At 37.1% G+C, this 72,089-nt stretch overlaps 1 long non-coding RNA gene and 1 pseudogene across 1 annotated transcript; one reads left to right on the plus strand and one right to left on the minus strand.

Moving 5' to 3' along the window:
* LOC148132752 (uncharacterized) overlaps positions 1-10,249 on the plus strand; it is an 11,583-nt pseudogene extending 1,334 nt beyond the window's left edge.
* Positions 10,250-14,606: 4,357 nt separating this feature from the next.
* LOC148132753 (uncharacterized) lies at positions 14,607-59,567 on the minus strand. The gene is made up of 3 exons (XR_015746892.1): positions 59,496-59,567; positions 32,439-32,537; positions 14,607-14,787 (listed from the first exon to the last, which is right to left on the minus strand). It is a non-coding gene; the product is annotated as an uncharacterized LOC148132753 (long non-coding RNA).
* Between the last annotated feature and the right edge of the window lie 12,522 nt (positions 59,568-72,089).

Below are 72,089 nucleotides of genomic sequence, written 5' to 3' on the forward strand. Positions count from 1 at the left end.
AGCTGTAGACTAGCTAGTTTCTTTTGGTTGTTTGCTTTAATCGGGTGCAAAAGATCATTGTTGCATGCCATGTAATAGTAGAGCTTGAAAGCATTTGGAATGATCCAAATCATTCTCCCATATTTGTTGCTGCTATATTTATATCATATCTTTTCTTTGAATGAACAAGATGTCAGACTTATTAACTCTTCTTTAAGTGGACCAGTTTAATGTACTACTTAAGATATTGACCTAGAAACTAGAAGACCATGAGATCTAGTCCTATCTTAGGCATAAAAGCTGCCTGGGAGACTTGGGTTATTGACTCTCTCTAAGCCCAATTCATCTGACAGAGTTCTTGTTGTGGGAAAAGCAGAAGGATGAAGGAGCATTATGTATGTTTGCTGCCTTGCCTTCCTTATAAAGTAACAAAGGTGGGATAAAAATCAAAGAAATAAAAATAATTGTTCACAATACCCCTGTGAAATAAGTTGGACTGAGGACAAACTACTTGTACCTGTACCTTCCATCTCCCAAATCTGATAGCTTAACCACTTATAGCATATGTCTCTCATGTAGAAGAGCTAATTACATGGTAGCTAGCAAGAAAATTTCTTTCCCTTGAATAAGGGGATAGCTTTTACTTGCTAGCCACACGGATAAAAGCAACAAGAGTGAACTTCCAACAAATGTAAGTCTCCATTAAGTATGTATAAAATTGTAATCTTAGAAAGGGATGTAAAACATGTTTCTTCAGAAGTAATTCTAGTGAAATATAGCCCAGTCTTATAATCTTAAAATGAACCTTTCCATGGATGCTTAGACTGTGGTCCTGCACCCATTTAGCCAGGTATAAGCCCTGCTGATTCTCAACTTCTGTGTTGTAATGATAGCTTTGCAGTTCTGCAAAATATTCTCCTGAGTTTAATTTATAGGTATAAGTTAACTATCAGTTTAATTAATATAATTCTTTTGTTGCTGTTAAACTCCAAGATCTTCCTTAGAACTTTCAGGCAATACCCTTCTTGGTTACTGAAATTTCAACTCTGTTTTCTCTGCCTGCTGTTCTTTCCTTGATCGATTATATTTACAAACAATTGCTAACTAGCAAATATGATTGTATTTTAAAATTATAAATGTTTACTAAAAGAAGTGTCAATCAGAAAAAAGGGCAGATTTTGAACATATTAAAATGATTTTAAAAAATAATAAAAGCCAATTATTAACAATGCATATTTATAATTTGTTAGGTTCACCCATAGATAATTCCTTTAATTAAAGCATTTAAAAAGAAAGCTGGTTAAATAAAGCATCCCAGCTTTTTTCAATATGTGTTTCATATTTTCCATTTTTTCCTTAATGGGCAGGTATTTCAGGTATAAAAGCAATCAATTTCTAAAACTCAAATGTGTTGAAATGTATGTATGCACTTACCTTATTTATGACCCAATCTGATTTGCCCCCATGTTGTATAAAAACATATTTTCATAGTGTTCTGTTAAACCTCACCAAAAATGAGGCCGTTTTCAGCAAACATTAAAAAGTTAACTATTCATCATGAATTGTTCCAGCTGAGACCTAAATGAGGCAGACATCTGTCAGCAAAACAGATCAGCTCCTATTGATGAATAGTGGACCATAAAGGAGGCTTATTTTAACATTTCTAGGATAATTGTCTTTCCTCTCTTTTCACAAATCTGAGTCCAGCCCTTTTCAAGAGAAGATGTCATAAGAAAAAGAGTGGTGGGTCAGTAGCCCATCCTCAAGGTCAGGAGCCTGTAAACACCTGCTTGTTCTCACATAACACCTGCTTGGAGGAATAACAAAACAGGTAAGGGTTTTTTGACCCAACAAGAGTCACAAGCTCTTTCACAATTTGTACAAAAACCAGTGAAAGGAGGGACTTTTTTCCCCTCTTGTCAGGCCCCCAAAGGTCAAGTTTCCTTCCCCTTCCCCAATATTGTACTTCTGAAAAGCCTAATTGGGACCTTCAAGAATCCCAGGTGACCATACACTGTTTGTGCTCTGTCACTAATTGAAAGCCAACAAAATGAGGCCTAGAAAAAGTTGGTCTTAATAGAAGGAACCAATTCCCTTCTTTTCCCCATCTGTCTCTTTTATTTCCTCTCCATTATGCCTTTTTCTACCAAAGGAATGAAATAACATATAGATCAATAGATATTCTGTCTCATTGCCTCATTCACTCACTCCCACACAAATACACTGTTTAATTTCCATTTGGATGTAGTTTTGAAAGAAAAGAAATTCACTTGGCCTTTCCCTCTCCTACCCATCAGGAATAATTAATCAAAAGTAATTTTCACCCCTATAAAATAACTGTATGATGTGCAAACCTGAGTGGTTATCTCTTGCAGATCATACCATGAAGTCTGCTGATGACAGAGTGGCAATTGCACCATATACGCATGCATGATGTCTTGCTATGTTAGAATGAAACTGTTGTTCAAATGGGTTAAAATTTTACCAGAAATGCAAGCAAATTTGACATGAAAATGTATGCATTTTACAAAATGCAAATGTAGCAAGAAGACTACATTGTGCCTTGTGAATTTTGATAGCAAGTCTAATCTTGTTTATGGGATGCAGGAAACAAAATTCAAAAAGCCTGTAGTCGAAGTTCACTCAAGCAGATACAGTTGTATTGTAATATATTAATTTGGCGACAACAAATCTTTTTCTATCAAAGCCTGGTTTCCAAGGTTCCACGACATTGCACTGGTGTTATCAAGAAATAGAAGACAGAATAGAACTGTATAGATTAAGAGGTGACTTTGTGTATTTCCCAACATCTCTACATTAAATAGCAATTGAGAAGCTACTGGGAGAGCCTTTGTTAATCCAAATAGTCCACTCTGGATTAGATGAATGAAATGGTACCTTCAAACGTAAACCTATTAGTTTATTCCTTTGTAAATGAAGAGTTTATTCCTTTGAAATGAAGAGTTGTCATTTTATATGGAAAAGGAAAGCTATCTAGACAGCTATGTTGATGTCTTTACTTTAAATTCATTATTCTAAAAAGGCCATAATTCACAACATGAGAACAATCATTTTCTTTCTCACTGTTTTCCTTCATCTTGTGTTTATCTCAGGTATAGCACCCTTGGACACAGAGTTATTATTTAAGTTTCATACAGCAGGTATGGAGAAACATAATCTTTCCATGAATTTGTTTGGTCAATTTCAGAATGAATAAGAGAATAGCTAGTTTCCTATCCAGCCAATGTGGTGCTCAGACCCACAGCCTTGGCATAATTAACACTACATTCTGACTAACTGAGCCAGACAGCCTAGTCCATTGAGCTAGCTGGCCAGCTGCCATCATTATGGGCACTCGGTAACATGTAAACATTATTTGCTAGAAAAATACCCATTATGTTGGCTACAGGCCACAATCTAGTTAAAAAAAACAGTGCCTTTTCTATGACACACTTTAGCCTCTTCATAGCTCTACCCATTTCAGTATTACTATGGGTGATTGCCTTTTGCATTTCCCTTGCTGATAGAATAGTGTACTTCCATAGATGCTTTGATTACCAATAGCCCCAGTGCAGAACACTGCTGACTCCACTTCAGCATTATGAGAGCCATATTTCATCTGCCACTCAATTCTGTCCTAGCTGGTTATATTCAAAGCAGATCAACAGTTGGTGTAGTGAGGTGGTAACTGACAATTGCAGAGGGAGTACCAGAAGATTTAAAGCTGCTTAGAATTGAGGCTGACAGTCTGATCTCAGCAGAACAAGATGAGCCACCAGGAACTCAACATATTCAAAATTCTATATTCAGAAGGAAAATGGTGATGCAAACCATATCCTGGTCATTACACCAATTCCTGGTATAGGAATGAAATTCGTCATAAAACAATATTAAGCTAATTTGTACTGACCACACATGAATGGGGGGGGGGGGCACTGATGGTGAGGATTTGTATTTTCTTATGTATTAATGTATTATAGACAGGCAACTCTGTGCCACTGATTATAGTCATTGTGATGATGATTTTACTCTATCTACCGGTATTATGGCAATTGCTGGCCTGAGGCTGTCTTTGGTCAACTCAAGGCAGCAAATACATATAATGTTCCTGGCTTCTATTGTCCTCATAACAATAGCCCTATGAGGTGGATTAGGCTAAAGAGAGAGTGACTGGCACAAAACCACCCAATTGGCTTTCATGACTAAAATCGGACTAGAGCTCAGTTTCCCAGTTTCTAGACCAGCACTTTAACCTGTTATGGTTAATTGGCAAGAAATTTGGGATATACAAAAAGATAGCAACATGGTATATAAATCATTTGTGGAACTTACTGCCATAAGATACAGCAATGGCCATTGGCACCAAAAGCAATATAAGAAAAAGTCATGGAGAATGAGCTTTCCAGTTGTTACTACGGTAGTATGATGGTTATGTTCTTCTAAAAACATCCCTGAGAAGATGTAATAGAAGAAAGAAGAAAGCTTCATTGAGCATGTAGCATATTGTGGCAGTTGCTGGCCTGGGGATTTGAGGACTTAGGAAGAAGATATTGGATATGCGTGGAGAGAGTGAAAATGTCAGTTAGGTTATTAGAGTCAGCCATGTCTTATAGTTGTCAAGTGTGGTAGGCAGACACAGATTGAGGTTATTGCCAACTGGTAGTTAGGCTGGGATATCATTGCATGATTGGTAAGATATACATGCTTAAATTCTGGGAGAAGGATGGCAGGACGTAGGGGAGGACTGATTATGGAGATAGGGCAGGCAGTGATATCTTGGTTGTGGCAAGCAGAGAAAAATAAGGCTGGCATCTGGATGTGGGTTGACCATAAGGAAAGGGATGTTTATGCTTGAAACCAAATCCATCTTCCACTACCCAGCATTCAGACACAAAGCCATGTCTCTGGATCCACAGTAGGCTTGGCTTCTAGCTGCTGATATCAAGATTGTCCTCATCCATGAACTTATTCTGGATGGGATAGTCAAAAGAAGGTTTTCCTTTCTCTGACATGGGCCTACTTGAGTGAGATCAGCCATGAATTCAGAGCATTGGGACAGAGTAGGTGTTGTTAGCTGAGAAGGCTTAATGACTTCCAGAGACACTACATGGCAAGTAACTTGATATGAGAATGTAGAACATCAAGGAAGGAAATCCTTTGATCCCCATCTAAACAGAGAGAGCTGAAATATTCTCAACTACCCTGGGTCTCTCAAATTTTGTGAGGAATGTGAATAAAGCATGGGGAATAGAACATTTTATTTAATTTCTAAACTGCCCAATAATCAAAGTGAGGAAAAGATACCAGTTTAGTTTAAGTTAGGAATTATATTTTACATGTATAATTCATGGACCATTAAACCCAATTCCTTGTTGATGCAAGGATACACAACAGTTGTACCTTGAATATGTGGCCCTCTTGCCTCACATAGGAAAATAAAGAATAGCAATGCCACTTAGATTTACAGTACTGTATGTATTGATTTGTAGCTGCTTGATTCTTACAAGTATTTGAAGGTTTAGATAGAGATCTATGAGAGATGAAATATACACAACCAATTCAAAGCATGCCAAGGAAATAAATGGAAGAATTAAATTCATGGAACATGTGGAAAGATACTATAACAGAGGCATTTATTTGTTTGTTTGTTTATTAGATTTGTGCGTCACCCATCTCATCAAGACATTTTAAAAAGGACTTTCAAAAGAGGATTCTCAGAACAATTAAGAAGTTCTCAAAATAAGAACTCTTGTTATCATAATATGAACTGGATGTGGTAGCAGCACTGGTGGGAAATATCAGGAGTTTTGAGAAGAAAACCAATCTGACTATGGCTTTGTTTGAAGTTATAAAAGTGGAGAGGAAGTACAACATTTTGAAGCCAAAATACAGTACAAAGTACTTTGGACAGGGCAGCTTTACTTGGGCAGCTAATCTTTGATTTAGGTAGTTATGCATGCAGGAATAGCAATAGCTCTTAGACTTATATACTGTTTCACAGTGCTTTACAGCCCTCTCTAAGCAGTTTACAGAGTTCAGCATATTTTCCCCAACAATCTGGGTCTTCATTTTACTGAACTTGGAAGAACGGAAGGCTGAGTCTACCTTGAGCTCATGAGCTTCGAACTGCCAAACTGCTGGCAGCCAGCAGTCAGCAGAAGTAGCTTGCAGTACTGCATTCTAACCACTGCACCATCACAGCTCATGCCCAGAGGTAGATGTTAAAAACATTGAGAGGGAGCAATGGCTATGCAATCAAAGTCCCACTGTGTATACCCCTGTATGTATGCGTTAATATGTAGTAGAAAGTAGATAAAAACAATGTACACTGTGCCATGAGTCTCTAGATCAGTAAGAACACATGTAACTCTAGTGATAATACACAGAGCTGTGGTAGCACAGTGGTTAAAATGCAGTATTACAGGCTAATTCTGCTGACTGCCAGCTGCCAGCAGTTTGGCAGTTCATTTCTAATTGGCTCATGGCTGACTCAGCCTTCTTTTTTTCTTTTTTTTTTTTTGAAAGTTTTATTTGGGTTTTCACAAAAACAAAATACAAATAAAACATCTTTTTTGAAAATAGCATGGTCCCAGGTTATCACTTCTTCACACAGACACCAAACTCAATTTCATGCTCATTTTTATATTCTATTCCATATCTTATTACCGTTTTATATTTTCTACATAGTTTTTCCCCTCTTTTAATTTTCTCAACTTTATTTTAATTATCTCATCTCAATCAAATCATTATATTTATACTTTTGTCTGTCCTGTTTCAATTTCATATTATCTTTTCTTATTAAACAAATTTTTCCCTGTAGTTGCCAATTGGAGTATGACACCTTTATATCTTTTAATTTTATCCATTCAAACTCTTATTTAAGCTTAAATGTATACCTTTAAGATTATAGCATTCAATATAATACATAACTTCCAATCGAATTCTGCTTGGTACATTCTTAAAATACACACTATATTCTTAAAAAGAAAAAATTATATATATATGTAAATAAAGCACACATTCCATTCCAATTCAATTCTATCATTAATATCCATTAAAATCTTAACATCTTTAACATTTCTTTTCAATTAAATATCATACTTCCTTGGGAACACTTATAAACTTTCCATAGTTAATTCTTTTTTTCCCATATTTCTCACTTATATTTTTATAAATCATTACTAATAATTAAAAATATTCCCATTTAATTCTCTCAATCATTTTAATTCATTTATTTATTACCAAACATTCAACTACATTACAGTAAATATTTTATCCATCATTTTAATCATATTTTCTAAAATTATTTCTGTTTGTAATATAACAATGCTATCTTATGTACCTTTGCAGAATCCCTTTTGCAATTAAATTTTCACCTATTATTTCTAAACAAGCTTATGGTTACAATCCTTATATTTTTCCCTGTTTCTCCATTTCTTGTTTCTGTCTTTTACAACTTCTTTTCCTTGCCTTCTTCCCCCTCTTCTTCTCCCTCCCTTTTTACCCCTCGTCTCTCTACTTCTAACTCTCTCATCTGTAATCCCCTCTTCTGTTGCTTTCTAATATTATACTTATCTTTCAAATTATTATTATTCTTTTTGGTTGTTTTTTCTAGTCTTAAATCTTTCACTCTCTTTCCCCCCTTTTCTTTTTTCCCCCCACTTAAAATTATTTGATCATTAAAGATGGGTTCTTCTTTGTCCCAATCTTCTTGTTCTGCAAGCGTTTCTTGTTGTTTCTCATAGTTCCAGATCTCCATTTCTAAGAATTGAAATACGAAAGCCAAAATAACCTCTCCCTTCTTGTGCATCTTCTTTCCATTTTTTAAGTTCTATTTTCAGTTCTTCTAAGAGTGATACCATTTTAAAGACTTTTAAACAACCACCCGTTAATTTTAGTCATCCAACCAAAAATCACCAAGTAATCCAAATAATCCAAGGCTGTTTCTACTTGCTTCTTTTTTCCACTTTCTCTTCCTGGGGTTCTATTATTTTGTTACCAAGTTTCCATTAAAATGTATCTTTGAGGAATCTTGTTAAAATTTCACTGTAAGTTCCTTTTAGTTACAGTTCCATTCCTTAGTTCCAGGCAGTCTCCTCCATTTTTCCAGATCCTGCCCCTTTATTCTTTTTTTTTCTCCTTTCCTGCTTTTAAAAATTTTTAAATATCCAGGAATCTTTATTATCCCTTTGACTTTTATTTTCAGCTTAGATGCCTATTAATGTCAAAGTGGATTTTTTTCAATTTCTTGCTTAAGTCTCTTAGCTGTCAGTATATGGAAGGGAAGGAAAAAAAAACCTAATCCTTTCCCTTCTCTCTCTCCTTCACAGCTTCAAAATCTTCTTTGGGAATAATGTTATTAAATTTAAATTCCAGGGTACCTTATTTGTTGCTTTTGCTGTTTGACCCGGTCAACCAAAACTTTCTCTTCTTATCTTCCTCCTGCACATTCTTTTCCGGTCGAGTTCTTCTTTGTGGTGGCCATTTCTGACCACCGCTAAAACCGCCTTCGGGAAAGGGAGTAATGGCCAGCTGGGGAGGAGAGATGCGGCTCTCCTCAACCCTGCAGGCAGTCTCCCCCTTCTTCACCACCTCTACGGGGTGGCTTAGCCCCGAAACCAGCCGGCTCGGGGTGCTCCAGCAACGAGCATGGATCGAAGCCTCGCAGAGACAAGGTTTCGGTCTGTCACCAAAGAAGCTCAAACCGGAAGCCCCCCTGGCTGACTCAGCCTTCTGAGGTTGGTAAAATGAGGAGCCAGATTGTTGGGGGCAATATGCTGACTCTATAAACTGGTTAAAGAGTAAAGCACTGTGAAACGGTATATACTGTATATTCACTACACAGTACCACAGTTAACAATGGTCCCAACCCAACTTGGACTTAAAAACTGTTCATGAAAATGAGCTTACCAGCTTCTAAAGCAAACTGATCCACCATCAAACAGGTATCATCAGGAAGCTTTTCCAAATATTTATTTTTTAGTTCTATCAACAAAGCAACAAAAATGTACATCACCTCTTTCAGTACATGTTAACTCTTCAAATATTTGAAAATAGCTCTCCAATTTGTCACATAATAAAGATTGAGAGGATAGTCTTGGGTCACACAAGATGCAGAAAACTTTTTTATATTAAGACCACTGGTCCATATTGCCTGCACTGATTGGAATGATTCTTTCACATTTTAGGCAAAAAATAAAAATGGCTCCATTCTGGGATGGGAGGGCCACCAGCAGCATGGAAGAAAAGGTAGAAATTCTTTGAAGGAGAAGGTGAGATGTGGCTGAGGTTGATAGAATCCTAAGAGGCAAGCCACCGCTGAATCTAGGTCTATACCACTTCCTGCCACATAAACAAAAAAATAAATAAAATAAATAAATAATAATAAAAAAAACTAAGAGCCATCCAAGTTACCCAAGAGTCATCCAAATTACCTAAGAGCATCCAAGTTACCCAAGAACTTGCTCTTCCTGAGGCCACTATCTGTGAACTGACATTAAATATCACATTTCGGTTCTTATTATGTTACAGAGCCCCCGATTATGACATCAAACATGTAAACAAGCTACATACACTACTAACATGGGCAGCATCCTGCCCACATGCTTTTATCTTTCTTGGTGACTTCAATCTACCTCATATTAACTGGACCCTAAATGAATGTACAACTGAACCCATACATGCAACCTTCTACAAGGCTGTAACAAATCTGGGACTGGAACAACTAGTAACCAACAATACTAGGCTTAACAACTGCCTTGATCTCATCTTCTGCAATAGTTTGAATACAATTTATGGAATACAAATTAAAGAACCCTTTTCCAACAGTGACCACAATATAATTGACTTTTGTCTCAACATACATCCACACAAAAATCATCACAACGACAAAATCCCCAATTATAACTTCAAAAAAAGCAACTATGATCTTTTAATCAATGATCTCTCTTCCTTTGATTGACAATTTCTATTCATTGGATGCGATACAGTTGAAGACCATGACAACATATTCTTACTAGAAATCAACATATTCTTACTAGAAATCAAAAGAGCCATCAAACTATATGTACCAATAACAACTCCCAAAACAAGGAAAAACAGATTACCCATAACAATAAGGAAGCTTCAATCCAAAAAGAGATCACTTTGGTGAAAAAACAAATCTGGTCATGTTGCCAACTTCAAAAGCCGATACAAAAATCTATGCCACCAGATAAAAACTGAATGCACTAATTATCACATTAAACAAGAAGAAAACCTTCTATGCACAAATTCCACCCGTGCTTTCTACAATTTTGTAAACAACAAACTAAAAGACTCAAGGTCCATCCCACCCCTGAAAGGACCTAATGGTAAAGACTGCAATGACAACATCATCAAACCATCTTTAACACATTCTTTGGCTCAGTATTTGTAAACAGCAATGGATCAAGCCCAGTACTTCCTAGTCGAACGCAGACAACTACAATTATCTAATACATATCGATTTTACAGAAGACATTGTTGAAAAAGCACTGCGCAATCTAAAACCATACCTATCTATTGGACCGGACGGAATATGTGCCTACTTCTCTAAAAAGCTATCCACTGCAATAGCAGAACCTCTAAGCATAATCTTTGAAAAATCTTTCAGAACCAGCTCCTTTCCAAAACTTATGGTCACAAGCCATGGTCATCCCCAACTTCAAAAAGCCTAGTTGAAAATTACAGACCAATCTCCTTATGCTGCATCACCTGTAAAGTCATGGAATCAATTATTAACCATTCCATTATCCTCCACTTAGAGACAAACAACCTACTCTCTAATAAACAATTTGGTTTCAGAAAAAAACTATCCTGCAATCTGCAACTCTTACACTGCAAAAACATATGGACTATACAACTCGATCAGGGCAAAGCAAATAGACGCAATCTACATAGACTTCTCTAAAGCCTTTGATTCAGTGGTACACGACAAACTACTACTAAAACTAAAATCTTATGGTATGTCTGGACAACTGCATAACTGGGTAGAAGCATTCTTGTCAAACAGACAACAAATGGTCAAAATTGGGAGCGTCCTATCAAAATCTGTACCTGTCAACAGTAGTGTCCCCCAAGGCAGTGTTCTAGGACCAACTTTCTTCATACTCTACATAAATGACCTCTGTGATCATATTAAGAGCAACTGCATTCTCTTCGCTGATGATGTAAAGCTATTCAACACCACAGACAATACTACTACCCTCCAAAAAAACCTTTACTATGTATCAGAATGGTCAATCAAATGGCAACTTCAAATCTCAACAAATAAATGCTTTGTCTTACATATTAGCAAAAAAAAAATAATAATAATCAGAAAATAAAATACAAGCTAAATAATCAAGACCTTGTTGAAGATCCAAACTTTGTCAAGGACCTTGGAGTACTCATCTCTAATGATCTAAGTGCTAGAGCTCACTGTAACTACATAGCCAAAAAGGCATTAAGGGTTGTTAATCTAATCTTCTCTGGTAATATCACACTACTAACTAGAGCACACAAAACATTTGCTGGACCTATACTTGAATACACCTCATCAGTCTGGAACCCATATCATGTATCTGATATTAACACAATTGAAAAAGTCCAGAAATATTTCACAAGAAGAGTTCTCCACTCCTCTACTCATTGCAGAATACCTTATGCCACCAGACTTGAAACTCTAGACCTAGAAAACCTAGAACTATGCCACCTCCGGTCCAATCTAAATATAGTATATAAAATCATACATTGCAATGTCCTACCTGCAAATGAATACTTCAGCTTCAGTCATAACAATACAAGAGCACACAATAGATACAAACTCAAGGTTAACTGCACCAAACTTGACTGCAGAAAATACGACTTCAGCAACAGAGTGGTCAATGTCTGGAATACTCTACCTGACTCTGTGATTTCTTCCCCAAACCCCCAAAACTTTAACCTTAGACTGTCTACTATTGACCTCACCCCTTTCCTAAGAGGCCTGTAGGGGGCATGCATAAGCGCACCAATCGTGCCTACCGTCCCTGTCCTATTGTTTCTTTTTAATTTTTCTTATAAGTATCTATCTCATGTATTCAAACCTATGTTTATTCTTATAGCTGTATCTTGTAAGCGATTGACAAATCAAATAAATAAATAAATAAATCGAGGCCTCTGAACTGACTGAGCCAACAGGGGGCAACCCACTCTGTTCACAAATAACCCTCACACAGATGGTTTCTATTAACAATGGTTGGCTGGAGAGAGGCTGTAGGATGGGTTGGGGGGGGTTGCCCTCTGGCCTGCTTTCAGCCATCGTCTTCACCCTTTCATGCTGGAAAGTATGCAGCGGCTGCTATTCAGAGACAACACTTGAGCCTCTCCCAGGTGTCTTCATTTTACTTAGGCTTGCAGATCAGGCCTCCTCTGACATGTCTCAGCTGGCCCGCTCACCAGACATGCCAATCAATTAACAAAGGGAATGTTTCTTTGTATTCTTCCCAGCCCGGAACCATTTTAGCCTGCTGTGGTTTTTCTTTGTCCAAGAGGATTCCAGTCAATTATGCTGCATTTTCCAAGATGATTTATATGACATAAGATGATTCTGTAATACAAAGAATGGTGCAGCATAATAAGAATATAGAAAGCTGCCTTAGACCAAGTTCACTAGCATTTGCACTGATTGGCAAGACCTCTCCAAGGTTTCACACTGGACATTTTCCCAGCCTTTCCTGTAGCTGCTGTAGATTAAATCTGGATTTTTCTCAAGCAAAGTATGGGCGATACCACACAGAGGTCTTCCTAAGGAAAGGAGCTTGGGGGGGGGGGGGTTTACTTTCAAATGCACTTGTTTCTTATTAGATTCCAAGATATTATTTCTCCCCATAATTCTTCATAGTTTATTTATTTGAATATCTTTAAGTCTCTTTTTCAAAACAGCTAACACAGTGCTAAAAGCACAGTCTATGTATATAATACACAAGTTCAGCATAAACAACAAACTTAATAAATACCACATACATGTCTGCTATCATGCTCTTCTTAAAGTTTTCCAAGTACCCAAAGTCCTTCTTAACAAGGATATAGCAAAACTAAAGTGAATCCAGTGGTGGTATTCTATCGGTTTGGCCAGGTTCAAGTGAACCAGTAGTAAAAAATGCTACTTTTCAACTGAACCGCTAGTAAAAAAAAACAGCTATAGGTTTGGCCAAACTGGTATTTCTTTTTTTTTCCTCCTGACAATCAGCTGTTCCGATGATCAGCTGTGCCAAGATCCTCCTCACTGTCTTACTGCTTCACCCAGGAGGCTTCCCTGAGGCCCAGGAGGCAAAAAATGGAGTGCAGGGGGCCCACACAGCACAAACACACCATGCACGGCATGCCCCTTTTTGCCTCCTGGGCCTCAGGGAAGCCTCCTGGGAGCAAAAACAACCTCCCAGGAGGCTTCCTTGATGCCCAGGAGGCAAAAAAATGGAGTGCAGGGTGAGGGTGGGTGCTGCCAAAAAAGAAGAAGAAGCCATGCCCACCCAGTCACATGGCCATACCCACCTAGCCACTCCCACAGAACCAGTAGTAAAAATATTTGCATTCCACCTGAGTGAATCTCCTTAAGAATTTACTTTTATAATCCTGGTGACATCACAGAGAAGGTCATGTTCTTTATTTTTGTTATTTATTATGAAAAACATTGGAACAACTCTTTCAGCTATGGAAATCCTTACATATATCATCTGATTGTGATTCTTGCAACAATCCTATAATGCAAGTTGATACAATTTTTTGGTTAAAGGACCAAGATTGATTTCTAATTGGCATTTTTGGGGAACAGGCTTGTTAAGTCAAAAATTGGCATAGAATGAACAAGCTGGGTGACAGCAGTACAAAATATTTAATTTAATTGCAATATAATTTAATATTTAATTTGATTTGATTTATTTGATTTGATTTAACTTTATTACATTTACATGATAATTTTCCATATATTTAATAATGTTCACATTAAAATTATCTTTAATAGCAAGTTTTTAATGGTCATATAATAAGACTGGCCATACGCTAACATTTCAGTAGCTACATCCAGCCCTGAAGCCCCAGGTTTGTTTACCCTCATAAGTTAGATCTGTATTCTTATCTATTGTCAGGGTTCCAAGTAATAGCCCCATAGAAAGCAGAACTCCGAAGCAGGTAGATTCCTCAAAGAACAGTTTTATTGGAGATATCATTTTGGCACAAACTGGTGAAAACTGACTCTGAAAGTTCCCATGGTTTTCACCTAATTAAAAAATGAAAGTTCCCTCTTCTCCCAAACAAACAGTCACATTGTCCAATCAAGGTGCTGTCTGGTTGCCTGGTTACTTCACCCCTCCCACTCCAGCCACCTGTTGGGATGTCCTTGGTTCCCACAGGAAACTGTTTTGTTTTAGCTTCGAAACCCCCATCTAACAATGCTCCCCCTCCCTGTCCCTTCTTCTCATTGTGGTAACCCTGAAGCCTCCAAAATGGCCCCAGCCAGAGTTGCTTCAGAGTTGGCATCTATTATAATGCAATGGAGGACTGAGACTGAAAGAGTATGGATACCCAATTCATGAGCAGAAGTGAGATTTTAATTGGAACATAGAGGACATTATAATGTGAGTCCCAGCTATCCATGAATGGAACCTCCTTACTGGAATGATGTTTCCTTTCCATTATGCTTTGTCCTTTCTCTCACCCCAGAGAGACAAATTGCAGCAACGAATGGTATTGAAGAACCAGTTATTTTTCAGTCTGGTGGCAGAACTACATCTTCAATGCTGACAGTGCTGACAAAAGATTTCTGTCCATCTGACAAAAGACAAGAGAAAGGCAAAGTGCATAATGTTCCAGGTGTCTTATGTCTTAATTCCTTGAATTATGCTATAATTGCATGATATGCAACAAATGCCATTTCCATTTTGGAGGAAGTACAAAGTCCCAAATGAACATGGAGTTCATTTACTATAGTATTAAGATTTTTCATGGTATTGTCAGTTCATCATTTTCTTAAGGTTGATTTCATACAATTTCATAAAACAAAGGAAAGAACATACACGTACAGAAATAGACACACTTTAGCTAAATCAAGAAGCATTTCCATATTTAATAATTCGAGTTTGGAACCAAGTCATATCAAAGAGCAAAATATTCAATATTGTTAATTCAGTTTTGCAAAATATATTCTTAATTTAAAAATGATTTTGCTCCGAGTATAGTGTAGTAATAAAGCAGTTATTGACCAGTTCTTATTGATTGTGCAGCCCCCGGGCAAAGAACACTGACCTTGTTCACTCTCTTATTGCTTACACTTTCCCTGGCCTTCTTCATCTATGCCCGCTCAATAATATTATTATGAATGTATATTTTTAGCAAAAACTCTCTGTTACGAGGTTAGGGCTTCCTAGTGATTTTACTTTTCTTTTTGTCATTTTCTGTAGTCTAGAGCAAAACTACTGGAAAAAGGTTACTGGACCATGGCACAGAGTCTATAAACAGAATCCAGCCATTTCAGCAGAATCCTGACGACTTTTAATTTCAAGCCAGCCACAACGAATGAAAGAAGGATAAAGTTAATGTTACCTTTACTTGAATTTTATTCCTCCCTTACCATCACTCCCAAGAAATTAATGTTTTTTTAAACACCTCTACCCATTTTGTTTTATTGTCCCTTACACTTGGAACTATTTCCAGGAGTACTAGGGATTGGATGATGATGATGATGATGATGATGATGATGATGATGATGATGATGATGATGATGATGATTGATGATGATTGATGGTCAGTTTCATCAATCTTTGCTACAACTATTATAGGACCTTTCACTGCCTGGGAAGGCCAAACCAAGAGGTAGACAGTGAGCTTCCAGGAAAAGGAGAAATCACAGGAAATCTACTTGGGAGCAAAGGCCAAGGGAGACATCTCTGCCATGACCATTCACTTGTCCACCTACCAATCACTTTTATAATTTTCTGTCCTCTATTCAATTTTCCCACACTGTTCTGCAATGGAGCTAAATATTAAGCTCTAAATCATTATGGTGAAGTTAAAATAAAAGGTGGTTTACCAGGAATGTCACTACCACCATAAATCTACAATTTAAAAAAAAATCCAAATGTCAGTGTTCATTGGTCCTGCCAAAGTATTTGGCACCAACAACTGCTTGATCTATAGGCATGATACATCAAAGAGTATTAGAGATCTGTTTTCAACTACTTTCTTACTTGCTGCACTCTCCTGTGGTTATTTGTGGAATTTAGTACAGATAGAAATGCATTCTTATTAACAAATTTCTTTTCAGGTATCCCTCAGATGTTAGATCTGTGGAATATCTTGCAAAATACGATGCATTGGCATTTGCTCACTCTCACTCTAGTTTCAATATCAGCTAGTCTTTTGTATGGAAAGCCATAACAGTTGCTGAATGCTCCTAGATGATTTTTGCATGAGTTCTTCTCTAATAATAACAATCATTATTGTATTGCATTGTTATTTCTGGCCACAAAAAGATTATGGCTGATATTGCTTGTTGAATAAAACAGTGTTAGATCTGATTGCACCTCTTGAATAGCAGAGTCTATAATAAGTTGCAATGCCTTCAAAATGAAGACATGTGCAAGATGACATCACCGTGCAAACTCTTCAATCATTTGCATCGTAAGTTCTGATGTCATCAATATATTGCATTATTTCTCCTTTTCCGCTCCATGGTTGTTGTTGCTTTTGAGTTCTGTCTTTTGTTGTGTCTTCAGCTGGCTGAAGATAAAAGCTTATATGTGTTTAGCAGACATTTTAATCCTCCCTTTCTGGCTCACTCTCAGAGCTCTTACAGACAATCAGCCTTTCTGCATCTGTGATTAATCTGAGTGGTTTTTATTATTTTTAGATCTTTTCAGACATCAGGAGTCTTGAGCACACTTTTAAGTTTGCAATCCTAGAGCTTAGACAGGACAGCCAGCCAGTCAGTGTTCACTCTATGTCTCATAAGTGACTGTAGTGAGAGCGCACAGTGTCCATTCATATAGCAAAGAAAACTACCAACCAATCAAAGCTAACTTTCTGGCCAATCATTGAATATCTTGTCCCATTCCATAGATCTCTGGCTAAATTCACAACTATTCACTTTTTTCACAAAAATAAGATTGGCAATATTCCCTCATTGTCTGGACAGATTTCCATTCTCTTTCAAACTCCTAATTCTGGCATGCTAGCATTTAATTAATTAACCATAATAACATTCTGCTAAGGACCAATAGGATGGAGAAGGCAGGAATCCTATCCACTGAGAACACAGACCATTCCTTCAAGCCCAAGACAACAAAACATTATAATTTCTGAACAGTATTTCTCTTTCTGGTGATACCATATCCTTGGCTTAGGGATATATAAAAATTGTTCAATACTGCTACAATAATAGCAGTGGCTACAACCTCTGGCTACAATAATACTTAATCAATGGTGGGACTAATCTGACCTTATTATGCCTTCATCTAGAACAGCGGTTGCCAACTAGTGGCCCATGGCCCACTGGTGGGCCACAAGAAAATTTTGGTGGGCCGCAGAGAAATCTCACCCCCAGAGCACTCCCCCCAAGCAATTAATCCAGGCTGCGCAGAAACACAACTCTGCGCTGCCCACATGGCCTGCGGGAACCCTCCCCACCCACTCACTCCTTACCCAGCAAATTTGCCTGCTAAATTGCTATTTTTCCTTTTTCCGACCATCACCTGCTCATCTGTTCTGCTGTGCTGGGAGATTTAGATTAGCTAGGAAGCAGGAAATGGTTGGATTTCTTGCTTTCTAGCTAGTCTTTAGATCTTCAGCTCTGCTTATAAGCACAGCCGAACCTCCCTTAGGATTGAAGGTTCTATTATTCAGTGCAGACTCATGGCAAGCAAATTTTATGTGACAGACTAAGCTAGCTGATGGCAGATAGATAGATCACTGAATGATTCTATGAGCAACTCAATCTGCCTGCCTGCTTTGCCTGATTTTGGGTAAAAGTTGCTCTTTTTTATAAAAAATTCAATATTTATATAAATATTTATAATATTTACATATAAGCCATGCCCAGCCAGTCACATGACCACCAAGCCACATCCACAAATTAGGCCACACCCACAGAACCTGTTAGTGGTCCCTGGGATTTAAAATTATGAGTTTGGTGGTCCCTGAGGTCCAAAAGGTTGGCGACCCCTATTCTAGAACACCTTTAAATCATTTCCTAAACAAGAATGGAGAGACAATGCTGAAACAATAGCCTGAAGACCAAGCCACTGGATCAGTTTAAATCTGTGACTTTAATTCGTGACCCAAGATATTTATTGGAGACCATAATAGCAAGTGCAAACTTTTTTTTTTACTGTAAGTGAGAAAAGGTATGCTTTCAGAACTAATTTCAGAACTCATTTTCAATATGAAAGAGAAATGTGAGAACAAAATTTTGATTATTCAAGATTGTATTTACAATAATAAAGATAATTATTTAACATTTTATCTTGTGGAAAAACAAAGTCTGCTTATAGCAATCTGTAGCCATGATTGTGTACAATGGCAAGTCTTATTTCATTTGTCTGAGGCTTATTCACTTTTAGATGACTGTTCACACACCCAAATGAATCTAGAAAGCACAAACAGTTTCATGAACGAACAAATTGTACTTACTTGTTTGCTTGCACTCTGTCTCTCCTAGTGTGAAGCTGAAGTCATAGCTCTAAAACCTGTAAATCAGGGGTGTCAAACTCAAAGTCTGGGGGCCAGATCCAGCCCATGGGGCAGGGCCACCCTGGAAACAGCAAAAGGCAGGCCTGCAGTGCCTCTGCCAGTGAAAATGGGCTCCCAAGCTCCGTTTTTGGCTGCTATGGCCTCCTGCAACTCTCTGCCAGCAAAAACAGAGCTCAGAAGGGCCCTTCTGTGCTCTGTTTTCACTGGCAGAGGGCTACAGGTGGCTGTTGCAGCTAAATGTGGAGCTCGGGAGCCTATTTTCACTGGCAGAGCACTCGGGCCTCCACAGGTGTCCCCAACATGTGTGATGTCAAGCTGGCCATGCCCCCCAGTCCCCTCAGGTCAAACACAACCCTAATGAAATCGAGTTTGATATCCCTGCTGTAAATGATTCTACTCTTCCCTAAACTATTCTGGTAAGGATTAAAAGAAAGTCCTTTGAATGATACTTAAGAGATTACATCCAATTCATCATGGATGCCCATTTCACCCAACATGTAGCCTATCTGTATTTTCTCAACATCTATCTCTTCTGAGCTGTTATTTTAAACAGATTTGTTAATTACTTTTGGAGATGGAACTTCTTTAAGCAAGTGATAAATGAGAATTTTTGGACCAGGGTTTAACTTAAAGATAAAGTAGCCTATATCTCTGGATATTAGGTATGTTTTTGTTATGATTCCTTTTGTAATTTGAACTCTATGAAAAATTTTCAGTGGCAGTTTGTGGTATTTTCAAGCCCCTTTGGCCAGTTATTCTGTAGCTGTCAAACTTGAATTGGATGAAAATGATCAAACTACAAAGATTTCTTTGGAGGAAATAAACTAAGAGCTAAAAATCACAGAGAGGAAAAGAGCAAAGAGGAAATAGGATTTATTTAGCTATGTATGTATGTATGTAAATTTATATGGGTTCCCAACTCATTCTGGATGACTGTGGCTTACAAGAATAAAACCCCAATAGGAAAACCAGTAAACCCCACCCCCACCTGCCTGGTGATAGCAATCAGACAAGCCACTTGATGGGCTCCATATCAGTGGGTCCCTAGGCCCATTGGCAGAACTATGTCTTCAGGGCCTTGGGAAAGAGTGTCAAAGTGGGGACCTATCTTATCTTTGCAGGGATGATGTTCCACAAGGAGGGAACCATCATGGAAAAAGCCTTTCTTCTTGGTCCCGCTAGATAGATCTCCTTAGGAGAGGACATAGCATAGTGTGTCATTTATGGGCTGAGATACACAGCTGGGTTTCATCCGCATATTGAAGATATCTTAGCCCATAGCTGTGGATGATTTCACTCAATGGCTTCATGTAGCTGTTAAACAGAAGAGGAGAAAGTAGTGAGCCCTACAGGACATTGCAAAGCCAAGGACAAGGGTCACACCTCTCACTTCCTATCAGCAATTACTGTGAGCAATCACAGAGGAAAGAAGTGAACCAACATAAAACAGTGAAACCCTCCCCCCCCCCGCCCCACTCCCAACCCCCAAAGTTACTCCAGAAGGATGCCATGGTCAATGAACATGCTCTGACATTTAAAAACAGCAGCCTAAAACCTAGACTACCATAGATCTGTGACCAGGTAAATGAAGTGGGTGCAAGAGAGCAGAACATGAGACCAATACTAAACATTGAGATGGTGTTCCCCATGAGTGTCCTCCTCCTTGCCTCCTGCCATTTTCTGTTACCCAACACCACTAAAATACACTGCCCTGCTTGCTTTCCTCGCCAGCCCTTTCATCCCCATCCTCAACATTATTTTATTCTATCTAAAAGGAAAATCTCCTTCAAACAGTCAAAGGCAGGGTGAGTCCAGCAGGCATTATAGCACTTGCTCTTAGTGTCTTCAAGCCACCACTCCTTTCCTCACTTCAGAAGAGAGGTCACATCCAACATCCCCTTATCCTCCAACACACTCACTCTCCATCCACTTGGAAAACAGTACCATGCCCAGTTGCTCTCACTCACCAAGCAAGGAGCCACTCTCCACACACACACACCAGCTCTCACCCAGGGGAAAGCGACAACCACACTCGCCTCATTCTTATCCAAATCTAACTATTACAATATATGTTGGGGGGGGGGAGTAAGGAATGCTTTTTGTTTTAGTTTGTTACATACTTGTTGTATAATTTGTTAAACGCTAATTAAAAAATAAGCAAATCAAGAACTCCAGGGCTTCTTTTGAATAAAACTGCAGGGTTTTAAACCTCTAAGGAGCAATGTTGTGCAAAAGCAAATGAGCTCTGATACAGACTTCCTTATTTCTGTGGATCTTGACCTAGACCCAAGTGACCTAAATATTTGAAAGAAAATGCACATGTATATACTATATATTTTTATCCTGCACTACTCTTTTCCAGACAATATTTCTTTTTTTACTCTCATCTTTTGAAAAAGAAAAAGAAAGGCATCCCTTTAAGTTGAACATTTTGCTGTTTTAATAATGATTAAAGGATGAATGATTCAGTTCCAGTGGTTTTATTGTCATATAATCAGGACAATGGAAGGTACCTTGAAGACCATCTACTGCAACCAATGCTCTGTGCAATGTTTTTAATGCTGGTTGGTGCACAATGGTAAAAAAAAATGTGGGTGAATGAGGTTAAAAGGCAATGTAAGGCCACACCTTCCAAGCTACAATTTAGGATTCTAATTTTGAAAACTAGTTTAAGCAGAATTTTTTTCAATCTTTCCAACATTTAATTGGAAACATTAATATAACATACAACAGAACTTGATCTGTTGCTGACAGATCTAAAAAACACATACAGTATTAAACCTGTTCTGAACATAGAAACAGGAGGCTAATATGACATGTCGCACAGCACATAGTTGGAAGCAAAACAGTTCTTCCTTATTCAGTGCAACCATTCTCATTTGGAACAGAGAAATCTCACTTAGTGTCTCTGTCAGGGAGTGACTGTAGCAATCATACCAGATGGAAATGTCCAACGGTGTTAGCTATCTCTGGCAGAGAATGATTCGAATTAAACAAGACTTGAGCATTGAATCAGTTTGAGAAACCTAGCAGGTGGTGTAGAGCACTTCTGAACCCCAAAAGAACTGGAATTTGATTAAATGGGCCAGAATCAAATCAAAACAAGCAGAGGTGTTTAAGACCAGCAGATGCATTGTCAAAATCAGCCAAAGCCTCCTAGGTTTAAGCTATTTTGTCTATCCATGCCACAGATAATGTAGAACCAGGAAGTTTGGGATTTTGGACCCTACCCTCCAATTACATCAACATTGTGGCTTTCAGAAACCTTACTTTTTTCTTTGCATGGATCCCTCAGCCATAAAAGGATTCCCTATTTTTCTTCTTCATGCTGCCATTTCTGATCAGCTGACTAAGCACCCAAGAAAGATTGAGGCTATGGCCTAGCTAGAATTCTCAGTGACTAAGATTCAGTTCACCAAAAGCCTGCAGCCCAACAGAAGTACAAGTGAAGTGCTACAATCTCATGGCTAGATGCCACAACTTAAGAACCTTTCATAATTCCAATTATTTCATAAATGACTCACGGATTGTGCAAAGCAATTCATTAGCAGTGCATTAACCAGGATACACTTCAGGATTTATGAACTCATCCTAGTAACACATAGGTAGCAATATACAAATCCAGTTGGCATTCGAAATCCACATCTTCCATGTTTTGGAATGATTGTATTTTTAATTCCATTTTGATTCTAATTTGTTCATCTCATCTGTGCTCATCATTTCTCCCTTTTCTTATAAGGAGGCAGAAGCATATTTGCTGGGAAAGTCACATTTAGAGTTACCAGTATGTGTCTGTGAGTCTACATATATCAATTTTCTGTTGATAAATTCTTTTAAAAACCCAAATTGGTTTTCTGTTTTCAATGAGTAAGGGTAGAAATAGCCTTTAGCGGCTATGTCAGTTTGGTTCATATTATTATGTCCAGATGTGCCAGCTGCAGCTAAGCATTATCTGTCTGATAGTGCTAAGCACTTTGCAGTAGGTCGCAGAGGTACAGCTTTCAACCAATAGATCTAATTGCAATCCTTTTATGTTCACAGTGATTGCAGGCTTTCCCTACATTGCAAACAAATAGTAATCAACTAAATCTGCTACCTCTAGGCAGTGATATTAAGCTATGAAATATTAACTATACTGTAATTATAGTTTTTAATTTTTTATTATTATTTTTGTTCTTGGAGGTGTGTGTGTGGTTATGCATATGTGTATATGTACTGTTTTAATGACTATAGGATGGGGTTCATGACTGCTCAGCAGCAGAAAGACAATCTTCTGGTTCTCTTTTGTGTAATGAAAAACCGTGTTTATGCATGACATAGTTTATGTGGTCAAATGCAGTGTAAATACTGTGCACCTCTTCTGCTAGAGCAATACTGTATTAGCCACGTCTCCAATAATTTCCACCTCCAAATCTACATTTTTATGATACCATTATGCTAATACAAACCAAACTTATATCACACCCTGTGTCTAATCCACCCTGCAAATTAACCAATTTGTATTCCAGGGACTCTAACAAGCATTCTCTCTCTTGCGCAAAAATACACATATATACCATTACCCCCATAATATTCCTCAAATAAAGAAATACAAGGGGAAAGAATCCTAAATATTGTATGGAAAAGATACAATAAATCTGAAAACAAATAAAAAGGGAAGATTCAAGGACAGAAGCAGCCTCACCTGTAGGCAAATACAAAATAGGACTTTTCAAACAGAAGATTTTGGTTAATTTTCCATTAAATATTCTCAGCACTAACATGTGCAGTACATCGCACCCATACACAAGAAAGCTTGCACTTATATGTAAGTGTCAAACACAAAGGGAAGATCCTGCATGCTTTCAGAAGAACAAAATGGCATCATAAAAAATTGGACTGATCCTATAGAAGAATGTTCCCTGCCCTGTGGAACCGTTTTTGCTGCCAGAGATGAGGTCTCCCACTCTCTGGCCTTCCTGAAAGGTATGAAAACAAGTGCACAAAGTAGCATGCAGCCATGGGGCTGATTAATGCCCTGAAAGCCCTCAACTTGCCTTTTAATTAATTTTTAATATTGTTTCCCTCTTTTTACATTTTATATACTGTTTTTTATGTTTTACTATTTTAATTGTACATAAAGAACTGTTACAAAATTTGTCTAGTCTGTTGAAAAGAAGGACTGGGGGTGACACAATAGCAGTGTTCCAATATTTGAGGGGCTGCCATAAAGAAGAGGGGAGTCAACATATTTTCCAAAGCACCAGAAGGCAAGAAACAGCAGGTGGAAACTAATCAAGGAGAGAAGCAACCTAGAACTAAGGAGAAATTTCCTAACTGTGAGAACAATTAACCACTGGAAGAGGTTGCCTTCGGAAGTTGTTGGTGCTTTAAAAAAAGACTGGACAGCCACGAGAGAAGAATTTCTAACCTATCTTACATTTATTATCACAGGAGTGTGCTTTGGTCACATGACCACCATTTGGGTGCTTTGCAATTGGCTTGCAACAAGCAGACTTAATGGAGAAGGCAGCTGTAAAATCGTAAGTCATAACCATGTGATGTCTCACTTAGTGGCCACAGCACTTAGATGCAGAGTTACTGGTCTCAGTTTTGATCACAAAGCAAGGACTACCTGTATTTAATGTGGATATGGAACTGAAGCATAATGCCTGCCTTGAAAATGATGACGCTGAACTGATGGAATATTCCTTTAGGTGTAGATGTAAATACTGAGAGGGAGTGGGGGAATAGTTTCTTCAGAAAATGTTGTAGATAAGCTGTCTGACAACTCTTGCTTGGAATCCTTGGCCATTAGAAAAGTTCTGCATTACCTTTAAACTCCTCCCTCCCCAAAAATAAAGGAGACAACTTCCCTTTAACAGTGATAGCAAGACTGTTACTGAAAATGCCAAATGAGAAGGTTTTAGTGAACCATGAGAAGCCATGAAGGCAACACATCTGTGGAAAGAAGATTGTAGAGTGAAAAGGCATATTGATATATCTAAATAAAGTCAGGATAGACACCCATAATCAACGAGAATGTCTCCAAAGTTTCCTTCTCCTTAAATAATTTCTAAATGTATCTTTCATCACACTGAATGAGCATTGTTAGGAAAAGTTATGCAGGATAATTTTTATGCTTGATGGAAAAGTCCTAAAGTGTCTAAAACATATTTGCTGTACAGTCCAATGGATGGTCCTTTTTTGGGGGGTGGGGGCTCCATAATTTTCACAGATGAGGCAGATGAAGAAAAATAACAGACCCTTTTTCCAAAATTCAAGTTATTGCCTTTCCAGGTTCAGAGTAGATACAGGAGCAAGTTCTCCATCTACTTCGTTGGAAGTGGGTTATTACTATGCTCCAGGCCAAGTATTGAAAGAGGACAATGTTTCTCAGCTGAGCAGATGGCTTTTCTGTAACAGTATCCTATGGCAGCTGTCAGAGTGCAGTATCATATATAAATTCATTGTGATATCTGTCTTGGAGTTCCTTTGCATTTTTCTTTGCTTTGGGCTGTCAGATTTCACACCAAAAATTGCAGTAAATCTTATCTGTCCAAGATTTCAGCCTTGCATTCAGTAACAACAGTAGCTTCAGGGTTCACAGTGTTATCCACAGGGAGTGTTAAAACAGGCAAGGAGAAGTTCACATCAGCACTATCCAAGTTCCACCCTTTTTGTATATATTTCAATGACATATCAACAATAGAAAGAGATGGAGCTTTGATCATGCTGCTTTGATGGTCATCTTACCTATCCTGCTCTCCATTGCAGAATCACGATAAGTTGCTTTATTGCAGCACAATACCTACATGCAGTTCACACCAATCAAAACTTCAATGGATGATTAAGTTCCAGAAATTCAATCTCAGGCATTCTCTTCTCAGTTTTCCAAGTCAATGGATATTTTTCCACTTGCTTCAAGATCATGAAAGACAGCTGCAGGTGGGTTATATTGATAGAGCAGAACATATAACAATAGGGTTTCTACTAAGCACTTGGAGGTCTTCTACTCTAACCCCCTACTCAAGCAAGAGACTCTATACCATTCTGAACACATAGCAGTCCAGTCTCTTCTTGAAAACCTCCATTGATGAAACACCCAGAACTTTCAAAAGTAAGGTTTTCTACTGGTCAATTGTTCTCACTACAAAAAAATTCTCAATTCTAAGTTGGATCTTTAAGTATCTTCCACTCATTACTTCTTGTCTTGCCCTCAAATGCTTTGCAGAATAGATCAACAACTAATCTTTGTGACAGCCCCTGAAGTACTAGAATATTGCTATCATATCATACCCAATCCTTCTCTTCCTTAGACTAGACACGCCCAATTTCCTCAATTGTTCATTATAGGGTTTTGTCTTCAGACTTCTTACCATCATTGTTGCTCTTCTCTGCACTTTTTCTAGGGTCTCAAAATCTTTTTTGTATTTCGGTAAAAATACAAAATTGTACGCAGTATTCCAAGTATAATATAATCACTCTTTCTTGGCATGAGGCTTGTTGGTTACTACTTTTCCACCTTTATATCAACCTATCATCTCAGTTGTATAAGATAGACTTTTAATTTCCACAGACTAATATTTCACAGCATTATTTCAGATTAAAAGAATGACTAGACCCCAAGCACTGTCAACACTTCTGGCCAAGGTCATTCTAACACAACATAAATTATAAACATAGCCCAATATATAACCTTACATAAATATTTTAATTTAGTTAGGATGAAGGGCTATTAAACCTGTATATTAGAACATGAATGGGGGTGGGTATTTAAAGTGATGTAGTTCAGAAATGTATTTCCACAGAACTCAATGAGGTGTGATGTTAGGAGATCTGTGAATGAATTATTATTAATATTTCATCTTTTGAAAAAAAAAGTCATAGAGATTGAAAAGGCTGAGGTGGGTGGTCATTTATATTTTTTCACAATTATGTTTTCACAATCTGGACTGTTATCTCAGATATGCTGTTAGTTCCATGAAATATCTCAAGGGTCTTATTTGGCTTAATATATGGAACAGTTCTTTACTTGATTAAGCTTTGCATTGTGATTCAAATTCTGTGAAAACCCCAAACCTGAAGTTTATCTAGCAAGACATTTAAAAAAAATCTTTTATAAGTTTCAGAGTAATTCATTCAAGTGAAGCTAAAAATATAGAACTGATGTGTATGCAACCCAGGAAAGACAATCCCTGTTAGTTGAATTGGCAGAGGAAGTGAGTCTGTGGCAAATCACATTAGTGCCACTAAGTTATATCACAGAACTGGGCTTCTACCTAATATCACCAATTTAAACAGATTTTTAAAGAGATAATTATGAAATTGCAACTAAAATTGCAACTAAAATAAATAGCAAACTAAAGGAAATAAGGGAGACAGATAAGGAGCAGGTAGGTCTCTACCTCTGATAAATGAGTACAGATAAATGTATCTATTATACATTGTTTGAAATACTCAATACACACATTGTTGGATAGCATAGAATTCATTGGATAGTCAAAATCCTCCCATTAATGTTATCTTCATTATCTATATTCCTTTTACATTTTACCATGGAAATTGGAAAGTTTTGTAACTTCCTATCCTCACATCAAAGATTGCTTAGAGATACCTTATATCTTCAGAGAAGTACAATAGGAGGAAAGGAAGACTGGGTTGCAAAAATATAATCTCACCAGCATCATATAGTTAAGAAATATTGCTGGGTGACCATTTGTGTGAAGCTGATTGCTTGCAAATCATCTGAAATTATTGCCTGCAATTTCCTCAGTAGATCCAGGATATGACACAGAAATAATGGTTGCCTCAGAGGATGAACTTGTTCAATGTTAAGGAGAAGAAAAGAAATCATTTTGAGTGAGTTGGCCATTTGAATTCAGAGGAAAAAGAAATAAGAAGATCTGAGGGTTTAAAGAGAAGAAAGCACCCTTTAAACTCATGTTCTCCCTCTTTACTTCTTATCCTCACTCAACTCTAAACCAAATTAGCAATTTTATTCAGTGGTTATGTAGCAACTGGTTTGTCCCAGTTATCTTTGCAAATCAGCAAACAAATATTCTGGTTGCCACCATAGAATAGAATTCTCTATTGGCCAAGTGTGATTGGACTTTGTCTTGGTGCAAATGCTCTCAGTGTACATAAAAAAAGATACATTTGTCAAGAGTCAAGAATCATAAGGTACAATATTTAATAATAGTCATATATCCCCAGAATTCTCTTGCCCAATGGAAAGAAAATGCATTGTGTTGCTTTTGTAACTTTTCACCTCTCAGAAGTTGGGAGGACATCACAATATGAAGTTGAAAATCAATTTTGTTATTTAGTTGACAGTTGAGTGGACTTTGCCATATAAGAATGATATATCAGCAATGATCAAAGAGCTAAGGATTCAAGTTTTGCTTTCAGTAATTTGTCCAGTTAATGCAATGTTTTTTTAAAAAGTGAAGGAAGGTAGATGCTTGTATGAAACAGAAAACTGGACTTCTAAAATTATTATTAATTCCATTGGCAAGCTGGACTGTATGTTACTTGCAACTGAGCATTTTTAGAAGAGTCTGACTGTCTGGGTTAATTGTTTAATGCTTTTAGTTAGAATTAAACTTTGCACCTGCTCTGACAGTGATAAATTAAATGTGCTCTTTTCCCAATACCGCTGCCCTGTTTAAGTAGAGACCAAAGAGTGTATCTTTTGCTTTTTTCCCCAGCATTTAAATTTGTGCTATACTGCAGTGTAAACCGGCATAATCTGTCACCAGAGCTTGCACCAATTAAATTGATTGCTCTGGACTGAACTTCAAGACCTCCAATGTAAGCGTTAAAGGAAAAAAATGGGCTGTTTTCAGCCCATTTCCCCATGTGGCACTTAGACATAGCTCAACAGTGGAAGGCTTTCAAGGTTCAAAAGAGTTTTATTTTCAAAAGAAAATGGGCATTGATCACTCACATTTAAAGGCAAAGATAATTCCCAAACTTGAAGGGTTGGTTTTTGTGTTTAAGGTCTAAATCTCTTTCTTTAACCGGAGGAGGTGGGGGGACAGTGTAACATAAAAGAAACAAAGAGATTAAGATAACAAAGGAGTTGCAAGCATCGAAGATGCACTAGCATCCTTTTAGCAAGTCACAGGCCAACAGACAACACTACCAGGACTCCAGTGAGTCCTTGATGCATTGGTTTTACCACCTGTAACAACAACATATCCTGTGTTTGTTTGGCAGTCTGGTATTCTTTAAGGTGAAAGCATTGGAATGAAGTGTCATTTTGTTTAACCAGATGTCCACCATATTGACTGGAAAATCAACCCTTGAAATATCAAAACAGCAGTAACAATACAGGAAACCTCTTTCTCTACTACCAGCACAGCATGATCCACACAGATTGATCCACCTGCCATGGTGACTGTCTAGGTCAGAACTTGTAGTACTTCTTACACAGACTTCCATTCACTTTGCAAGCCATCACTATTCTGGTTAAAAATATGCTTTAAATTATTCCTCTCCACTTTTAGAAATACATACTTAAAAAAACAAAAGGAGCATTAACAGAAACAACAAAGTACAAATATTTGGGCAAGTACTGAATTACTTATAATTATACTGCAGCTTATTTTTCACATTTCTTAAATAATTTAGCAGAGGAGGGCTTAAATATATGCAATTTTGTATTCATACAAGTTAACTTTAAAACAAAGAGAACAATGTAAATAAGTAGTAAAGTGAATTTTCACTATATTAAAATATATAATGACTAAATTTTAAAATAGAATGAAACAAAAATGATTGAATATAAGAAGGGACCAAGATAGATGGTGCTTCATATCTAAAGTCAGTAAAACAAAAAGGCACTATGTAAAATGATCCAAAGCGGAAGTTTCTCAATTTATGTACCATTACTAAAGTTCTTTCTTCAGTAACCCACAACTTCAAGGGCTTTTAGAGAAAGGCTTCTAACATCTTGGCTGACAGGCAAGTTCTTAAAGAAGAAAGCAGCTCTCCATTGGCACACCTGTGGCTTCCATCCAAGGCAGTATATTCCCTATTCTACTTCTCTCCCATTCTGACATCATCCAAAATAATGTAAATGTATTGCTTGACACTATCATCTTTCAGTTCCCCCCTTTGTGTAATTATTCACCGCTTTGCATGGATAAGAAGAATTAATGCTGTCTTGTGCACTGTGAATCCAAATAGAAAGGTATGTTTGAGTGTTCATTCAGAGGGATGAAATGCCACAAAATTGGGAGCAGCATACTTGTCATGACCAAATTAGATTTTTCATATTATTCCTAGCTGTTAGCTACCATGTTTTCTCCAAAATCCACTTAGGAATTGCATCATTTTGTATTATGCATTGTTTTCCTCAAATGTTGTTGGGGTTGGAAAAATTCGCTGATATTAATGCTACTGTTAATCTGTCCATGGCAGTGAAATCTTGAAAAATGAAAGAGTCAGGTGGCATTCCAGGGAAGAGGAAGATTATACAATTGTAGGTGTTAATCAGTGCTAATGACCAGTCGGACACTTGCTTCCATAAAAATCTGTTTCTTCAATATATGCACTGGACTATCACAACTGCTTTAATTTTCAGTTAACTGGAAACATTTCACCTTCCTTTTTTTCTTTTTTGCTTATAGAAAAAAGTTCATTTTTTCATATTTTAAGTTTAGCATACCAAAGAAGTTTAAATGAGAAGCTGTAACAACAAAGCAGAATCAGACCATGAGTATTGCCAACATTTATATCCTAAATATGATCTGATGTTATTGAATAGGCTGTCAATCAATTTTCTATTGTTCATGTTTTCAGAATGAATTGAGGTTGTGCAAGGGTATATCAACTGCAAAAAAAGAGGAATCTCCTGAGACAGTGTTGTTTCACCCAAAATGATGCCTTGTGTGCAACATGCAGATGGGATTTATTTGCACTCCCCCTTCCCCCTTCCCCCTTCCCAGCACATTCTGTCTATGAAGTACAAAAGGGAGAGCTATTGCAAAATAAAATTTCACTCACAGTGAACTGCAGTAGCCTCAAATACCCCAGCCTCAAAAAATTTCTAAGAAATGAGTGAGAGTTAGATAATGCAAAGCATAATTTTATTAATAAAGGATAATATTTGTAGCTCAAAATTGAAATGAGGGGTCCTTGATACTCTCTGAGCTTGGTTGTTTTCTTGCAGACATTTCATTACCCAAACTGGGTAATATCATCAGTGCTAGGACTGGTAGAACTAGCACTGATGATGTTACCTAATTCAGGTAATGAAACTTTTATAAGTCTCAGAGGAATTCATTCAAGTGAAGCTAAAACTATAGAACTGATGTGCATGAAACCCAGGAAAGACAAGCCCTGTTAGTTGAACTAGCAGAGGAAGTGAGTCTGTGGCAAATCACATTAGTGCCACTAAGTTATATCACAGAACTGGGCTTCTACCTAATATCACCAATTTAAACAGATTTTTAAAGAGATAATTATGAAATTGCAACTAAAATAAATAGCAAACTAAAGGAAATAAGGGAGACAGATAAGGAGCAGATAGGTCTCTACCTCTGATAAATGAGTACAGATAAATGTATCTATTATACATTGTTTGAAATACTCAATACACACATTACTGGACAACATAGAATTCATTGGATAGTCAAAATCCTCCCAAGCTCAGAGAGGAGCACCAAGAATCCCTCATAATTTAATTAGTTTACTATTGGTTCCTCAGCTCAACCCAAACAAATAGCCATGAGATATTGCTGCTGAGGCTGAATCAGGATTTTTTAATCCTATCTTTAATCCTACCATGGATGTTTAACATTGTGTTTAAAACTGTTGTTACACTATTGTTACTAACTAAAAGCCCTTTCGTATTATATCTGTATACAAGTTTAATAAACAAATCATAATTAATGTGTAATACATTTGAGCATGTATAATGCTAAGCTATAAAAATTATAATGGCTAGATGTATTCATCATATTAATTAAGTCACTTGCTGGATTGGTGTGATGTGTGAAACCTACCACTAACTACTTGACCAGCTGGCTGTTTAGCATGATTTAACAGTGAAGTTGCACAACAGCAGAAATCATGTGATACAGATTTAATATTTTAGCAGAATTCAAACTTAATTGTAGCCAGTTACCCCTTAGATGCATCCCTAATTTTCACCCTTCCCATCAAATTCCCATGCCTGTAGTAAAGAAAGGGAGAGAAGGGAATAGAGAGAGGTGAAGATGTCATGCCAGTACATAATTGTGGTAAATTCATGATGACATGATTGTCATAATTTCAAAGTAGTTGCAGTTTGCTCCTGACATCTCTAATTCAATTTATGTTATGCAAGCAATTGGACTCATCTCTAAACATTTACAAGAGATGGGATGGTTTTAGACCAGTGTTTCTCAACCTGGACATCCTTAAGATGTGTGGACTTCAATTCCCAGAATTCCCCAGACAGCACAGGTAATGGTAAATCTTAAAGTTGCTCAAGTTGAAAAACACTGTTTTAGACTGTGAAGAGCAGTTAATGAGTATGTGGGGAGGCAGGGTTCTCCACATATAAAGTTCTTCCTTAAACTGCATATTCAGTGCATCCAGTTTTGTTTCATGAACAAAGCTATTCACATATTTGCACAGCATGTATGTAAAATTCATTTTCTTCCAGAGGAGTAAAATATGGTATAATAGCTTCACCCAGTTTTACATGGCTAATAAACTTAATACCTTCTGAAAGGATTTTGGCAAATCAAAGGATTTTCTCTTACCAGAATCTTCATAGCTGAAGCCAAGAAATTCTTTCAAGGCTCTGCCAGGTCCATTTGGCTATTCAAGATGTCATCTTCCAGTATATTTTTAGAAAAGATCTTTAAAAGTAATAAAAATGTTAGATGCTATTTTAATTCTCAGTTCAAATAAATCAATATTTCTTTCTTTAAAAAAAGAATTTCCTAACAAAATGAAATAAGCTCCAATTACTGTCTAGCAAAAGAGAATGCCTCAGCCAAAACCTACGCCTTTGCCTATATATTCATATATACTCAAAACAAAAATCTGGCCATACATCCAGAAAAACAGTTTTGCTCCACATGGCTGTTGATTTTCAGCACAAGCCAACTTCATTTGCAAGGTATAGCACAGATCGCATGTGGCAGCTGTGTGGACAGAGGACAGATTTATGCAGGGTAATATTAATGGGCACAGGGAAAGTGTCCAGTTTTTAATTAGAAAAGGGCACTGTGCAGGCATTGGCTAGGGATGAAATATACAGGGAGAGAGGCATGCCAAACTCTGCCTTATTGATTCATGGACCAAAGGGGGGAGGTAGTATCAACCTGCTAATGCCTTCTGCAGATAAAGCCAAGGGCCAAGATTTTTTTTTAATTAAAAGCCTTCAGACTGCTGTATATGACAGTGTTTGAGAGGCAAGATTAATGGATTTAAGAGTCTATAGCAAAGTCTTTGGGAAAGGCCTCCAACTAAAAACAAGTTGAGGCATGGGGTGCTTCTAGTATGTTGCCAGCATCTTCTGGCAAACTGTTCCTTCATAGTAGCCCTCGTATGCCCATATTAATGAATGCCCTGGCCATGAGAATAATCATGTAAGATCTGTATTTGATATTTCAGATAGGGAGAAGAAATTTGTGATGGTGGCAGGGAGAGGATGACTTATAGTTCAAGTCTAACATCTTTTTTTTTTAGGCAGATTAGTAATCTGAAGTATATAGAGCAACGCCTGGAATGCTCTAGCCAACTCTGTTGTTACAGCCTCAAACCAGGGGTGGGATCCGACTGGTATAACTACCAGTTCAGTGATTTTACATTTTGCATGTGCATGCGTGCTTCGTGTATAAAAAATAAAAAATATGTGAGTAGGGCAACAGCCTGTTACTACTAAAAAGTGCTCCAAAACCTGTTGCTTTCCAGAGTTGTTGTTCTTTCATGTAAGACCAGTAAGGTACCCAATGTTGTATTCTGCTACAGTAAGGAATTTGGAGTACTTAATGTAATTGGGAAGCTCAGAACATCTTAGTGAGGGCTACTTTGTCCCTGGATTAATAAGCAATAATACAAATGGGCCAGTCCAAGAGATGCCCCTTTGGACTGATTCGTGTTGTGTGTGACTCATTGGTGAATCCTAAATTTCAAATCCTGAAAGCCTAAATTTACTATCAGGAAATCCATTGGCAATGACAATGTTATTCATGGCATCTATCTCCAGCAAGACTGCAGAAAATATATCCCAACATGAATCTGGCATACTGGAAATGTAATAAGAAACAGGGTACTTTCTACCGTATGTGGTGGTCTTGTTCAGAAGCCCAAAAATATTGGCTTAAAATAAAACAATGGTTGCAAGAAATTCTTAAGGTACAAATTGAGTTGAAATCTGAAATATTTCTGTTAGGAATACTCAAAAAGAAATATGAAAAAATTATATTACACATCTTAATGGCCACCAGAATATCCTGCGCACAATGTTGGATACACAAGTGTTTACCCCCTGTTGAACTGATTATTAAAAAAACTATGACCTGTGCTGAAATGGACAAACTGACCCTAATGTTAAATAACAAAGATGAGTCTGAATACTATAAAATTTGTGATATGTGGTATAATTGGATAAAATTAAGACAGATAGAAAATAAAGAAATTTAAGATAAGCAATTCATTGAAAATTCTATATATTCACATAATATTATATGTATTTATAAATATGCACAGAAGATAGAAATGGATGTCACAGAACAGTTAATGTTAAGATTAAGTTTTTGTTTTGTTTTTAAAAGATGTAAAAGACAAATAAAGTTTATTTTTAAAAAAAGACAATGTTATTCAACTGGCTTTGAAACATCTAAATGTCTGTGCCTTGCTTACTTATAGGTGGCAAACTAGCAAATAAGAAACTGACCATATTATTAATCTCATTAATAGATGTCTAAATCACCCGGTGGAAAGAGTGAATATGGAAATGCAGCATATGCTCTTGAAAACCACAAATCTCAAAAGAACTATGAGGAGGCACACTTAGCCAAATAAAAAAGCATTATTTAATAAAGTAAATGCAAACAAACAGAATCACCATATCTTGATGCCTGGTTCAGTGACAACTAAGAACCATGCCTTCCCTTGAAGCAAATGTGATGGACATTAATGACAAATACAAGAGTGTATTCATCCTCTGCTTGCAGTCTATCACATTCTTTGCTCACCAACCACTACATTCTGACCTCAAGCAGCTCCATTGAAGGCTACCTATCTTCCTATGGATAGATGGGTTGATAGATGATGAGATAGATAGATAGATAGATAGATAGATAGATAGATAGATAGATAGATAGATAGATAGATAGATAGATAGATAGATAGACTGCAAACCCTGTTCACTGATTTCAGAATCTTTGATCCCATCAATGCTTTGAATCTTGGACCATATACTGACTTATGGACTCATTACAGGCAAACCTTCTTTTCCTGTAACCCCTGTTAAACTAGATAAGGAATGTATTTGGGGTTGCCCAAGGAATTTTAGGTGTTCCTTTGCAGGGAACAAAACATTCTGTAATACTAGAGCATTTAACTTATCAAAAACACAGATGCCTTGCTAATTGCCTTTTGTTGTTATTTTAACAGTTTGACCCTCATCCCACCTCGAACAGGGGAAGCTCTAAATGCATTCATTATCTGAATCCTTGAAGAGATTACAGTTGTGAAGACATGCATTTTCTAAATCAAAGGCAGTCACAATTCAGAGAGGATATATGCCTAAGGGAGTTAGTATGGAATGTACAGAAGGAGATTGCAGCAATTAAGCCTATTGCAGCTGACCTCATATCAAACAGAGACAGGAGACAGAAATAAATTCAGAGGTTAAATTAATATACATTATTGAATTAATACTAATACATGCATAAAGTTATAAGATGGACCAAATTATAAAGTCACAAGAGGTTCAATTTTGTCTCCACAAGCTTCCTCCTATGCATCCTATTGTTGTCCAGGGTAAGACAGAAGACGAAGTAGTGTTCTGGACCTCAGCCATCAATTTGGCCATCTACAATACTTCATAAATAGAAAGGTCATGGTCAGAAGAATGGTTATGTGAAACATTGCCCATGCCCAGTTGATTTAATTTTTTTTTTTCAAAAAATTGAAGCCTTTGCCCTGGGGGAGAAATAGTTTCATACCCATTGTGGACTTAAAATATTCCAGTGTCAAAAAACCTGCTTCAGATGTGACGATTGAATGTCAGCCACAGGAACTGGCAAGCAATCAAGTATCCAGGGCTAACTAGACAAGCAATCTATGGCTGCGCTCAAAGAAAAATGGCAAAGGTTCCAGACTCAAGTAATCACCCAGTCCTGAATTGTGTCCTACACCTTAGACAACAGAATAGAGGTTTCAGCAAACTTTCTTGTCAGTCAAGTGTGGTATTGGCCTTAACTGTTTCTATCCAAATCAAAATGGCTGCCAGCTAACACCTCTCCATGAACAACACCCTGTATTCTTTACCCTCAAGACTTTACCCTCAAGACTCTGTATTCAGAAACTGTCTCCTTTAACCCTAAACTGACAATTAACCTTCTTATGAATGCCTTAATATGTATTCACTGCAGGCTATTCATTGCAGTCTATTGCTGTAGCCCTTGCTGAAGGATGCATGCAGCTGCACACTTGCTTATACTGCTGGCAACTCATTTCCATGAGTGTGCTTAACCTGAAACTGGACAATTGGTAAGGGCTAGAATGAAAACCCTGCCAATAAAAACTGGCAACTAAAAAGTTTAATACTATTGTATAGTTCTGATGAACTCTCAGTAAACAACCCATTAGATAGGCAACAGAACAGTGACTGCAGAGAAGGTTGACCAGGGACCACAAGAGGAGTTATGTCAACATTCTAAAGCATAACATATTTTACATAATTTACATCCATCACTTTAGTGGAGAATATTAGTGGAGAATATTAATTCTACATTAGCAGAGCAAAGGACAACTTTGGCAAGTCTAGAAGGAGAAGGTGAGATCAAGATACTATCATAGGCCAATGGCAGGAAAATATGTTCCCCTTGGCATATTTCTACAATGTTTAGGTTCAGTTAGGGACATAGCTATCATTTCATCACTTTTTTTCCAGTTAGCAGTTCTCAGCCTGACTTGTAAAGATTGGCTTCCAGAAAATTTCAGAAAAATGAAATTAAAACATCAAATTTACCCAATTTTTGACAGCTTGTGTGGCAGGTTAAAAGGCAGCACATAAAATCAGTGTACAAGATCAAGTAGTAGATTTTAGTTCTTTTTTAATTTGAAGTCTGTCTTTCACTAAAAACATACTGCTTGGTTTTTGTAAGAATAAATATATGATTAAAGCAAATACAAACAAATACTGCTATCCCAGGCTGAACCGGCAAGCACAAACAAACCCTATTTATGTTTTAAAACTTCAGCAGGACAAAAATGAAAGTTATCTTGGACACACAGACTCTTCTCTCAAGGAATACACCTTCAACAGAAGAGAAGGGGAAAAAAACTCAACAGCCCAAGCCAACATGCATTTGCAAAAACTGCACTAAGCAATTCAACCAAACCAACCTTTTTCACCTCTTTTCCTGGCAATGTATTAAGCAAACTTCTCCAAAGTTAGTCATGGTTGGGCTCATCAAATTGAATCCTATGCTATTGGAAACATGTGCACCCTCCATCTGGATGGAGACATATCACTTTTCTTCTGTATGAACCACTTTCACAAGCAAGAGCTTTCTCTGCCACGCAGTCCATCATCACAGATAATTTTCTCCTTCCTGTTCAAATCATATAATCTGGTAACCATGAATGGAAGAGGCATTAAGTCCAGCATCCTTCCATTAAAAAGCATCATTTAATGCCACACTAATATCAGGTTTGATGCATTTGGATTACTCTGCCACCACCTCCCCCATAACTGCATTTTGCTCTTTGGAAGCAGGGACTTTGCCATCAAGTGGTGGCTTTATTCTCAAGCAATAAGAATAAATGGATGCTACTTAAGCAAATATTTAATCCTAAGGTGCTTTGTTTCTTTCCATTGCTGACCCATGCCTCACTATAGTGGCAGGCAGAACAGTAGGAGTCCCCTAGTTCCAACTTGTATGTTTCATTGTCCTTAAGACCATCATGTGGCCAGAGTTTTGCTTGGTTGTCTACTGATTCTTTGATTCATCCTCACCATGAGTTGTGGGATTGGATTCAGGAGGCTCCTCAGTTTCACTATTGCTCCACAGTACCAGGTGAGATCATAGTTGCCAGAAAAGTAGCATATTTCCAAAATCAAGAGTCCTTGTATCTGTTACCAAGTTATATTTGGAGCATCAAAGATAGTGGCAGTCAAATTTAACACTAGATTAAAAAAAAATTGTCCAGCTTCTTATTTGACACACTTCATGCTTAAAACATATTACTGTTTGTAGTCAGTGAGCCAGGTATATTATTTTTAATAACTTAATTTTCTCACATTCTCATTTGTATAATCTTTCTCACTTAAGATCTCAAAACAGTCCAGGTTCTTCAAGGGTAAAAATGCCAAAATGACAACTAATTACAGTGTTCAAAAATGTAAAGGACTGAGGGTTAAAATATAGACCATGTAATGCCAAATTTCACTGTCAGATTACTCTCTCACACACATCCATATATATACACTGCTTAGTTTATTGACAGAAGTTTTTGCTTCTCCTTCCCTATTCTCTGCTGGAATCTGTTTTTCCATTGGAAATTTCAGATCAGAGACTACGGAGCTGCAGACTCAATCTCTAACCAATAAATATAAAGTCTTGCTCAGCAAGAGCTGACCCCTAACAGGTATTTCAAATTTTCTTAAGTCACAACATATCAGCCTAAGGAAAAGCATTTTGCTCATGTGAAATGATTTCCTCAAATCATCGTTTAAAAATATATATAGATCATCATGCAACTTCATACTCTGAATACAAATGAGCCAAAACAGTATCTTTATAAAAGGAATTTTCAAATTGTTAATACTGGTTGCTGTAGATATGCTGTTTTCTATCAGTGGCTCTGCTTTCAGTTAAATGACAAATCAGAGCAAAGATTAGGACAGGAACAAATTCATTCAAGCCAGGTACTCAGAATGGAGAGAAGGGCCTTTGCCTATACCAGTGTTTCTCAAGTTTGACACGAATGTATGACTTGAACTCCCAGAATTCTCCAGTATGCCAAGACCAATCTTAATCACTATTCAGAAAAGTTTGGTGTGCTTCCTTGATTTAATTCTAATTTCTTACTTTCCTTAGGTAACTCTGCTCCTGCCCATCAGTCATTTGTTCATTCATTCATTCATTCATTTATGTTTCATATTTCTTAACCACCCATTTCCCTCAGAGAGAGCCTCTTGGTAGTGTTTTATGACTGGATAACACCATTTCAGTGATTGAAGCCACATTTAATGGATATTAGATAACCCATGACCCCAACCCGTCATAGTTACAGACATATTTCGTTATCAGATTCCTCAATGCCTTTAGCAATAGCAGAGCTTCTAATGTACTGGAAAAGTTCTTTACCACTGAGGGAGATATTCAGAGTTGTATGTATCCATCTTGGAAAATAGCCCAAGTTGAACTATACACAGAGTCAAACATCAGTTGACCACAGAAAATGTTTCATGTCATTTGGTATTATGTCATAAAATGTTTTATGATAATTTTATGTCATAAAATGTGTTATAACATTTGCCAAATTTCAATTTCATGGGTCCTGGATTTTTGATGCATTCTGAAAGCTAGTCTATTTGAGGTATCTTGGTTGAAAAAGTGTTGCCCTATGATGCACTGTTCCAGCCAATTAAAGGTTACAGACTACAAGAGTTTTAATGGTGTGCATAAATTGGGGTACAAGCCATGTAAGTAGGTTGATAACAAAATGTAAATGGAGTGGCATTATCTTTGTGGGCTGGGGAACAGTCAAGGGCACTACTGTTGTTTTATACTACAAGCCTACATCTTGACACTATATTTGGAACACAATGTTCTATCTCCAATTGCAAGGAAGTGAAAACCAGCAGTGCCTTTGAAAGTAGTTCTGGAAGCCACTAAAAAGGTTGGAGAATATATAAGGCTCCAAGGCTTTCTGTGGGTTGCCCAGATCAGATCTCCAATGTAAAGAGAGCAGTTTTAAACTAACAGGACTTGTGTTAAGATGTATTTAGAGCATTTCAAAAACATTGGGTTTTTAATTACAGAACTGGGCCAGACACTTTCCCTCACACATGGCTAGCTACTTGCTCTCCCCTTTTGGACCTTTTGGACTGGTGCTCAGCTCTGCATGCATATAAGCAAATTAATATATGCAAATCATCAGTGGTCTTTCTCCCTTTGTTTCTTTCATCCCGTCTTCTGGAGAGAGACAACCTTATCTGAAGCATCTATGTTAGCCCATGTGTTGCATATTACGAATGGAGTTAGGTTACCATCTCACTGCCAAATCCAGCTTTGCTAATAATTCCCAGAACTGACAGCCACTTATTTTCGCCAAACATTATGTTTGAACCATCTCTTATTTCTTTCTTAAGTTTTCAGATAGCAAAAAAGATTCATTCAGCATGAAAGGAGGAGGAGGAAGAGGAGGAGGAGGAATAATAATAATAACAACAAAAAACAAAAACAATAACAATAACAGGTTGAAGCAGTGGAAAAGTTTTCACATACTGTTACTTAGCATAAAGATTCTTTAAGAGATCCACTGAAAGAAACTATCTCTACAAACTGAATGGATTCAAATAGCACAGAAAGGCCTAAAGCTGGACAATTGTGCTCACAAAGGATGCTGTACTCAAACAAATCATTATATTATGGCTTCATGTGATGGTGTCATGTTTACATTTCAACAGATAAAAGTTTCAACAATATGCTGCTATCCAAACACATTTTAATCTAATTTAGTATTTTGTGCAAATCCAGCCCTTAGGAGTAAAGGTAAATCTATAGCTGTATACATGGAGTAGCACATATCAAATGTACAATCAGCTGACATTAAATATAACAAAGGAGATTTTCACAAAAGCTCTTCACATACTTATGATATCTGTAGCAAGTAATGATCAAATCAATATTACGACATATATATTGTAATATACAATGTATGTGTATATTGTTATATGGTGCAATTATGTGCATAAATCACACCATATAAGTCCTCAGGTCACGTGTCATCATTTGCAGCTTGCCATGACCTATGCAGATACCTATTTACATATTCAGTGACAAACTAAATCTGATCACAAACAATTGTTTATTTTAGCAACTATATTCTAACCGTAACCCTAACCCACACATATATCTGCACTAGAAAGAGTGCAGAGAAGGGCAACAAAGTTGATTAGGGGACTGGAGGCTAAAACATATGAAGAACGGTTGTATGTCTAGTTTAATGAAAAGAAGGACTAGGAGTGACATGATAGCAGTGTTCCAATATCTCAGGGGCTGCCACAAAGAAGAGGGAGTCAAGCTATTCTCCAAACTACCTGAAGGCAGGACAAGAAGCAATGGGTGGAAAATAATCAAGGAGAGAAGCAACCTAGAACTAAAAAGAAATTTCCTGACAGTTCAAACAATCAACCAGTGGAACATCTTGCTTCCAGAAGTTGTGAAAAGTTTTTAAGAAGAGATTGGATAACCATTTGCCTGAAATGGTATAGAGTTTCCTGCCTGAGCAGAGGATTGGACTAGAAGACCTCCAAAGACCTCCAAAGTCCCTTCCAACTCTGTTATTTTATTCTATATTCTATATTTTTGCTACACCTTCAGACTGAAGACAGACAGATGCAGACAGACAGATAGACAGAGACAGACAGAGTACTACTATGTGGTGAAGGATCCTCATTAGGCTGGAGTACTTTTTCACCTGGAGATACATTTTGAATATTGCTCATGCATGAATTCATTCAAATTATAGAATGATTAGCCTGCTGAATGTTACCAAATTACAGAACAATCATGTTTTGCTAGAAATTTATAGCCACTAGAGCAACAGAACTGTATGGTGATAGGTAAACCAGTTTAGGGGTGGTCTGGCATCTGCATATAATTGTTTGAAAGTCATTACTGCTCAAGAACCTTTATGTATGTCCTTCTTTGATTCTAAAATTGGCTTCAATTTGACACATCATGAAAAACTACAGACTTGGGTGCCCAGAAGAGGTAAAGGAGAGCAAAGGGGGGGGGGTGTTAGCCATAGCAATACTAACTCATTCATCTGGCATGTGAGTCATGATTCTGGTTGTACAAATAGCAGATAACAGATAAAATAACAGATAATCAGAGTTGGAAGGGACCTTGTAGGGCATCTAGTCCAACCCCCCACCCAAGCAAGAGACCCTACACCATTTCTGACAAATGGCAGTCCAATCTCTTCTTGAAAGTCTCAACTGATGGCGCTCCCACAACTTCCGAGGGCAAGCTGTTCCATTGGTTGTTTGTTCTCACTGTCAGAAAGTTTCTCCTTATTTCCAGGTTAAATCTCTCCTTCTTCAGTTTCCATCCATTATTCCTTGTCTGGCCTTTGGGCACTTTAGAAAATAGTTTGACCCCTTCCTCCCTGTGGCAGCCCCTCCAATATTGGAAGACCTCTATCATGTCTCCCCTGGTCCTTTTCTTTACTAGACTAGCCAAGCCCAATTCCTGCAACCGTACATTGTATGTTTTAGCCCCCAGTCCCTTAATTCAACTGGCTTTGAAACATCTAAATGTCTGTGCCTTGCTTACTTATAGGTGGCAAACTAGCAAATAAGAAACTGACCATATTATTAATCTCATTAATAGATGTCTAAATCACGTTGCTCTTCTCTGTACTTTTTCTAGAGTCTCAACATCTTTTTTATAATGTGGTGAACAAAACTGGATGCAGTACTCTAGGTGTGGTCTTACTAAGGCTTAGGCACTTAGACTTATATACCACTTCACAGTACTTTACAGCCCTCTCTAAGTGGTTAACAGAGTCAACATATTGTCCCCAACAATCTGGGTCCTTTGTTTTACCGATCTCAGAAGGATGGAAGACTGAGTCAACATTGAGCTGGTGAGAATCGAACTGTTGGCAGTCAGCAGAATTACCTTGCAGTACTGCATTCTAATCATTGCACAACCACAAATTCCACAAAAGTGTGGATCTTCGTCACTTTGATAAAATCATTAGATATTTGGATGGCTGTGTCTGCATACTACTAATTATATTAAAAAATATATAATCTTTGGAAACAGACCCAATGCACAAAGATGTCAACTATATAACAATCAGATTGAGATGACAATCTCAACAATCAAATGAGATTATTTAAATAGCTTCAAGTTATTTTCAGGTCAACAAACACAAAGTAAAGCAATAGAGTTCTGCTATCCAAATATCCAGGGACAGAGTGTGAGCAGTTTATCCTCACAGCCCTTAAAGTTTTTAAAGTCAAAACAAGGACATAACACTCTGTGCTGCTTTATTCCCACTTTTAAATATTATGGTCCATTAAAGATTTTTCACTCTAAATTTTGCAAAACATTTTCAGTCTTCAGAGATATGAGCTTAATGCTGCTTTGCATTTAGAAACAAAGTTTGTTACTGACAATGCGGGCCAGAACATATTGATACCAGGAGGGGTTATAATTGTTTTTTCTCTAGCTGTCCTGACACCACTAATTTGAAAATCAGCTTGTAATAAAGGGATCTGCTTATAAAGACTTCCTTACAGTCTTTCCTTGGATTTATGATCTCCTGAAGTCTAAGATCAAAGAATATGTGATATTGATATAAAAAAAAGATTTTAATGTAAACTTGAAACACCTCCTTCCTCCTTATTAAATATTAGTAACAGTTTCAGCATTTCTGCTTATTGTCATCTAGCATCATTGAAATAGCAATGAGCCTTTCTCTGCTCAGATTTAATATTATGCTACTGTTGATATTAATAAGCACTGAAGAATTTCAAAACCTTGTTCAAGCAGCACCTTTATCTTTGCTGCAGGAAAGAAAGTGAGTCAGTTTGTGAGTAGGTATGTATTTACTTATGTCTGCTGTTATTACTGTGCTAAACAGGGATGGGAAACACAGTTTATATAGTTTTGAGTGTTCAATTGGCTGAAGCTTCTTACAGGGTGGCCAAAAATTGTGCAGCAGTCTGGGAAGCTTCATCCAAGATTTAATTTTTAGCAGACAAAGGTGGAAGTTCCATTATAGTTGGTGACAAATGGTGGTATAGATTTGTGGGAAGTTACATCTACCCCTCTCCTAGAAGAATGAAATATTTTGAAAAATATTAAAAAGGCAGGATAAAATATTTTCCCTAGAAGAGAAATAAAAATCCTAAGGGAGACAGAAACTCAAGCTCCCTGCCACCAGCAGATATTTGGTGCCCATTAAGAAAGTCTGGGCCAGCCTAGCTACAAGACAAAATCTCCAGCTCCAGGGTGATGGGATTAAGACATGACTCTCCAGAACATAATAGGATTAACCCATCTCTCATCACATGGAACAATCTCCTAAGGATATTGTATCAGCCAAGCTTCAACCAAACCTGGGAGCTCAGACAACTTCAGCTATGGCCCCTACATAGCCCCATGGGAGTCTGACAGCAGCCAGTAGAATACATGTTCTTGCACAGGAACAGGGAGCTCAAGTTCAAAGCCCAAGAGAAAGTATAAACCCCTCCACCCTTAACTACATGTGGTCAGCTGCCCAGAATCCATGTGCTTGGTAGTTCTGCTTCACCATTAAATCATCTTTCCAATCAGCTTCCACATTTCCAGTGTGTTTCTCCTGGCTGGGAACTGAACCAGATAGATACTTTTTCCAACAGATTTAAGATCAGAACTGCATACCTTGTAATAGAACTGAGGCTTTATGTTTTCAATGATATGTGCACATATTACATGTCACTGACTAAAGGTTTTTAACTTGATCATTAGTTTCTTTCTATGCTTTCAGACAGAACATCCATAATAAATCTGATCATTGCCTCATCTCTCCCACCCTCATTGGGCCTTCTGTAGCCTTTTTTATGGTTGGGGGCAACAAATAAAATGCTGCCCATTTTATGTATTTTATAATATATTTTTAAAAGTGCCTTGGATTCGCTTAAAACACTCCTCCCAGGGGTGGGATTCTACCAGTTCGCACCTATTCGCTAGAACCGGTTGTTAACATTCTAAGCAGTTTGGAGAACTGGTTGTGAGAAGAAATTACTGGCCTAATCCTGTAAAGAAGCCAGGAAGGAAACATTCTGGTGTCGCTTACAGAAACTGCCTCTCCATTAACCCTTGTTACATTCTTGGCAGGACTAGACTTCCTGTCTCAGGAATGTCTCTGGAGTTTTTCCCCCCTCCTTTGCTGGTACTTTGCTTGTGTGGAGTGACCATTCAAAGTTACAATGGCACTGAAAAAAGTGACTTATGACCATTTTTCACTTATGACTGTTGCAGCATCCCCACAGTCATGAGAGGCCAGGTGAGGAGATACATGCCTCAATGTGAGTGATATTGAATTGGCCATGCCCAGCCAATAACATGACCACCAAGCCATGCCCACCAACTAAGCCATGCCCACAGAACCAGTTGTTAAAAAATTTGAATCCCACCCCTGATTCCTCCTGATTATTGTGGGAAATTATGAATAATGTAGAGATTGGCATGAACTAATTTAGGTCTTATTTGAATGTAATTTTATCAAATTTTACATTTTGAACTGATATACAGACACAACACATGAACCAATCTTTATTTGTGATCCAAAATTCACAGTTGTACATTTCCCCATGACTGCTCATTGCCATCACTCACGAGCCTTTCAAGAGCCATTCAGAATCGAACTGCCTGCAGTACTACTTTCTAACCACTGTGACACCATGGCTCAGAATGCCACAAACACAACCTAAGCGCACTTATATTCCAACCATGTTCTTGCTATTCCGTGTAAGTTAGGATCTTATATCTAGAGACTATCTTGATCTAGTGTTTTTTGAATCCCACCAACTAAAAGATATGCTAATACAGGACTGTCAAACTCGCGGCCTGCAGGCCGGATGCATCGCACCCTGGTCACGCCCATGTTCAGTTTAGCAAAGGGGGGGAGTCAAGATACATCCTATGACACTGCCATGATGACGCAAGTTTAACACCCCTATGCTAATACATACTTAAGGTGGAATGAAAGAAGGGAGGAAGACTAACAAAAAAAAATGGCCTTAATATCAGCAATTTAGGCTCTGATCTTAAATTGTATGGGGGGGGGTGATGATTAGACACTTTATTATTCATTATTGTTAATTTTTTTATATTCTTTACTGGGGATCTCAGTGCATTAGCTGCCCTATTCCTTTACATTTGACCTAAGTGAGCTGTGAGATGGCAACTAGTTAAAAGTTGACTACTGAATTTCATAGCTGAATGAAGATATAAACCTGAGTCCTTCTATTCCCAATCCAACAATTGAATTACTGTCCCAGTTAAATTCATTTATATATTTTATTTTAAAAAATCAAATATTTTGATCTGATTCTTTTTAGATTGAAAAGAATCATTTCCACATCATCTATAAGCTTTTGCTTCTTCATGCTGCAAAATTTTCTAAAGGACTGTTAGCTGAAATGTATTTCCGTTGCCCATTTTCATTCTCCATTTCTTTTCTCTCACCTCTCTGCAAGAAACACTTTTTTTCTTAGTTGCAATGTCCTCACCACCACCTTATCAGTATTGCTTGCCCCATTTTATCATGAGCAGGAAACCATATAAATGTAACATCCTCCCGGGAGGTGAAATAAACATAAACATCTGCTTGGTGAATTCCCATGCTGTGCAGAATGTGCACTGCATTCGAAAGGACCCTAGCCTGCAAAGAGCAAAGTCAGTCTCATGAACAGACCAAAACAAAACAAATCCCAACCACTAAGGAGCAAAAGAATAAAATTCACTGCCTTGCATTTGTCCTCCATCAAAAGATCCCGGCAAACAATGTCCTGTTTTGCATTTTATTCTATTTTATTTTTTTAAAAAAGGACCACTCACTCCACCAAGTCTGTTGTTTGGCTTTTCTCTTTACAGGTAAAATCAGACCTTGTTTTCATTGCAGAAGTCTTTGTGTAGAACCTAGCAGGTGGATTATTTTTTTGAACTGTGGCAAAACTAGGTGTAGAATATAGGGATGAGACAAATCGTAAGATGGAGAGCTAACAAAGCCTTGTGAGATACAACAAGAAACAAGGCAGGGATTACCCAGTATCTCCTCTCTTGTTTATTTTGGTTCTTGAAATACTGAAATAGAGATATAAGACAAGATGAGAGGATTAGGAGAGTAAAGATTTAGAAAGAAACTTAGAAGCTAAGGGCTTTTGCAGATGTTTTGTTGGTTTTGGAAGATCCCTTAAAGGGAATTAAAACATTAATGGGAAAACTAAAACAATTTGGTTTTAAAAGCAAGAAAAAAAGAGGAAGTTGTTAACAAAAACCATAAAAATAAGACTTGATGAATAAACCAAGTTATAAGATTGAGAAGAAAGAAAAATGTCTGGATATCACTATGACAAATATGGATTGTATGCTATTTCAAAATGGTAGAAACTACAATTGTCATTGCTGGGGATAATTTCCATGATAACAATGAATGCCTTCCCTAAAATTATGTTTACAGACTTTTTATTTATTTAGTTATTAATCAAATTTATATAGCTGTCAATCTCACGAGGAGTGACTCAGTAGCAGTTTTGATTACTGATGTGGCATTTAAACAGTGACATAAGAAAATATCTATGTTTGTTTGGCAGAGGAAAAATCCATAAGTTAAATATAAGGTGTTAAAGCACACACAGGAAACAGAACAATTGGATCTATCTGATTTAAAAATGTATTTTGCAGTTGCTATTTGTTTTAGATGAAAAATTAGTTTCTGCTGAGAAATAGAAGATTTTTAGAATTAGAACACATCATGAGATTAGGGTGGCATGTATATTTGTACAGATAGTCCTTGACTTATGACCACAGTGGAGCCCAAAATTTCTGTTATTAAGTGAGACATTTGTTAAATGAGTTTTGCCCATTTTATGACCTTTCTCACCTCAGTTATTAAGTGAATCTGGCTTCCTACTGACTTTCCTGTAAGAAGGTCACAAAAGGTGATCACATGATCTGGGACACAGTGACAGTCATAAATATTGAAGAACCAGATTGAAGAACAGTTTTTATCCAAGTGCAGTTTTGAGTTTGAATGCAGGGTCATAAGATTTTTGTGGAATTAAATGGCTGAGAGTAATGGGTTATTTACATTTTTAAATTGCATAGAGATGATTGTATGGTTGGTTGTGTTTAGTTTAACTTTTTTCTTTTTAGTGGTGTTTGTCCAGTTTTTACTTTGTGGAAGAGCACCTCATTTCGTTGCACCCGCTTGCGAGTGTAATGACAAATAAATTCTTATGTCTTATGTCTAAATATGAACCAGTTGTCAAGCATCTGAATTTTGAGGACATGATCATGGGGTTGTTACAAACATTGTAACTGTGAAAAATGGTCATCAGTCACTTTTTTCAGTGCTGTTGTAACTTTGAATGGTCACTAAGTCACAGACTGTAGTTCCTGTTAATGTGGATTTTAAAAATCATTAGGTAAGACTTGCCATACTGAGAATATGGAATATATACCAACTTAGATTGTACTCAAACATACCTTTGTGACTCTCAGCATGATATGCATTTTACAGATGAAAAATAATAGCCAAACACAAATGGCTAATTTATCACAAGATAAGGAATTTTATCAAAGGAAATGTAAAATAAAACCAAAAAAAGAACTAGTGGCAAAAGAGTGTAGTTGTCAATAGTTCTCACAATTATAAAAAGATTTCAAGTAGACAAAACTGTTTATAGTTTTGAACATCGTAAGTCTGAATTTAAAACTGAACTGTGTGCAAATGATGAACATGTAACTGCTACAATGTATATTTTTTTATTGAAATTAGAAACAGAAGAAGAAGTTAAGTATTTTGTAAGTTAAGTTAAGTGAGTTAAGAGTTTTGGTTACAATGTACAGATGGAACAATGGCAAAATATGTGGCTAAATGATTGGAATTTATACAATGTTATAATCATAAAGAGAATGGTTATAAAATGATCTGCCATTGGCATAGGTCACTAGATAAATTGTCTAGAATGTAAAAACTGACTTCCAATTTATATTGGAAATATTAACAATAGAAAGAGACATTTTATTATGCTTGTTGGACTATAAAAAAGCCAGAAAATTTCAGATTCATATACATACTGTACATTTGAGTCAGAGGACTTTAAAGGTTAATATACAATTAGACCAGAGGTCTTCCTTTGGAATTGTTGGGAAACAGCTGGAAAAAAGTCATTGAACCTTATTTTTCTATATGATAACTGCAGCGGGATTATTGTATGCATTAAGATGGAAATATTCAGCAATACTGACAATGGTGGAATGGTTGGTGATGATGGAACTTGTTGAGATCACTAAGTTGACTTCTTTGATCAGAGAAATGACAATATCTACATTTATGGCTGACTGAAAATCTTCCTTTTTAAAGAATCTTTCTGTGTGTGTGTTTGTGTGTTTGTGGGGAAGGAGAAAGAGATTGTGTGTTTGTATATAGATTGTTGTTATGACTATATAAAAATGTGCATAAGTCACACTACTGGTCCATATACTGTAAGTCTCTTTTCCATGAAATGTAAAAAGATACTAATTTGCTCTGAAGATAGCAACAGATTTAATGAAGTTTGGAAGGAAATAGATTTGTCAAAGTCCAGTGTCTCAATAATTTCTAAACTTCATTGAATAATAGGTCACATATTCTTACAGAATATGTGTTGCAGAATAACAGTAGAAGAAGACAATCTTTTGTGTTGGGTATGCACCAACTCAGCCCTAAGAGTAGATTAGCCATCAGCATGAGTGACCAAATCGGTTCTTTTATGCAACTTTTGAATCTGGGCATTTCGTTCTTATTTCTTATGAGTAAGCAATAAACCTCTCTTCCGTGTATTTGTGCAATTCTCTTTTAAAGCGATCTGACCTAGTGACCATCATCCCGAAGCAATGATTTCCTCACGCTAATTGTGCATTCTGTGGGGAAATACTTTCTTTGGTCTGCCTTCGTGTTAAAACAATATTGCAAAGTAGGTCCCAGGAAGGAGCATCAATTACAGGGGTCTGAACTTTGACAAAATTCCATTTGGGGCCTCAGGTGAAAAGCCCCACTTGGGCTATTTCATTTTGTTGTAATAAATAACAGTCTGAAGACTTGTGTCTGCAGAAACTGAGTTACTATTGCTTTTTGTAAATCATTCCATCACAACATCAGCCTTGGCCCTTTCTGTGCTCTATCTCTTTTCTCCAATTTACTCAAACTGAGATCTCATATCAATATTCATAGCATTATTCTTCCAGAATTTTTCCATAGGCAGCTCCTAACTGAAGGTAATTCCATTTTCTCTAGCTACACTATTGAAGAGATCAAGTGACCAGTAACTTTGTATTCCTGTCAGATCTCTTATAGAACTGGGAAAAGAGAATAGCTTTAAAAATAATAGGTGGCTATTAGAGAAAATTGAGCAACTCAGTTCAGCAAATAATCTAAAAGGATGACTAGGGGAGAAAGAATGGCTTCAGAAATCAATTGTACCTCTGTTCCATGCTCCCCAGCACCTGCACAAGAATAGAGGAAGATTGTTGGTCCAACTCATTGTCACATTCTATTGCTTGATTCCATTGTGCTCCACATGATGGAAGACAAACATCTCTTGAAGAACATTTACTCTTCTCATATTCTGTATCTTCCCAACATGTTCTTGATCTTCTGCAATTCTAGACAATGTGTGTGAGGGGGGATATATTAATGGAGTTAGTGGTGCTTATAATTAAGTCTATTGTAAATTGAATGTGCAATTCTTACAAAGGATTTGGGGATATAATTCAGGAAGTGTACTCAGAGTAGCAGCTTTCCTGCCTGTCAATAAATAAATCAGAATAGAGCTGGAAGGTACCTTGGAGGTCTTCTAGTCCAATCCCCTCCTATTATAGGAGACCCTATAATATAGGGCCTATATCATGCCTCGGCAGATATAGCCAAGGTTGGAGACCCCTGCCATAGAGGTATGATTCTTGGACATTTGTCCAAGGCAACATGTAGGTGAGATGGTCTAGCAGGCAGAAATGAATTGCCAGTGCAACAGACTGTCTCAATGCATGTTGACCAAGGCACCGGAGTCAAGATGTTGATAGAGCTGATGTGGAGTGGTTGGTGGATCGATGCAAGTTTTATTAGAACCTCAACATTGTTTATTATTCAAATAATCACTTATTGTGTTTTTATTTTGTTTACTGCCCACAGTTCCTTCTGGTAGATGGGCAGCTCTATCATTTTCTTAAATAAATAAATGATATCATTTTGATAAATAAATAAAATGGCAGTCAAGAGGTCCAGATAATGCTTTCCTGCAACCAGTGAGTGTCTGAATTTTTGCAACTTGATCTGGTCACTGTAGTACTGTCACAGCCTCTCTGTGCATCTCCATCCCAAGAGACCACAAAGCCAGTGCTTCTACTATTCTTCCCTGGACAGGTACGGATGTGCAAACCCTGGACAGCAAACCCTCTGACAAAAAACACCAGAAGGTCCTTCATTTATGGTGAATGTTAGGGCTGGGGCAGCATCCAAGAGGTTTGCCTTGGGGCCCAGAAAGCTCTCTTTTATCTCCATTATGCAGAAGGATTCATCTAGCCAAAGATTCTCACTTGATCTCTCTCTTCAGTGCTTTACATGGTTGCAATCTTGCACACGTTCCTCTCATTTCAACTGGATTTATACATTCATGAGTTGTGGCTTTAAGTTGCCAGAGAATATGCTGATTATCTTTTTTATTACTATTATTAGTCTTGATATGTATCTTAATTGAATAATAAGAGCGATGGGAATAATACTTCTTTTATCTACAGTGCGTGGTAAATAAGTCAGGGCACTGCAGAGCTTATGCTGTTATTGCAGAAACACATTGCTAATTGTATGCTAAAACATATGCAATCAAGGTGCCAGGATTTTTTTTTTTTCATTTTTTAATACAGTCCATAAGTAGTTGGTATAATGAGGGCAATGGTTTCATTCCAGATCTTGGTAAAAATATCATTTAAACTGCTTCCCCTTGTTTTTCCCCAATGATATTAGACGACTTGGATTTAATTTCAGTAATATTTTTCAGTGCCTAATAATATTAAGATATGTGCATGCTACATGGGTCTACCATGATATAACTCATGATTATCTTGCTTTTCTTCTTTAGGAAGTATAGAGGTAGTTCTTGACTTCCGACCACAGTTAGGACTGGATTTTTTATCACTAAGCAACACAATCATTAAACGAGTCGTCATGTGTCCAAAGCCAATTTTGTGACCATTTTTATCATGGTCTTTAATTGAATCATATGGTTATTAAGCGAATCATGTAATCATTAAGTGAATCTGGATTTCCCAATCCATTTTCATTGTTGAATGTTGATTGGAAAGATCATACGTCATGATCACGTGCGCAAGATGCTGTAAATATCATAAATATGAGCTGGTTGCCAAAGTTCTCCTTGAATACAGCAGATTTATTTATTTATTTTTATTTATTTTATTTGGTTTGTTAATTGCTTACAAGTTAATAGGTATAAGTAAAAATATAGTTATGAATACATGGGTACATATGAGAAAACTAAAAGAAACAATAGGACAGGGATGGCAGGCACGTTGGTGCGCTTATGCATGCCCCCTACAGACCTCTTAGGAAAGGGGTGAGGTCAATAGTAGAAAGTCTAAGGTTAAAGTTTTTGGGGTTTGGGGAAGAAACCAAAGAGTCAGGTAGAGTATTCCAGACATTGACCACTCTGTTGCTGAAGTCATATTTCCTGCAATCAAGTTTGGTGCGATTAACCTTGACTTTGTATCTATTGTTTGCTCTTGTATTGCTATGGTTGAAGCTGAAGTATTCAGCTTCATTGACAGGTAGGACATTGCAATGTATGATTTTATATACTATACTTAGATCAGACCGAAGGCGGCGTAATTCTAGGTTTTCTAGGTCTAGAATTTCTAGTCTGGTGGCATAAGGTATTCTGCAACGAGTAGAGGAGTGGAGAACTCTTCTTGTGAAATATTTCTGGACTTTCTCAACTGTGTTAATATCAGATATGTAATGTGGGTTCCAGACTGATGAGCTGTATTCGAGTATTGGTCTAGCAAATGTTTTGTATGCTCTAGTTCGTAGTGTAATATTACCAGAGAAAAAGCTACATAAGATTAGGTTAACAACTCTTAATGCCTTTTTGGCTATGTAGTTACAGTGGGCTCTAGCACTTAGATCATTAGAGATGAGTACTCCAAGATCCTTGACAGAGTTTGGATCCTCAACAAGGTCTTGATTATTTAGCTTGTATTTTATTTTCTGATATTTTTTTTGCCAATATGTAAGACAGAGCATTTATTTGTTGAGATTTGAAGTTGCCATTTGTTTGACCATTCTGATACATAGTCGAGGTCTTTTTGAAGGGTAGCAGTATTGTCTGTGATGTTGAATAGCTTTACATTGTCAGCGAAGAGAACGCAGTTGCTCTTAATATGATCACAGAGGTCACTCATGTAGAGCATGAAAAGAGTTGGTCCAAGAACACTACCTTGGGGGGACACCACTGTTGACAGGAACAGAATTTGATAGGACACTCCCAATTTTGACCATTTGTTATTTGTTTAACAGGAATGCTTCTATCCAGTTATGCAGTTGTCCAGACATACCATAAGATTTTAGTTTTAGGAGTAGTTTGTCGTGTACCACTGAATCAAAGGCTTTACAGAAGTCTATATAGATTGCGTCTATTGCTTTGCCCAGATTGAGTTGTGTAGTCCATATGTTTTTGCAGTGTAAGAGTTGCAGATTGCAGGATAGTTTTTTTCTGAAACCAAATTGTTTATTAGAGAGAAGGTTGTTTGTCTCTAAGTGGAGGATAATGGATTGGATAATAATTGATTCCATGACTTTACAGGTGATGCAGCATAAGGAGATTGGTCTGTAATTTTCAATTAGGCTGGGGTCTCCCTTTTTGAAGATGGGGATGACCGTGGCTTATGACCATAAGTTTGGCAAGGAGCTGGTCCTGAAAGATTTTTCAAAGATTATGCTTAGAGGTTCGGCTATGGCAGTGGATAGCTTTTTTAAGAAGTAGGCACATATTCCATCCAGTCCAATAGATAGAGGTGGTTTTAGATTGCGTAGTGCTTTTTCAACATTGTCTACTGTAAAATTGATATGTATTAGATCACTGTAGTTGTCTGTGGTTCGACTAGGAAATACTGGGCATGATCCATTGCTGTTTAGAGCCAAAGAATGTGTTAAAGAGGTTGGCTTTAATAGTGTTGTCATTGCAGTCTTTACCATTAGGTCCTTTCAAGGGTGGGATGGACCTTGAGTCTTTTAGTTTGTTGTTTACAAAATTGTAGAAAGTGTGGGTGGAATTGGTGCGTAGAAGGTTTTCCTCTTGTTTAATGTGATAATTGGTGCATTCAGTCTTTATCTGGTGGCATAAATTTTTGTATCGGCTTTTGAAGTTGGCAACGTGACCAGATTTGTTTTTCCGCCAAAGTGATCTCTTTTTGGATTGAAGCTTCCTTATTGTTATGGGTAATCTGTTTTTTCTGGTTTTTGGAGTTGTTATTGGTACATATAGTTTGATTAATTAAATTAATTAATCAATTAAATTAAGTAATTGAATGAGGCCACTCAGTGATATATTATATAATTTTAGTGCAACACAAGTTAAGGAAGACAACTGGTGGATTCCCATGTTTTCAGCAATCATTCAATGCAAAATCAGTTATTTCCATCCTGCAAATAGTGAAGGACTGGCCTAAGGTGCTTCTGCCAGTGAAAACGGGCTCCCAAGCTCCCTTTTTGGCTGCCATGGCCTTCTGCAACCCTCTGCCAGTGAAAACAGAGCTCAGGATAGCTCTCCCGAGCTCTGTTTTCACTGGTAGAGGGTTGTAGGAGGCCATGGTAGCTGAAAATGGAGCTCAGGAGCTCATTTTTGCTGGTAGAGTGCTTGGGCCACCATAGGCACCCTGAACACAAGTGACGTTGAGCTGCCACACACCCTGGCCATTCTCCTGCAGCCCCCTCCAGGTCAAACACAACCCTGATGTGGCCCTCAATGAAATTGAATTTAACACCCCTGGTTTACATAATTGTGCAGCACAAAACTTTCCTTTTGCCATCAGCAACATCAGAAGTTAAACATCCTTGACACTTTAACTCAGCCATATCATGAGCACTACTCCTACTTCTACTTGTTGTCTGCTTTTCCCTAACAATTCATTGGATGTGTTCCAACTGGAAGGGCATCATCTTCTAGTATAATGTCCATCTTTTTTAGCCTGCAAATGTCCATCTGATTTTCTTAGCAGAATACTGGAAATATCAGTATCTCCTTCTGCAGGGGAATGAATTTAGCCAGACCCCATGTTTATTATCTGTTCTTCGTGGGTTTTCCTTGCACAAGGATGCATTCCTGACAGTGTCCATGTCACTGGGAAATTCCTTTTCCCTTAGAAGGGAACAATCAGTGAAGAGAAAATTATGGGTAATATATATTAAACACCAACTGCTATCTGCTACTTTCCGGTGCAGTTTGTTTAACTTTCTGGATATTCTTGGTTGGCCAAATATAATGGTTGAGAATAATGGATGAGATGAGCCTTTCATCTGATTCAACAGGACTTTACTTATGTTTTAACACTCTTATGTTCAGAGTCCTTTCCATTTCCTAACTGATGTTCAATTCTCTATTTACCAAGACATGCAGATTGGCTTCCTGAATTTCAGCATGAGGTGATAGTTAGCTTTAGTTGTAATATGGGGAGCCTGGGACCTTTGAATCTGGCTGTGGGCTTTAAAATGAGAGTTAATAGTAAAATCCATTTCTGAGCTTTGCATTTCCTTAGCAGGTTAGTTACCTGGAACTCCTGCAAAAGATTTTATTTTATTCTTTTATTGAAGAAACTTCTTTCAGCCCTTGTCTATGGAGATTCTCAATCATCCAGATCATGGTTGTCCCAAACGTGCTTTTACAAAAGGCAACTGGCCTTTCTTTGTTTTTTTCTTGAAGGCATTTCACTTCTCATCCAAGAAGTTTCTTCAGTTCTGAATGAATGGTGGACAATGGAAGGATTTACATTCTTTGCAGTCATTTGGCCGTTAGCACTCTTTCTGAGAGTTTATCTGGGCCCTCATCGATCAGAAAGAATGCTAAGGATCAGATAACTGCAAGGAATATAAATCCTTCCATTCTTCACCTTTCATTCAGAACTGAAGAAATTTCTTGGGTGAGAAGCAAAATATCTTCAAGCAAAAACAAAGAAAGCTGAGTTGCCTTTTGAAAAAGCATCTTTGGGACTTTCAGCCCCTGCTTCAAACTTTGGTAAGAATGCCTTGACTGTCTTTGCTGAAGATTCCATTAAGCCTTCAATGGATAGATATGAGCAACATTTATTCAGAGGTAATTTGGAGAAACTACAAAGCATCGACTTACTCTTGCCATAATTGCAGGATTCCAGATGCACTCCTTGAATTATTTAGTGCATGGGGCCAAATACGCTCCTGTTTTGCCTTTTAAAAATTAGGGATATTTTGTCATAAAAAGCCTCTTTTGCTGTACAAAGGAATGACGGTGTCTACTTGTAGATGAAGAGAAGGTACTGTGGTCCAAATCTGCCTTCATTTACTTCATAGAACAGTCAAATTGGAACTGGAAATAAATTCTTTCAGTAACACTTTTCCCTTCCCATTTTTAAAATGAATAAATTATGGTACAATTATTTTTAATTGATTGTTTTTAAAGTGGAATCTTTTAATCCATTTTTCACACTAGCTTCTAAAATCTCTCACCCAAGAGGCTACTACTCAGCAGATCACAAACAATTTCATCTTTTCTTTTCCTGGCTGTAAACAAGATGTGAACAAAAATGGACCAGAATGTTTCTCTCACAAATCTTGTTTTCTCCCTATTTCTAAACCAAATTATATGATAAAAAAAGTTAGCTCTAACTTTGGGGGTGTGGAAGAGGGAGTAAAAGAAGGAAATTAGCCCAACTCATCCTTGCTTCACCATGTCAAAAATTAAAGAGTAAACAAAGGTCCCCCAATTCTCTTGATTGCATTAATCATTCAAATGACGTATTAGCATTCTTCAGACTTGGCTGTTGCGCTTCCAAATTAACACCTCCAGGTTCAAGGGAATAGAAATTAACTGAATTATCTGGCAGCCCCAGATGTCCTGGTGTGTTCTTCCCTCTCAGTGATTTAATATGCCTGAATAACAGTTATGATGCAGAAAAACTGCTAATGGTCAAGAAATAATTTATGACATGTGTAACAGATAGGCCCAGCTGTCTTCTGCATACAAAAGCCATCATAGTTTGGCCAAACAATGGGTACAACTCTTTGTTTCTTGGGAACTTTTTTGCCAATATACACTATGCCATAGTTTACCTTTATCAGTTCACATCAGAAGTCATCTACATCACAACTCAGCAACTAGTAGTGAATAGAGTAAGCTGGATACATAAATGAACGATTGCACATTTTGGGTATTTGTCAGTTAGGTATCTTGGATGAGGAACATAACTTGAGAAACATAACTTGCAATATTTGCATCTGACTGGAAAATGTGCATAATATCTATTGATTAATGATGGAACATTATAGCTATATGTATATATCTCAAATCAAGTTGATCTTCTTTTGAATATTTTGAATATTCAATTTATGACCTCCTACCCATGTGATGCTAACTAGGAGTGACAGCAAAAATCTCAGAAGGAGAAGGGGGAAAATATACAATATATTTCAAGATATAACAATAACAAAAAAGATGGAAACTCTTACAATGACTTCATTCATAAAATGCAAGTACCCATTATAAAATAGCAGCAGTAAAACAGCAACATCATGGGCTACCACTAAGAAGTCCATGTAATCCTTCATACATTAGCTTGGTTCTGTACAACTTACCTATGGTAAGTGTCATCCCTTACCATTTCTTTCCCATCTTTTTCCAACCAGCTATTGGATACTCATACCATCTCTAGTCTCCGTGCTTTTCTAAATACTCCCTAACACTCTATGTTCAGATAAAGATCAAATTTGTGGATTTGATCCAGGTTATAACAAAGCTCATGGAGACCCTGGTATTTCCCCCACCTCCAATCTCCTTTATCTCACTTTCTTAGTTATGTTTATTTTAGCCTTTTTCTTCACCATTAATTTATTTTAAAGGTATAAGGATTGTCATAAACATTGCTTTTCAGACACCCACATACATGCACTCAGAAATAAGATTCATCAGTTCATCAGATACAGACTTGTTTTAGAGTTTTATTTCCCTCCTTCCCTCTCGTACTGTATAGTACAACTATTACCCTTCAATCTTTTTATTGGTCATTCCATGAGGCAGTGTCTGGATCATTATTATATCAAAGGATTAGTACCTATTAGTATCCACTGGGAAAGACAGATGACAGAAAAAGACAGAAAAATGATTCAAGATGATCCATGTAAGATGGAAATCTATCCAAAGCTAACCACATGAACTGCAAGAGAGAGGTCAATGTTTTCTTTGGGTAGACTTGCACAAATACAGGGTGGATGACACCTGACTTGACAGGAGCACATGTAAAAGCAAGTAGCCCTTTTAATATATGATATCCTACTGCGTAGCATTTCTTTCTTCATTGAACTATTGTGCCCAGTAAGGTTTAAGGATGCTGATGGATTAAAATGTATCCACACAACAGGGTAGCACAGAGGATAATCAGTTTGGAAAACATGACCTAACCTAAAGAATTTCTAGATATTTAGCTTGGAGAAGAAATAATTAAGAGATTGTATGATAGCCATTTTTAAACTTCTAAAGGTTTGCTGCATTGATGGTAGAATCATTTTGTTATCTGTGGCTCAAGAGGATAAAAAGAAATGGGATTTTTTTTAGTGAACACTTACAATAATTAAATGATTGAATATGCTCTTCAGTGGTAGAATATGCCAGCTTGGAAAATGGTGAACTCTATTATAACATGAAAAACAGTGGACATTGCATTAACTGTGAACATTGCAAAGTAGAACTGGAGAAAATCACAAGTTACAAAGACCTGCAAATATAAGTAGAATGTCTGTGGCAAAAGAAAGGAGATTGGACCAATAGTAGTCGGTGTTTGGCTGCACTTCCAAAACATCTGGAGCACCATTTGCTCACCATTGCCTTTGACCAAGTCACCATCAGCCAATTACAAAAGGCAGCTTTACTTGGAACTGCTTACATCCTGTGATGATAACCTGTAACCCAGGGCTGTCAAACTCCCACCCATGGGCCCGATGCATCACATGTTGGCCACGCCCATGCCCATGTCCACACCCATGCCCGGTTTAGTGAAGGGGGGAAAGTCCATATATGTCACATGATGCCTCAATGACAGCATGAGTTTGGCACCCCTGCTGTAACTCCATCAAACAATATCTGCCTATCCAAAGTTATTGAGCAGGATCCAATAGTGGATAAAAATGTCAAATCCAGTGTAAACAGCTAGCTGATTGTGCAACTATCCATAATCACTGAATAATAATCTAAGCTAGCTGGAAAATTCTAGAAGTTGAAGTGCATATGTATTTAAATTGATAAGGTTGAGAACAGTGTTCAATCTAGACCAACAGAAGAAACCATGCACAATCTCACCACAAACCATGCACAATCCCACTTGACTTACTATTTGTGAACCTGTTTAGCATTGACTCTTAGCATCTTCAGCATAGATATGACTCTCAGGTAGGCAAAGGAGTTGTGGGACAGAGACTAGTCTTGTTGCCATAAACATTACCTGGATCCAAGGCTAGGGAAACAACAAGCTGAACAACAACTCATTTTCCATGCTTTGGTGACAAGTGCAGCATTTGCTGTTTATTAAATGACGGTCGCTGTGGTGACTCTTCCCTCACACAACAAGCCCAGAAGTGTATGCTGTTGCTTTAAAAAAAAGAAGGAAGAAAGAAAGAAAGAAAGAATGAAATGATGCCAAGCTAGTCACCGTAATGCTCCCTTGGCATAATTAGATGCATACCCGGGGTTGTATTTGCATATGATATTCAGGGCATGATTTTTTTATTGTTCTTAATCAGAGCCGAATGTCAACAAAATAAATGAAGTTGCGAGTGGAAGTGAAATTTTTATCACATTGGGGATGTGCCTTTTCTCCCATTTATCACAGTCCATATTGAGAGAGCGAAATTTTTTTGAAAATGTGGTAATCAATGGAAGAGCTCCATATGGCAGGGATCAAAGGTGTTACATAGTGTGTGGTTCTGCTTTATTGCCAGCCAGTACTGTTAATTGGACAACAAGATCAGAGGCAATATTAAAATCCAATTAAATTGATATGAACAGATTGCCAAGTGATATACACTAATGTATAATTGAGTATCAAGCAAATGCGAGTCCCCGTCTTCTGCTTCTACCTCCTGAATAAATGATAGAGCCATAGAGGACAGAAACAAGTTTGCACATTAGCTCCATGGCTCTGGGCTTTCATTGTTACTTTCAGAGTTGATGACTTTAGTTTCCTACATCCTGGCCTTAAAGGCATAGACGCACCTCATTCTGCCCTCCCTCCTGCTTTCTCCTTGTGTGTAGAAGTGTTGCTTCTCACTGATTATTCATCTGTCTTGCCCTTTTTTCCTCTCGTGGTTGCTTTGAGAAGAAGCTTAGTATTTCTCAGAGTCATCTATCAGATCAATATCCAACAAATGGGCCAGGAGAGACTGTCCAACTATTCAGCAAAGAATTGAGAAGCTAGGCAGAGTTGGTCAATCTCTAAGGTCAGGGGGAACTTATGTGTTTTTTATCTCTGCTTGGTTGCTAGATGCAGTAGCTCCTTTCTACATATGTGGATTTTTAACATAACAGAGATTCCGGGAAGCAGCCCTGACAATGTAGAAGATAATTAAGGGGAGTGGCTGAAGCTCAAATATACATATGTTACCCAGAGGTCTCTGGCATTTCCATTCAGGACTGGAAAAAGCCACCTTTGGAACATCTGTACAACTATATCCTACTGGAATGGATAGAAAAATTCTAGTGAGCTTTGGGTGATCTGCAATAGATTAACCAAGGTGTCTTGTTTTCTATAATTTAACAATAGTAAATCAAATGACTATTTTTTTGTAGTTAAGGGTTTATTTCTTGATCTCTGCCAGGGGTATCTGGTTGCTTACAGGTAGTCCTCAACTTATTATCACAACTGAGCCTAAAACTTCTGTTGCTAAGTGAGACATTTGTTAAATAAATTTTGACCTATTTTACAATTTTTCTTGCCACCATTGTTAAGTGCATCACTGCAGTTGTTAAGTTAGTAACACAGTTGTTCAGTGAACCTGGCTTTCCCAATGACGTTGCTTGTCAGAAGTGACACCAAGTTATTGCAACCATTGTAAATAGGAGTCAATTCTAAGCATCTGAATTTTGCTTACATGTCCATGGGGATGTTGCAATAGTCATAAATGTATAAAACAGTCATAATTTATTTTTGTTTTTATGCCGTTTTAACTTTGAACGATCATTAAATGAACAGTTGCAAGTTGAGGACTACCTGTATTTATGAGTTTCCCTTATTGGTAAAAGCTATTTCCTTCATAACTGAGCAACACTGCTATCTGGTTTTAGAGGTTCTTTTGCATCCAAATCTGTCATCTATAGCAATTTTGGTTGTTGGAAGAAATATCCATCTGGTTCAGTTCCAAGCTGGGAGTAAGATGCTGGAAACATGGAGATTGATTGGAAAGATGGTTTAATGATGAAGCAGAAACACCATGCACATGGTTCTCTGGTGCTGCTGACCACATGGAGTTGAGTGTGAGGGTATTTATACCTTCTCTTGGGCTTTGCACTTGAACTTCCTGTTCCTGTGCAAGAACATGTATTCTATTGGGGCTATGTACAAATCCTAGCAGTTTGACAGAGATAAGTTTGGTTGAAGTTTCTGAGTGTGATGCGATGAATGGGTGTTGGGCAATTCCTATTGTGACTGAGGGATAATCCTACCTTTGTTGGATTTGGGGGAAAGTATTTGTTTATGAATAGAGCTGTCTATCTCTTTATCTCTTAGGTGCTGGCATCTGCTGTTGGCTATTAAGGAAGGTGGGGGCTGCTTTCCAAGAGCATGTTTGTCCATTTCTCATCCAGGGAAATATAATATTCTGCCTTTTTAATATTTCTCAAAATATTTCATTCTTCTAAGAGAGGGGTAGCTGCTAACTTTCTACACAGTGAAGATTTATTCTTGTAGCTTCTATATTTTAGCATTTATTAACTGTTTTGCCCTCAAAGTACTAGTTCTTCACTTTGCTCAAAACACTGGCTCTGTTGAGAGTGCTCTAGCCAAGCAAAAAAAGATGATCCTCTAAAGATAATGATGGCTTATTTATAGCATAGAGTTACCTTGGGTAGTATAATTTGAATTTACGACAAACCTTCCTTGGGGTACTAAACCAACATTCCAGTGGCTGCCATCCCTGCAGTCACATGACTGCATGTTGGATACTTGCAATCAGCCAGCATTTATAGCCATTTGCAGGGCCTCATGGTCATGTGAGCATGTTTTGCAGTGGTGTTGCTCAAAAATGATATTTACTTCCAGTTTTTGACAAAACCAGCCCATAGCCAACTATTGGTTTGTTTAACAACCATGGCATTCATTTAATGATTGTGACAAACACTTAACCACTGTTTCAAAAAAGTTCATAAAATCATGGATGACCCGTGGGTGATCCAATTATTAGTACTTATGATTGTGATGGGCAGGCTGCATTATGGTCGTAAGTTGAGAACTACCTGTAAATAAATGCATTACAAGCATTTGGTTCTGAGCCGTTTGTTATTCAAATGGTGGAGTTCATAAATTTAACATACTTAATAGAACTTGTAGTCTCATATTATGTACTGCCACCAATAGAGTCTAACACAAAGAGGTTAATCATATTTTTGTTATCAGTTCTAATCTCTGAAGATTTTCTTTGTCTCTGGCATCTGGTAAGAATGATCCCCACAGGAGGGGTTATAATACTAGCAAACATTCTCTAATTCTGAAAAATGAAGACTTATATTACCTATATTTAAAAAAATTCAAATTCATAAGCACTCATAACAATCCATCTGATGTAGTCAAATGTTATACTTTCCCCAATGTCTACCATGCCTCCAAGTGCCTGTTTTAGGTAGCTGTCTGTCCTTTTACACATTAATCAATAGAAGGGATGTGGCTTGAGTTATTGAATATCTCCAGCTTGAATCAGAATGTTTTCTGAATCAAAATGTGAACCAAGTATTATGGTCATGACGTTCAAGTGGAAGGCTGTTGGATGACGGAATTATAATTCTGGTCAAAAACTCACAAAATGGTGGCAAAAATTTCTGTCCCTTGTTAATTGTGATTGTAGGAAATGCAAAAGGATCAAAGCAGAGGCAAAGGACCTGCCCATTTTCGCCATCTTATTTGTAGGTTGTTGGTGACTGATGAGGAAGTAAAACAATGGGAATGATCCTCCCTCAACAGCCCACATTTTCCAGTATTCCTTCCCATCTTAAATATTTTATTTTAGTTTATTTATCAAATTTGTTTGTCACCCATCTTGCCCGAGGAGCCTCTAAGCAGCTTACAGACATTGAATAAAATACAGTATAAAACATTAAATTAATAAATAAAGGTCTTAAATTTAAAATTCAATTAAAATAAAACAAAGCAGGCTGGAAAGGGAAGGAGCAAAGTGTGCAAAGACAGGAAGTGGGCTATTGTAGTACTCCATCAGCCACCTCCAATGTGCCGTATCCCCACTGGGGCCCCAGGTAGCCCAGCCATGTCTTTAAGACCTCTCAGAAGGCCAAAAGGGCCTTATCCAAACAACAAGAAAGAATCATTTCCAGGTATTTGTTTTTATTCTGATAGCAATACCCTAAAATTGAATCAAGGGAGAGAGAAAACAAAGCTCACTTCCAGGGGTGAGATGCTACTGGTTCTGCCTGGCTCTATAGAACCGGTAGCTCTGAAGAGCAGCAGACACCGGACCAGTTCTGTGTTTGCTGCTGTTTGGCTCACCCGACCACCCGGGCTTTTACCTGTCCTTTATTTCCTGCTTTTTCTACCTCAGCTGCTTTGCGCGGCACAGCTGAGATTGAAAAAGCAGGGGAAAAGTGGCTTTTCAAACACTGCGCTCCTGTGGGCAGTGTTTTTCAGCTGTTCAGGCAGCACAGCTTAAGGGTTTTTACATGTGCATGTAAAATGTAGTCACAGAACTGGTAGTAACACCGGTTGAATCCCACCCCTGCTCCCATCCTCTCTAAAAAAAAGTGGCTTTAGAGAAGAAAGACATCCTGCACAACTATAGTATGATGAGCTATGATTAAAGATGCACAAGGACAGTGTGGTTTACAAAAACATTTTACAAATGCTTCTTTACTTATATGCAAACTTAGCGTTCAGAAAATTATTCACCATTGTTTTGGTCAGTTTATTAGCACTCATCTTGGGAGAGGTTTGATTTATTATTGCTGGTTTTTATCATTTTGATTTATTCTTAATGTTGCTTTTATCATTTTAATGTTTGGCAGTCTATGAAAACTCTAAATTTAATATATCAAAGTAATACTTTTGATAAAGAAGAATTTCCTTTTATGTTTTTCTTTCAAAAAAAGGAAGAGAAATTATGTGGGGTAATGTGTGAGGGTCCTCCATTGATTTCACTATGAAGTAGCAAAGTATCGTGTATGGATGTCTTTATTTTCATTTGCAATTGTCTCTTCAGACTCTCTGGCTTCCCAACTTTCTATTAAAAACTTTCTAAGACTGGAAAGAAGGCAGCCATGGAAACCTCAGTATGATGGGGAACACGTAAAGAGAGAAGAACACACATGGTATAAATTCTATCATCTCCAACAGCCAATTCAGTTCCAAGAGAAAGCTGAAAGAAATTCTCAAACACCCTGAGAATAAGGCAGTAAAACAGAAGCCTCTATTCTAAGGGAAGAAAACTTTCGAAAAACTGTACAGCAGAATGGAGCCAATATTATTTTGAAAAATGTTTTTTCTACCTAAATTTGTTGACATTCCCCAGAAATGGATGTGCAGACTTTCCAGATGCATGCCACATAGGCAGCAGTTTTTCCACTTCCAGATCTTTTTATCCTGTTTTCACTGATGATTGTATTTATTTTATACTCCTGTATCTCCCCGTATGGTCATTATCTTCATTCAGTACCCTCACACTGAAGCAGTTAAACAGGGTGTCATAAATAAATAAATAGACAGTCATCCAAAACTCTAAAAGGTCACTCAAAACAACTGTTGTGGAAGGCAGTGGCGAAATGATTTACAGACGCAGGAAATGGAATTTAGCAACAAGAAAAATGTAATGGAATTAATTCATCCCAACACAGACCAATATCTAAAAACTCAGAATAGAAAAAGGAAAAAAAGAAAATAAATTGACTTTCCAGACTTAAGAAGAAAAGCCTCTCATCTGCTTGATGAGTGAACATTTAGCTGATGACCTTTTGCTTTGGGGATATAAGTGTAATCCAAAATTTCATTCCAACTGCAGCCAATCCTATTAGGCAACCAAATAACTTTATTTTGGAAGTAGTACAGGGTACACATACTGTCCACCAAGTACCTCTTGCTGACTGAGTGTTGAAACTATATTCATTATAACATCATTGTTACTAGCTTTAGCAAACCTAAAGAAATGTTGTCCCTTCATTTCCACCAACACACTTTTAACCAAAAGCCACCTTTTAACTGGAAAATATTTGTCTATTGTTATGCCTAGCAACTGGAAGCACGGAAACAACGTAAAGGCAGTAATTGGCACATTTTTTCAAATCAAACTCAATTTTTAGATCATCAGTTTATATTTTTAAGGTATCTAATAAAGATTCAGTTTTAATTTTTGCTTTCCATATTTCAGATAATCCCCATATAACAAATATGTTTTCTCTGTTTTATTATATAGTTATAGTTCATATCCAAGTCTTGTTTTATTCAGAATATGAGTGAGAGGTAAAAAGTAATGGAGATAATAAATGGTCTTGAAATATTTCTCTCCTGATGTTCACAATCCCAATGTCTTCATCATTGACCATCAAAGTTTGTTTTCCATTTTATAGCTGTTTTTTAAAAAAATTGGATGCTTACATTAATGTCAAATATCTGCCAAACATTTCTATATTCTTCAATATGGAAGAATGTCAAACATTTTTAAAATTAATCCAAGCCACTCATACATTATTTTTTTTCTTAGTTTGGCATATTTAGGTATAATTTTAACAATGTTCTATGCTTGTTCCTTCATAATTTCAACAGTAACATTTTTTCTAAGTGAATACAATGAATTTTTAATATATAACTGAAAATCACTTTTGCTAATACACTATTTAGCAGCTTGAAAATTGTTGGCAAGTAATTGGTGTCTATTAGCAACTATACTATTGCTGCTTTCTATCATCATCATCAATGATGTGGACAGCCAAAAATGTTGACACACTGTGCAACAATCTAGTCCTCTGGAAAAGGCTCTAATGCTGGAAAAGGTAAAAGGAAAGAGAAGAGGATGACCAGGTTGGACTCAGTTGGAGAGGCAATGGGTGCACCAGTGGAAGACCAACAATAAATGACATTGTGCCAAGCATTTGGGGGCAACTACAAGGAAACAGCTAAACTGTAGAACTACAAGGAGTACTGGGATAACTGGAACTGCCATTTAAGAGTCTTATAGTGCCCCCAACATAGCATAAATCTGGCATATAAAAGGAAAGTTAAACAATGCAATATCTGAAGCACAACTTCTTTTGTTGACAGCAAGGTAAACTGATATGGAGAGGAAGCACTTATGAGAAAGGCATCCAATAAAAAAGCTCTGTTTTGGGACCCCCTCAACCCACAATACATTTCTAAAAAAATTAATCATCCCAATTTGTCTCGTAGCACCTCGATATTCTTTCTGAAAATTCCTGAAGCCCAAGAATTTCTTGTATGGATTTCAAAAATGATCATCGCAAATTTAGAGATAGATTTGTAATTTAATCCATCAAACAATAATAACAGAAACCAATCTGCTGAATTCTACCAAGCTTCAGGATGGACAATTGCCTGATCAGGAAACTTAACTTGAAGAAGTTGCACAGTCTCCTAATCATCATCTTTGCAACTGAGTGATGCTTTTGGAACTGGCCTTGATTATGATTCTCCAGGCCATTTGATGACTGTTATCAAAAGACCAGCAGTATCTCTAGCACAGAAATAACAATTTCTATTAAGGCACCAGCGGCTCCCCTTTTCCTATGAGAAAGACACTACTTGCTACCTTTGTTGGTGCTTGTGTAACATGTAAGATGGGTTAATTTTAATTTATTATATATTCATTAGATTTAAATCCTGTAGAACCTCAAGAAAATGAACAGAGGATACCTGTTCAAGTTTTCTCACACAACAATAATTCCAAGGCCAATTGGACTCATAGAAATTACTGCCCACCCAAAAATGAAATAATCTTCCATTGCTGAGAATGAGTTGGATCTCATCCATCATAACCCAATTCCTTAACTATGGCACCACAATGGCTTTCATGCAATCCGCATTAGTGAAATGAAAATTATTTTATTTAATATCCCACCTTTTCATAAACAACTCAAGATGGCAAACACATCCAATACACATTTTTGAAATGCTTAGTTAGCATAGGCTAAATACAACACTTGGGAGAGTGCATTCTATAGACTGAGGGCAATGCATGAGAAGAGGATGTAGATAAATAAACATTTGACAGTGAAGCATCTTGAAAACAACATCTCCTGCAGATCTTAATATAATTGAAGAAGTGTTTGTAATGGAGAGGCAATGCTTCTAAGCCAGGCTCTAAGCCATGTAGTACTTTAAATGTCAATACTAACATCTTAATTTGTACCTAGAAATCAATTAGCATCCTGTGCAGAACTTGCATTGCAGATGTCCTGTGATCTCTATACCTTATATTGTTAACAACTTAAACCCCCATTTTTCAGCAATTGCAACATCCTGATATTTTTCAAGGATGGTCTCACATATAGTGGGATATAATGCTCAAAATGGTATATATACAAAGAATGGACAATTGTTGCCAAATCTAACTGGCTCAGGAGGGGTTGCAACTAGAACAATAGCTTTAGTTGTATGAAAGCATTCCTCAACACAATGACCACCTGTGCAACTCCAGTAAGAATTAAAGATCAAGAAATGTTCCATACCTTTTTACTGAAATTTGAAATAAAAGAAGGAAAAAATGAAAGAATGTACAATAAAGAGAGCTTAAAATGGTACGATTGTATGATAAAGTGGCTGAATAAAATAGGCTAAAAAACTGGTCTGATTATTACAACCGAAATCTTTAGTCAACTTTATCATACATTCCTTAACTTGTTCTGTTTCAAATGTCAATAAAAGTTTATACTTTTAGCAATTACATGTTCATTATCTGTATCTATTTGAAATACTTACAATGTTCAACACCATAAATCTGTTTGTCTACTTTAAATATTTTTGTTAATTGTAAATTCATTTGCCACCAGTCTTTCTCTGGATTTTACTTTACATTTACCTTGAAATGTTATCTCGCAGTAAGTTAGCTAACTAATTCCCACAACACTGTCAAACTATCTACCGGTAGAAAGCAAGTATTACCATCATTATTCGCCCCTTCCCTATTCCCTAATCTTCTTATGACTATTACTTTATTGCTTGTATCTTATGACTTATATTGTTTATTTAATATCCTAGTGTGATTTATGTTGATTGCTTATTTAGTATACATGACTATCACTAAGTGTTGTATCTAATGTCTTATGATGTATGTATTTTTACAATGATTATAACAATGATCTATCACTATTGTTGTATGTACACTGAGAGCTTATGCACCGGAGACAAATTCCTTGTGTGTCTAATCACATTTGGCCAAAAAGAATTCTAAACCTAAAATCTAATTTGTTTTTGGCTATTATTTCTTACCTGTAGAATGTTTTGGGTCACAGCCTGAGTGTGTATCTATTCCGTATTCTCAGAATGGCACATTTAACATAATTATTTTAAAATACATATTAGCTTTAAACTTTACTGTATCACAAATATCCATGTCACCCAAATCTCAGGCTGTGTCCTTCTTAACTTCAAAAGTCTTCTCATTCTCAGCAACATCCATTTTTTCATCCAAACCAAACAGCAAGATGCAAAATACAATTTCAACTCAGTAAGCCTAATCCTCCCTTTTCCTATACATTTTGTAACACCTTATATTAAACTCATGGATTTTTCCCCCTGCCACCCAAATGTAGATATATCCTTCTACCACTGTTTAAATGATGCATCAGTAGTCAGAACAGGTATTGTCTGAAACAAAAACATCATTCTAGGCAAAACATTCATTTTTATCACAGAAATTCTCCTCAGCAATGACAGTTGTAATTTCTCCCATCTTAACATGTCTTTTTTACTTTATTCGAAGTCTTAACATAGTTATTTTGAAGTAACAGCTCATGTTTGTCATATGATATCCAGATATTTTCCCTTCTTCTCAATCTTAAAAGCTTTTTTGTTCATCAGTTCAGTTTTATCCACTATTTTCAATATTTTTGTTAGCACCTTCATCTTCTGTTTATTAACCTTGAAATCTGATAATGCAGCAAATTGTTTTCATTTGTCCATTAATAGTTCAATTCCCTTTAAAGGATTTTCCAAAACCAACACCAAGTCATTTACAGAAGCCTTGAGCTTATATGTTTCTTTTCAAAATCATTATTCCCACACTCCTCTCATTTTTGTCTTATATCACCAATCAGTATTTCAAGAATCAAAATAAACAAGAAAAGACAGTGAGCATCCCATCTTGTTGCTTTTTGTATCTCACACGTTTTTATTAGATCTACTTTAACAATGATTTGTACTTTTTGTGTAGTATAAGTCAATCTTACCCATTTAAAAAAAGTTCTCACCAGAATTCTTATATTCCAAAACTTTGAACAAAAAAGCTCAGTTCAAATTCTGAAGCTCCTCTTCATCTAAGAAGATCAGTGCAGCTTTATTATTATTATGTTGCTCCAAATATTCCAAAATGCAAAATTCATTTCTGACATTGTCCTTTAACTGTCTTTTAGGCAACCCCCTCCCAATATATTAATAAATTCCTTATTTTCAGTCTATCAGCTAAAATCATTAAGAACAACCTGTAATCATTCAGTCTATTGGCCTATAATTTCTTCTTAAAGTCAAATCTTGTCCCTCTTTAAGTATTAATACTAGCCTCTTTACAACTCTCTAGAATCTTTCCTGCTTGTAGGATAGAGTTCATCATATTTTGTATATGTTATAGAAATTCATCCTCAAAACATTTATAACAAGAACCTGATAATCCATCTGGTTCAGGCAGCTGACCTACTTTGATCTTTTTTTATAGCTTCAGAAACTTTCCTTATTGTTACAGGCCCATTCATTATCTATCACTATTCCTCTTTAATCCTTAGTAAAGACAGCAGAGCTACAAAGCTCTTGTCCACACCAGCTTCACCCAAACTGAATAAGAAATCAGTTTTCATCTAGGACAAAATATCTGTACTAGCTTCCATTTTGATCCTGGATTCAATGCAACATATTAGGTGTTGTTGGGCTGTGGGCTTTAACTGAAAGCTCTAAAAGGCAACTTTTTGGATATGAACTTCTCTCACATATAGGTAACCCTTAGCCATCTGCTTAGACTTTGAATTTTCCTTCAAAGAATTTTTTTGCTTAGCATCAGGGGTGGGATTCTACCAGTTCAAACCTATTCTCTAGAACCGGTTGTTAACATTCTAAGCAGTTTGGAGAACCTGTTGTTAGAAGAAATTACTGGCCTAATCTTGTAAGGAAGGCAGGAAGGAAACATTCTGGTGTCGCTTACAGAAACTGCCTCTCCATTAACCCTTATTACATTCTTGGCAGGACTAGACTTCCTGTCTCAGGAACGTCTCTGGAGGTTTTTTTCCTTCCTTTGCTGGTACTTTGCTTGTGTGGAGTGAGCATTCAAAGTTACAATGGCACTGAAAAAAGTGACTTATGACCATTTTTCACACTTATGAGTGTTGCAGCATCCCCACAGTCTTGAGAGGCCAGGCAAGGAGATGCGTGCCTCGATGTGAGTGATATTGAGTTGGCCACATCCAAGCCATGTCCACCCAGTCACATGACCACCAAGCCATGACCACCCAGTCACATGACCACCAAGCCATGCCCACCACCTAAGCCACACCCACATAACCAGTTGTTAAAAAATTTGAATCCCACCCCTGCTTAGCATCTCTTATCTGGAACATCTCCAGAGATTTTTGCTACAGGAAAATGTGTGTTTGCCAATGTTCTCCAACCTTAAAGGGAAAAAAGAATTACTTTTTAAAAACATCCACTTAATTAAGTAGGCCATTCAAATATTATAATAATGATAATAATCTGATTATGATAATTAATGACTCAACATCATTATAACTGGAGCAAAAAGTGAATAAATAAATAAATAATAAAATGTCTCTTCAATAAATAAAGTTTCTTTCAAGTCAAGTTTGACTTCTGATGAATATATGAACACATTTATATTTTCTTGGCAAGAGTACAGAGATGGTTCTCTATTGGCTTCTTCCAATATTATTTTTTAATTTCCCAATATAGTTTGTAATCATGGAATTCCCAGATCAAATTCCATTAAGGTACAGCTTTTAGTTTCAAAACCCAGGCAAGGTCAGCAAAGCCCTGCCAACTTGCTTAATCTAGAGGTCAAATACCAACAGAAATACACCCTTTCTTTTTGTGACATTTTCTTGCTAGCCAAATGGGATTAATTATTGCAATGTGAGTCTTGTCTACCAACACTGTGAGAACCCCCTATTAGGAAAGCTCCAGGAAATAAAAGAATTTAAAAAAACTATAAACATGACTATGAAAATGTAAGCAAAATATAAATGGTTATAGATTATAATCAATTAAAGAAAGACATTCATTTCTTCAATATCTGTATTCTTATACATGTTATCACATTGCTTTGCATATTTGTTCAAGTTGCAAGATGTGAACATAGTTGTCATATGCCATCCATCAGAACTGCATTAGGAAACATATTTTAAAAACTGCAAAGCAAATATTTAAAAAAATTAAAAGATGAGAATGAAAATGCAAGTAGATACTTACAGTATCTGTCATTCTCTTCTCTTTAATGTGGCAGAATTACAATTAACAATTTTACAGCTAGGCATCAAACCAACTAGC

The sequence above is a fragment of the Notechis scutatus genome, chromosome 1, assembly GCF_049901735.1.
Source record: "Notechis scutatus isolate UNSWTSFEM ecotype Mainland chromosome 1, rNotScu1.2, whole genome shotgun sequence".
NCBI classification, from domain to species: Eukaryota; Metazoa; Chordata; class Lepidosauria; order Squamata; family Elapidae; genus Notechis; species Notechis scutatus.